Below are 56,961 nucleotides of genomic sequence, written 5' to 3'. Positions count from 1 at the left end.
TTGTCCCTGTGTCCCCATTGTCCCCTGTCCATGTCCCCCTGTCCCCATTGTCCCCATTGTCCCCTGTCCCTGTCCCCATTGTCCCCGTGTCCCTGTGTCCCTGTGTCCCCATTGTCCCCTGTCCCCGTGTCCCTGTGTCCCCATTGTCCCCTGTCCCCGTGTCCCTGTGTCCCCATTGTCCCCTGTCCCCCCTGTCCCCTGTCGGTGTCCCCATTGTCCCCATTGTCCCTGTGTCCCCGTGTCCCCATTGTCCCCGTGTCCCCATTGTCCCCATTGTCCCCGTGTCCCCGTGTCCCCATTGTCCCCTGTCGGTGTCCCCGTGTCCCCATTGTCCCCATTGTCCCCATTGTCCCCCTGTCCCGTGTCGGTGTCCCCGCAGTGACGCCGCCCTGTCCGAGAGCGAGGCGGAGCCGGACGGGCCCCAGAACGTTCTGGAACTGCCCCAGAACTGCGCGGGGAGGGGGAACGCGGTGACACAGCAGAGCGCCATCAGGGTGACAGAGGTGACATCATTGGGGACATCATTGGGGACACTGGGGACATCAATGGGGAACGCGGTGACACAGCAGAGCGCCATCAGGGTGACAGAGGTGACACTGAGGGGACATCACTGGGGACACTGGGGACATTGGGGACATCGTTGGGGAACGCGGTGACACAGCAGAGCGCCATCAGGGTGACAGAGGTGACACTGAGGGGACACTGGGGACATTGGGGACATTGGGGACATCATTGGGGACATTGGGGACATCACTGGGGACATTGGGGACATCACTGGGGACATTGGGGACATTGGGGTGACACAGCAGAGCGCCATCAGGGTGACAGAGGTGACATCATGGGGACATCAATGGGGACATTGGGGACACTGGGGACATCATGGGGACATTGGGGACGCTGGGGTGACACAGAGCGCTGTGACGCTGACCGAGTGTCCCCCTGTCCCCCCCCTCCGTGTCCCTCTGTCTGTCCCTCCGTGTCCGTCTGTCCCCTGTGTGTCCCTCTGTCCCTGTCCCCGTGTCCCCTGTCTGTCCCCGTGTCCGTCCGTCCCTGTCCGTGTGTCCGTCCCTGTCCCAGATCGGGCCCCGTCTGACGCTGCAGCTGCTGAAGGTGGAGGAGGGGCTGGGCCAGGGCAACGTCCTGTACCACGGGCTGGGTGAGTGACAGTGACAGGGACACACCTGGGACACACCTGGGACACACCTGGGACAGTGACACACCTGTACCACGGGCTGGGTGAGTGACAGTGACAGGGACACACCTGGGACACACCTGGGACACACCTGGGACACACCTGTACCACGGGCTGGGTGAGTGACACACCTGGGACAGGTGAGTGACACACCTGTACCACGGGCTGGGTGAGTGACAGTGACACACCTGGGACACACCTGGGGACAGGTGAGTGACACACCTGGGACACACCTGGGACAGTGACACACCTGTACCACGGGCTGGGTGAGTGACAGTGACACACCTGGGGACAGGTGAGTGACACACCTGGGACACACCTGTACCACGGGCTGGGTGAGTGACAGGGACAGGGACAGGTGAGTGACACACCTGGGACACACCTGGGACACACCTGGGACACCTGTGACAATATGAGGAGGATCTCACCTGTACGGAGGTGTATCCCTGGTGTATCCCAGGTGTATCCCAGGTGTATCCCAGGTGTATCCCAGGTGTATCCCAGGTGTATCCCAGGTGTAACCCAGGTGTATCTCATTCACCTGCAGCCCCCAAGGGGGAGCAGGAGCTCCGCGAGCTCCAGGCTGTGCTCAGGTGTATCCAGGTGTATCCCAGGTTCCTGTGGGTATCTCAGGTGTATCCCAGGTGTATCCCAGGTGTAACCCAGGTGTATCTCATTCACCCGCAGCCCCCAAGGGGGAGCAGGAGCTCCGCGAGCTCCAGGCCCGGCGCGAGCGGCGCCTCCAGGTGAGGGCGGAGCGGCGGCGGCTGCAGGAGCAGAACCTGGAGAGGAAACGGAAACAGCGCGAACGGCACAGGTGAGACACGGACAGGTGAGACACGGACAGGGACAGGTGAGATGGGGACAGGTGAGACACACGGACAGGTGAGACACGGACAGGGACAGGTGAGACACGGACAGGTGAGACACGGACAGGTGAGACACAGGGACAGGCACAGGTGAGACATGGACAGGTGAGACAGGGACAGGGACAGGTGAGACACGGACAGGTGAGACACAGGGACAGGCACAGGTGAGACAGAGACAGGTGAGACACAGGGACAGGGACAGGTGAGATGGGGACAGGTGAGACACGGACAGGTGAGACACGGACAGGTGAGGCAGGGACAGGTGAGACACGGACAGGGACAGGTGAGATGGGGACAGGTGAGACACAGACAGGTGAGATGGGGACAGGGACAGGTGAGACACAGACAGGGACAGGTTAGGGACAGGTGAGACACGGAGAGGTGGGTGACAGGGACAGGTGAGACACGGACAGGGACAGGTGAGATCGGGACAGGGACAGGTGAGGGACAGGTATGACAGGGACAGGTGAGAGGTGGGTGACAGGTATAGGTGAGACACGGGGACAGGGACAGGTATGACAGGGACAGGTGACACACGGTGACAGGGACAGGTGAGACAGAGGGGACAGGTAAGGGGACAAGGACAGGTGGGACTGGCACAGGTGAGACAGGGACAGGTGAGGGATGGGGCACAGGTGAGAGGGACAGGGACAGCTGAGGGGACAGGGACAGGTGACACTGAGACACAGGTGAGGGTCAGGTGACAGAGGTGAGGACAGGAGGGTGACACAGGTGAGGCTCCCCCAGGCGTCCCTGTCCCCACCTGTCCCTTGTCCCCTCACCTGTCTCACCTGTCCCTGTCCCCACCTGTCCATTGTCCCCTCACCTGTCTCACCTGTCCCTGTCCCCACCTGTCCCTGTCCCCTCACCTGTCTCACCTGTCCCTGTCCCCACCTGTCCATTGTCCCCTCACCTGTCCCCGTCTCTCGCAGGGAGCGCAGCCTGGCCGGGATGGGCCGGGCCCCAGGTGTCCCCCCAGGTGTCCCCCCAGGTGTCCCCCCAGGTGTCCCCAGCACAGGTGACACCAGAGGTGGCCCTGGGGGTGACAGCGACGTCGAGGACCCCGGCGCACCTGGGCCAGGTGAGGCCGAGGCGTCGGACGAGGACGAGGCCGAATATTACAGAGAGGAGCTGGGGGAGGAGCCGGACGCAGGTGAGAGTGGGGGGATTTGGGGGGTCCAGGTGAGGTTTGGGGTGTTCCAGGTGAGGTTTGGGGGATCCAGGTGAGGTTTGGTGTTTTCAGGTGGATTTTGGGGTGTCTAGGTGAGGTTTGGGGGCTCCAGGTGTGGTTTGGTGGGGAGAAAAGGAAATTTTGGGGTTTTCAGGTGAGGTTTGGGGCTCCAGGTGGATTTTGGGGTGTTCCAGGTGAGGTTTGGGGTGTCCAGGTGAGTTTTAGGGGTGCTCCAGGTGGGATTTGTGGGGTTTTCAGGTGGATTTTGGGGTGTTCCAGGTGAGGTTTGGGGTGTTCCAGGTGAATTTGGGGAGGTTTCAGGTGAATTTAGGGGAGACTCAGGTGGATTTTGGGGTGTTCCAGGTGAGGTTTGGGGTTTTCAGGTGACTTTTGGGGGAAGAAAAGGAAATTTTGGGGTTTTCAGTTGAATCTGGGCTGGGTCAAGGGCAGTTTTGGGGCGTTCCAGGTGAATTTTGGGGTTTCCAGATGAGTTTGGGGGGAAATAAAAAGGAAATTTTGGGGTGTTCCTGGTGAGTCTGGGGGGGGATAAAGAAAATTTTGGGGGCGTTTCAGGTGATTTTGGGATTTTCCCTCCCCGGAAGTGGCTGATGAGGCCAAAATTCCTGAATTTCCGTGATTTGGGATCAAAGTAAACGCTCTGACACTTCCGGGGCCACCCCAAATCCCAACATTTCCCCCCAAATCCCAACATTTAATCCTTAAATTCCTTTGTTTTCCTCCCCAAACCCTTTTTTCCTTCCAAATCCCAATTTTTTTTAAACTCAAATCCCATTTTCGTTCTCCTAAACCCCAATTTTCCGTCCCGAAATTCCATTTTTTCTCCCCAAATCCCAATTCTTTCCCCCCTAAATCCCAATTTTTCCCCCAAAATCCCATTTTTTTCCCCCAAAATCCCATTTTTTCCCCTCTAAATTCCCATTTTTCCCTGTTTTTCCCCCAGATTTGTTCCCTGGCAGCTCCAAGAGGAGGCGAAGCCGCTCGGCCGAGCCCCGAGCCCCGAAACGACGGAAGAGGAGCCCAAAATCCACACCTGGAACCCCAAAATCCACACCTGGAACCCCAAAACCCCACTCAGGAACACCAAAATTCCACTCAGGAACCCCAAAATCCACACCTGGATCCCGAAAATCCACACCAGGAACCCCAAAATCCCATCCTGGAAATCCCAAATTTCGTCGTGGCACCCCAAAATCCCAACCTGGAACCTCCAAATCCCACCCAGGACACCCCAAAAATCCAAATCCCGCCGTGGGAAACTCCTGAGCCCCCAAAAAACCCCAAATTTCCCTCGGCCGGGACGGGCGCGGAAAAGGAAAAATTGAAGGGGGGGAATATTTGGGAATTTTGGGGTCTCCGGGACGGATTTTGGGGCCCGAGGGAATTTTGGGATCTTCCAGGAAAAATTTGGGGCCCTCAAGGGGAATTTTGGGGTCCCCCAGAGTTCCCCCCACCCGTGGTCCCCCCAAATCCAGGGGAAATCACCCCAAAAAATGGGGGGGAAAACAACAAAAGAAGGAAAACCCCAAAAAATGTGGGGGGGAAAAAAAATCCCAGAAAAATGGGAGAAAACCTCAAAAATGGGTGGAAAAATGCAGAAATAAAGTTGGATCCACCCCAAGAACTTGTGTGGCTCTTTTTTTTTTTTTTTCTTTTCCAGGAAAAATTTCACTTTTCTACCCCAAAATCCCATTTTTCTACCCCAAAATTCCCATTTTTGCCCCCCTAAAATTCTGAATTTCCCACCCAAAATTCCAATTTTCCCCCACCTCCAATTCCCATCCTTCCGCCCCAAAATTCCCATTTTTTCCCACCCAAACTCCCATTTTCCCCATCCCAAAATTCCCATTTTCTACCCCAAATTCCCATTTTTCTACCCCAAAATTCTCATTTTTGCCCTCCAAAATTTCAAATTTCCCCCCCCCCCAAAATTCCCATTTTTTTCCAAAATCCCATTTTTTCCCCCCCAAAATCCTGGACAGGGGTGGTGCCAGAACCCAGAGCTTTATTGAACTGGGATGAACTGGGACAAACTGGGATCCACTGGAGCGGCTCAGTTGGTGGAGGGCCTGGAGGGAGGAGAAGGGAGAGGTGAGAGGTGCCCAGGTGTGCCCAGGTGTGCCCCAAGGTGTGCCCAAGTGTGCCCCAAGGTGTGCCCAGGTGTGTCCCAAGGTGTGCCCATATGAGTGCCCAGGTGTGTCTCGTGTACCCAGGTGTAATCCAGGTGTGCCCAGGTGTATCAGGTGAATGCCCACGTGTGTCCCAAGTGCGCCCAGGTGTGCCCAGGTATGTCCCAAGGTGTGCCCAGGTGTGTCTCGTGTACCCAGGTGTGTCCCAGGTATGCCCAGGTGTGTCCTGGTGTTATTTAGGCATGCCCCACATGTGCCAGGTGTACCCAGGTATGTCCCAAGTGTGCCCAGGTGTGTGCCCAGGTGTACCCACTTTGCCCACTCCACGTTGAGGATCAGGTGGGTGTAACCCCCCCACGCGTGTGCCCAGGTGTGCCCAGGTGTGTACCCAGGTGTGTGCCCAGGTGAGTTCCCAGCTGTACCCAGGTGTGTGCCCAGGTGTGCCCAGGTGCCCCAGGTGTGCCCAGGTGTGTACCCACTTTGCCCACTCCACGTTGAGGATCAGGTGAGTGTAACCCCCCCAGGTGTGTGCCCAGGTGTGTGCCCAGGTGTGTACCCACTTTGCCCACTCCACGTTGAGGATCAGGTGAGTGTAACCCCCCCAGGTGTGTGCCCAGGTGTGTGCCAGGTACCCACTTTGCCCACTCCACGTTGAGGATCAGGTGGTCGTAGCCGAAGCCGGACACGCCCGCGATGGCTCTGGCCGCGTCCTCGCGCCGGTGGAAGCTGATGAAGGCGAAGCCCTGCGGGACACGCCCGGCTCAGCGCGCACACCTGGGCACGCCCGGGCACACACCCGGGCACACACCTGGGCACGCCCGGGCGCCCCCCGTGCCCGCGCCCACCTTGGACTGGCCCGTGGTCTTGTCCTTGGCCAGGTAAATGCGCGAGATGGAGCCGAAGGGGCGGAACAGCTCCTGCAGGTCGGTCTCGCGCGTGTCCTCTGACAGGTTGGTGACGCGGATGGTGGCGTTGTCGTCGGCTGGTGACACAGGTGACACAGGGGACACAGGTGAGACCCACGGGGGTGGCGGTTGTACCCTCAGGTGCCCCCAAAAACCACCCAGGTGTGTCCCAGGTGGGACCAAGTTATGCCCAGGTGTGACCAAGTTATGCCCAGGTGTGTCCCAGGTGTCTTCAGGTGTGTCCCAGGTGTCCCCAAAAGCCACCCAGGTATCCCCAGGTGTGTTCCAGGTGTCCCCAGAGCTCCCCAGGTGTGACCAAGTTATCCCCAGGTGTGTCCCGGGTGTCCCCAGAGCCGCCCAGGTGTGTCCCAGGTGTCCCCAGGTGTCCCCAAAAACCCCCCAGGTGTGTGCCCAGGTGTGTTTTTAACCCTCCCCAGGTGTGTTGTTACCCTCCCCAGGTGCCCCCAGGTGTGCCCAGGTGTGCCCAGGTGCCCTCACCTCTGCGGCTGGGCTGCATGGACTCCCCGCGCTGTCCCTCAGGTGTGCCCAGGTGTGCCCAGGTGCGTTTTTAACCCTCCCCAGGTGTACCCAGGTGCCCCGAGGTGCCCCCAGGTGCCCCCAGGTGTGCCCAGGTGTGTGCCCAGGTGTGCCCAGGTGCCCTCACCTCTGCGGTTGGGCTGCATGGACTCCCCGCGCTGTCCCTCAGGTGTGCCCAGGTGTGCCCAGGTGTGTTTTTAACCCTCCCCAGGTGTGTTGTTACCCTCCCCAGGTGCCCCCAGGTGTGCCCAGGTGCCCCCAGGTGCCCTCACCTCTGCGGTTGGGCTGCATGGACTCCCCGCGCCGGCTGGCGCCGTCCCTCAGGCTGGGCGGGACGTACTTGCCCGTCTTGCTCACCTGGGCGGCCACGGGCTCGGGCTCTGCGGGGGGACAGGTGTGACACAGGTGTGACACGGGTGTGACACGGGTGTGACACAGGTGGGGACAGGGGTGTGACACGGGTGTGACACAGGTGGGGACAGGGGTGTGACACGGGGGACAGGTGTGACACGGGTGGGGACAGGTGTGACAGGTGTGACACGGGTGGGGACAGGGGTGTGACACGGGTGGGACACGGGTGGGGACAGGTGTGACACGGGTGTGACACAGGTGGGGACAGGGGTGTGACACGGGGGACAGGTGTGACACAGGTGGGGACAGGTGGGGACAGGTGTGACACGGGTGTGACACAGGTGGGGACAGGGGTGTGACACGGGTGGGACACGGGTGGGGACAGGTGGGGACAGGTGTGACACGGGTGTGACACAGGTGTGGGACAGGGGGGACACGGGTGGGACACGGGTGGGGACAGGGGGGACACGGGTGGGACACGGGTGGGACACAAGGGGACACGGGAGTGACACAGGTGTGACACAGGTGGGGACAGGGGGGACATGAGTGTGACACAGGGGGGACAGGTGGGGACATGAGTGTGACAGGTGTGAGACACGGGTGGGACACAGGTGTGACACAGGTGTGACACAGGTGAGGGACAGGGACAGGTGTGACAGGTGAGGGGACAGGTGTGACACAGGTGGGACGGGTGGGACAGGTGAGGGCCAGGTGAGGGACAGCCCCAGCAGCTCCTTCTGCACGGGGCCACCACAACGGGGCCAGAAGAACAACGGGGCCACCACAACCGCACAAAAACGGGAAAAATGAGGGAAAAATTCCCAAAAAATCCCCGAAATTCCCAAAACACCCAAATTTTGGGGTCCCACCTTCAGGGAGCTTCTCCTTGTCCACCATGGAGAACCCCAGCAGATCCTTCTGCACGGGGCCACCACAACAGGGCCACCACGGTGACCTTGGGGCCACCACAACCCTTCAAAAACGGGAAAATTCCCCAAAATTCCCCAAAAAAACCCAAAAGAACCAAAATTTGGGGTCCCACCTCCGGGCAGCTTCTCCTTTTCCACCATGGAGAGCCCCAGCAGATCCTTCTGCGTGGGGCCACCATCATGGGGCCACCATGGTGACCTTGGGGCCACCACAACCGTACAAAAATGGGAAAAATAGGGGGAAAATCCCCAAAATTCCCCAAAGAACCCAAAAGAACCAAATTTTGGGGTCCCACCTCCAGGGAGCTTCTCCTTCTCGCCCGTGGACAGCCCCAGCAGATCCTACATGGGGCCACCACCATGGGGCCACCATGGTGACCTTGGGGGCTACGCAACCATGAAAAAATGGGGAAAATGGGGGAAAAATCCCCAAAATTCCCCAAAAAAACCCAAAAGAACCAAAATTTGGGGTCCCACCTCCGGGCAGCTTCTCCTTTTCCACCATGGAGAACCCCAGCAGATCCTACATGGGGCCACCACAACAGGGCCACCATGGTGACCTTGGGGGCTACGCAACCACGAAAAAATGGGGAAAACGAGGGAAAAATCTCCAGAATTCCTCAAAAAACCCAAAAGAACCAAATTTTGGGGTCCCACCTCCGGGCAGCTTCTCCTTCTCGCCCGTGGACAGCCCCAGCTGCTCGGCCAGCTCCTTCTGCATGGGCCCCAGCGTGTCCTTGTAGGGGCAGCGCGTGGTCCAGTGGTCGCCCTTGCAGATGCGGCACGAGACGATCTTCTGGCCCTTGAGCTTGTTCATGGGGTCCTCCTCCTCCTGGCAGTTCAGGTCCTGTGGTGGGACAGGTGGGGACACCTATGGACACCTGGGGACAGCTGGGGACAGCTATGGACACCTGGAGAAACCTGGGGACAGTTATGGACACCTATGGACACACGTGGTTATGGGGAACACCTAGAGATGTTCCTGGGGTTCTCCTTCTCCTCCTGGCAGTTCAGGTCCTGTGGTGGGACAGGTGGGGACACACCTGAGCGCACCTGGGGACAGCTGGGGACAGCTATGGACACCTGGAGAAACCTGGAGAAACCTGGGGACAGTTATGGACACCTATGGACACACGTGGTTATGGGGAACACCTAGAGATGTTCCTGGGGTTCTCCTTCTCCTCCTGGCAGTTCAGGTCCTGTGGTGGGACAGGTGAGGACACACCTGAGCGCACCTGGGGACAGCTGGGGACAGCTATGGACACCTATGGACACCTGGAGAAACCTGGGGACACCTGGGGACAGCTGGGGACACCTGGAGAAACCTGGAGACAGTTATGGACACCCAGAGACACACGTGGTTATGGGGAACACCTAGAAATGTTCATGGGGTTCTCCTCCTCCTCCTGGCAGTTCAGGTCCTGTGGTGGGACAGGTGGGGACACACCTGAGCAGATCTGGGGACACCTGGGGACAGCTGGGGACAGCTATGGACACCTGGAGAAACCTGGAGAAACCTGGGGACACCTGGGGACACCTAGGGACACACGTGGTTATGGGGCACACCTAGAGATGTTACTGGGGTTCTCCTCCTCCTCCTGGCAGTTCAGGTCCTGTGGTGGGACAGGTGGGGACACACCTGAGTGCACCTGGGGACAGCTATGGACACCTGGGGACACAGCTGGTGGCACACGTGGTTATGGGGCACACCTAGAGATGTTCCTGGGGTTCTCCTTCTCACAATTTATGTTCTGCATGGGCACCCCTGGGGACGCTTTCTGGGGCACACCTGGGCACATTTTTGGGGCACCCCTGAGGACATTTCTGGAACACACCTGGGCACCCCTGAGGACATTTTTGGGGCACCCCTGGGCACACCTGAGGACACTTCTTGGGGCACACCTGGGCACACCTGGGGACATTCCTGGGGCACACCTGGGGACATTCCTGGGGCACACCCGGGCACACCTGAGGACATTTTTGGGGCACACCTGAGGACATTTTTGGGGCACACCTGGGCACACCTCAGGACACTTTCTGGGGCACACCTGGGCACATTCCTGGGGCACACCTGGGGACATTTCTGGAACACACCTGGGCACACCTGGGGACGCTTTTTGGGGCACACCTGAGGACATTCCTGGGGCACCCCTGGGCACATCTGAGGACACTTCTTGGGGCACACCTGGGGACACCTGAGGACACTTTCTGGGGCACACCCGGGCACACCTGGGGACATTTCTGGGGCACCCCTGCGCACACCTGAGGACACTTTCTGGGGCACACCTGGGCACACCTGGGGACATTTCTGGGGCACCCCTGCGCACATCTGAGGACATTTTCTGGGGCACACCTGGGGACATTCCTGGGGCATCCCTGGGCACATTTTTGGGGCACACCTGAGGACGCTTTCTGGGGCACATCTGGGGACACCTGAGGACATTTTTGGGGCACACCTGGGGACATTTTTGGGGCACACCTGGGCACCCCTGAGGACATTTTTGGGGCACACCTGGGGACATTTTTGGGGCACACCTGGGGACATTTTTGGGGCACACCTGGGCACCCCTGAGGACACTTTTGGGGCACACCTGAGGACATTTTTGGGGCACACCTGGGGACATTTTTGGGGCACCCCTGGGCACATTTTTGGGGCACACCTGGGGACATTTTTGGGGCACACCTGGGGACATTTTTGGGGCACCCCTGGGCACGTTCCCGGTGCCCGCGTGTCCCCGGGCGTGCCCGTACCTCCTTGCTGGTGATGAAGGTCATGAAGACGTCGTCGCTCACGGTCGTGGTGGCCACGTTGGGCCCGGGGGCGTCGAACTCGGAATTCCCAAATTTCTTCCAGTTCTGGGATTGGGGGGAAAATGGGGAATCCTTGAAAATCCCGGGAAATTCGGGATTGGGGGGAAAATGGGGAATTCTTGAAAATCCCAGGAAATTCGGGATTGGGGGGAAAATGGGAAATTCTTGAAAATCCCAGGAAATTCGGGATTGGGGGGAAAATGGGAAATTCTTGAAAATCCCGGGAAATTCGGGATTGGGGGGAAAATGGGAAATCCTTGAAAATCCCAGGAAATTTGAGATCCCGGCCTTGTTCCGGTGGGAACGCCGGAATTCCGTTTCCCACTCCCAGGTAAATCCCATTTATCCCAATCCCATTTTCACAGGTAAATCCCATTTCTCCATCCCCAGGTAAATCCCATTGCCCATTCCCAGGTAAATCCCATTTTCCCCAATCCCATTTTTCCCAGGTAAATCCCATTTTTCCTATTCCCAGCTAAATCCCATTTTTCCCATTCCCAATCCCATTTCCCATCCCCAGGTAAATCCCATTTTCCCCAACCCCATTTTCACAGCTAAATCCCATTTTTTCCCATTCCCAATCCCATTTTTCCCAGGTAAATCCCATTTCTCCATCCCCAGGTAAATCCCATTTTTCCTATTCCAAATCTGGTTTTTCCCAGGTAAATCCCATTTTTCCCATTCCCAATCCCATTTTTCCCAGGTAAATCCCATTTTTCCTTTTCCCAGCTAAATCCCATTTTTCCTATTCCCAGGTAAATCCCACTTTTCCTATTCCCAAGTAAATCCCATTTTTTCCCATTCCAAATCCCATTTTTCCCAGGTAAATCCCATTTTTCCTTTTCCCAGGTAAATCCCATTTTTCCTATTCCCAGGTAAATCCCATTTTTCCTTTTCCCAGGTAAATCCCATTTTTCCCATTCCCAATCCCGTTTTTCCCAGGTAAATCCCATTTTTCCTATTCCCAAGTAAATCCCATTTTTTCCCATTCCAAATCCCATTTTTCCCAGGTAAATCCCATTTTTCCTTTTCCCAGGTAAATCCCATTTTTCCCGATCCCACTCCCAGGTAAATCCCATTTTTCCCATTCCCAATCCCATTTTTCCCAGGTGAATCAAATTTTCCCCAATCCCATTTTCCCAGGTAAATCCCATTTTTTCCCATTCCCAAGCAAATCCCATTTCCCACTCCCATTTTCGCCATTTTTATCCCATTTTCCCATTCCCATTTTCCCCATTTTTATCCCATTTTCCCCATTCCCAACACCATTTTAATCCCACGTTTTCCCATTTTAATCCCATTTTATCCCATTTGAATCCCCTTTTCCCCATTCCCAATCCCATTTTTTTCAGTCCCAATCCCATTTTATCCCATTTTAATCCAACTTTTCCCCACTCCCAATCCCATTCTCCCTATTCTCAATCCCATTTTTATCCCACCTTAATCCCGTTTTTCCCATTTTAACACCACATTAATCCCATTTTTTCCATTCCAAATCCCATTTTCCCCATTTTAATCCCATTTTTTCCCCGTTTTTCCCCAGTTTTCCCATTTTTTCCCCATTTTCCCCCCATTTTCCCCTCACCTTGCGCCGGGCCACGGCCTTGGAGGCTTTGCGGGTCTCGATCCGGAACGTTCGGATGATCTGGGACGGGGAAAATGCGGGAATGAGGCTGGGAAACCCCAAAAAAACCCCAAAAATCCCCCAAATTTGGGAATTCCTGGAGGACCTGATCCCAAAAATCCCAAATTTGGGAATTCCTGGAGGATCTGAGCCCAAAAATCCCAAATTTGGGAGCTCCTGGGGCACCTGATCCCAAAAATCCCAAATTTGGGAATTCCTGGAGGATCTGAGCCCAAAAATCCCAAATTTGGGAGCTCCTGGGGCACCTGATCCCAAAAATCCCAAATTTGGGAATTCCTGGAGCACCTGATCCCAAAAATCCCAAATTTGGGGTCCACAGGTGACAAATTTGGGAATTCCTGGAGCACCTGAATCCTTAAAAAGCCAAATTTTGGGGCTCAGGTGCCAATTTTGGGGCTCAGGTGCCAATTTTGGGGTCCAGAGGTGCCAATTTTGGGGTCCAGAGGTGCCAATTTTGGGGTCCAGAAGTGCCAATTTTGGGGCTCAAGTGCCAATTTTGGGGTCCTGAGGTGCCAAACTTGAGGCTCAGGTGCCAAATTTGGGGTCCAGAAGTCCCAAATTTGGGGTCCTGAGGTGCCAATTTTGGGGTTCAGGTGCCAATTTTGGGGTCCAGAGGTGCCAATTCTGGGGTCCAGAAGTCCCAAATTTGGGGTCCTGAGGTGCCAATTTTGGGGCTCAGGTGCCAATTTTGGGGTCCAGAAGTGCCAATTTTGGGGTCCAGAGGTGCCAATTTTGGGGCTCAGGTGCCAAATTTGGGGCTCAGTTGCCAAATTTGGGGTCCAGAGGTGCCAATTTTGGGGTCCAGAGGTGCCAAATTTGAGTCACCTGGAGCACCTGAGCCCCTTAGGAGCCAAATTTGGGGTCCAGAAGTCCCAAATTTGGGGTCCAGAGGTGCCAATTTTGGGGCTCAGGTGCCAATTTTGGGGCTCAGGTGCCCCCGTGCCCACCTGTGCCCCCCGTGCCCACCTTGACCTTGCGCCCGTCCTCCTCCTCGCGGTACTCGGTGACCGTTTTGATGTTGCCATTGACGACCTCCTTGGGGGGGGGGAGGGGACCTGGGGACAGGTGGGGACAGGTGAGACACGGGTGTGACACGGGTGAGACATGGGTGTCCCCCAAATGCCCCCATGTGTCCCCTCAGGTGTCCCCAGCTGTGTCACTCCCCTCCCCAGGTGTGTCCCCAGGTGTGTCACTGTCCCAGCTGTCCCCAGCTGTCCCCAGGTGTGTCCCAGTTGTCCCCAGGTGTGTCACTGTCCCCAGGTGTGTCCCCAGGTGTGTCACTGTCCCCAGGTGTGTCACTGTCCCCAGCTGTGTCCCAGGTGTGTCCCCAGGTGTGTCCCCCCTCCCCTCCCCCCCTCACCTCCCCTCAGCAGCTCGGCCTCGGCGCTGTTGGGGCCTCCCAGGCCGCCGGGCAGGGGCAGGGGCAGGGGCAGGTCCTTGAGCAGCTCCGAGGTGATCGCCTTGTCTGGGACGGACACACGGACAGACAGACAATCAGACAGACACACCTGGGCTCAGGTACAGCTCACCTGGGCTCAGGGAACCCCCAGGGAACCCCACCTTGTCTGGGACGGACACACGGACACACAGACAGACAGACAGACACACCTGGGCTCAGGTACAGCTCACCTGGGCTCAGGTACAGCTCACCTGGGCTCAGGGAACCCCCAGGGAACCCCACCTTGTCTGGGACAGACAGACAGACAGACAGACGGACACGCCTGGGCTCAGGTACAGCTCACCTGGGCACAGGTGACCCAGTGTGACAGGTGTGGCACCAATGCCAGGTGACACCAATGGCAGGTGTGACAGGAGTGACAGGTGCCACAGGTGTGACAGGTGGCACCAAAGACGGGTACAACAGGTGTGACACCAATGGCAGGTGGCACCAATGGCAGGTGTGACACCAATGCCAGGTGTGACAGGTGTGACAGGTGGCACCAAAGACGGGTACAACAGGTGTGACAGGTGTGACACCAATGGCAGGTGGCACCAATGCCAGGTGTGACATGTACCACAGGTGTGACAGGTGTGACACCAATTTCAGGTGGCACCAATGCCAGGTGTGACACGAGTGACAAGTACCACAGGTGCCACCCCTGACAGGTGCCACAGGTGTGAGAGGTGGCACCAATGACAGCTGTGCCCGGTGTGCCAGGTGCCACCCCCAGGCGTCCTCGGTGTGCCAGGTGTGCCCGGTGCCAGCCCAGGTGTGCCCGCTGTCACTCACCATCCTCTCCTCCCTCCTCCTCCACCTGGTCAGCCCAGCTGGGCTTGGAGCTGTGGGGACACAACGGCCTCGGGTGACACCTGTGCCACCCCGTGCCACCCCCAGGTGTCCCTGTGCCACCCTGTGCCACCCCCAGTGTCCCTGTGCCACCCCGTGCCACCCCCAGGTGTCCCCGTGCCACCCCCAGGTGTCCCTGTGCCACCCTGTGCCTTCCCCCTCCCCTTTCCCCTCACGGCCCCGGCCCCGCCTGAACCCCCCGGGACCCCGAACCGGGACAGACCGGGACAGAGCGGGACCCTGAACCGGGACAGACCGGGACCCCGAACCGGGACAGACCGGGACCCTGAACCGGGACAGACCGGGACCCCGAACCGGGACAGACCGGGCCCCCGAACCGGGCCCCGATCCCGGTTCTTGATCCCAACCCCGGTTCCCAGTCCCGTTTCTGGTTCCCGATCCCGGTTCCCGATCCTGATCCCGCTCCCGGTTCCCGTCCCCGGTTCCCGGTTCCCATCCCCGGTCCCGGTTCCCGATCCTGATTCCGCTCCCGGTTCCCATCCCCGGTCCCGGTTCCCGATCCCGCTCCCGGTTCCCATCCCCGGTCCCGGCTGCCGATCCCAAGCCCGGGCCCGGTTACCGTTCCCCTCACACAGCCACAGGCCCGATGCCGCCGCCGCCGCCGTTCCCGATCCACCTCAAAGCCCAATCCCGGTTCCCGATCCCAACCCCGGTTCCCGGTTCCCGGTCCCCTCACACAGCCACAGGCCCGATGCCGCCGCCGCCGCTCTCGATCCACCTCAAAACCCCTCTGCAGCCTCAATCCCGGTTCCCGGCCCCAATCCCGGTTCCCGCTCCCGGTTTCCATCCCGGTTCCCGCCCCCGCCCTCACTCGTAGTCCCCGGTCGGCATCGCCGCCTCCGCCGCCCTCACGCCGCCACAACGGAAAGGCCGCCCGCCACTTCCGGTCCGCGCGCGTCACTTCCGGCGGGGGGAAGGCGGGAAGCGCCCCCGCGCGGGGCATGGCGGGAAGCGGTTGCTAAGCAACGCCGCCATGGCGATTGCGGCCTACTCGTAGCGCGGCGCGGAGAATTTGGTTTTAATTGTTTATAACTTATAGGCGCGATTTATTTGAAGAAATATTACAACATATAAAAACTACATAAAGTATCGAGTTGCACCTTGTACAAAGCGGCCGCGGGGGGGGTTGGGTACAATGCGATAAAAATGGGGGAGAGGGGCCGGGCCCTGAGGGGAGGTTGGAGCAGCACAGAGAGCGTGGAGGGAGGGGAATTAAAAAAAAAATTATAAAACAAACAAAAGGGGAAGTGGTGAAATCAAAAATTTTTGAAAGTATGGAGAAAAGACAGAAAAATGCAGAGAGAGGAAAAAGAAGAGGGGAAATTGAAAAATGAAAGGAGAAAATAAGGGGTTAAAAGAGGAAAAGGGGGGAAAGGAAGGGATGTAAAGAGGGGAATATATAAAATGAGGGGGAAAAGAGAAAAAAAGAGAAGAAAAAGAGGGAAAAGCATAAAAAAAAGAGGAAAAAAGAAGAAAAAGGGGGAAAGAAAAGAAAAATGGGGGAATAAGAAAAAAGGGGGGAATAGAAGAGGAAAAAGGGGGAGGAGAAAGCAAGGGATATAAAGAAGGGGGAAAAACATAAAAGAAAGAAAAATAAAGAGGGAAAAGCAGAAAAAAGGGGGAAAATATAAAAAAGGAGGAGAAGGGAAATAAAAGAAGGAAAAGGGGAAAAAGGGGGGAAATAAAAAAGAGGAAGAAAAAAAGAAAAAATTGTGAAATAAAAGAAGGAAAAGGAAAAAAAGCTGGAGGGGGAAGGAGAAAGAAAGAAAAAAGGGAAATAAAAGAAGGAAAAGAGGGAAAATAAAAGGAAAAAAAAGGGGGAAAAAAGAAAAAGAGGGGGGGAAAAGGAGAATAAAAAACAAAATAAAATTTTAAAAAGGCAAAAAAGGCAAAAAAGGCAAAAAAGGCAAAAAAGGCGAAGGCGCAGCAGCCCCGGGGCAGCCCCGGCCCCACCCCGGCCCCGCTCCCGCCTCAGGCGGCGCCGGACGGGGACGGGGACGGGACAGCGGCGACAGCGGCGGCGACAGCGGGCACCGGACCTGCGGGGACAGCGGGGACACTGAGGGGACACTGAGGGGACAACGGGGACAGCAAAGGGGACCTGCGGGGACAATGGCTGTGACAGGGAGGGGACACCATGGGGCACTGCGGGGACACCGAGGGGACAGCGAGGGGACAGTGAGGGGACAATGGCTGTGACAGGGAGGGGACACCATGGGGCACTGCGGGGACAGTGGGGACACTGAGGGGACAGTGAGGGGACAATGGCTGTGACAGGGAGGGGACACCATGGGGCACTGCGGGGACACCGAGGGGACAGCGAGGGGACCTGCAGGGACAGTGGCTGTGACAGGGAGGGGACACTGTGAGGATCTACAGGGACAAGGGGATGGGGACAGGGAGGGGACACTGGGGACAGGGAGGGGACCTGTGGGACAATGGGGACAGTGAGGGGACAGCGAGGGGACAATGGCTGTGACAGGGAGGGGACTCTGAGAGGGCCTGCAGGGACCTGTGGGACAGTGGGGGCGGTGACAGTGAGGGGACAGCGAGGGGACAATGGCTGTGATGGGGAGGGGACACTGAGAGGGCCTGCAGGGACCTGTGGGACAGTGGGGGCGGTGACAGTGAGGGGACAGCGAGGGGACAATGGCTGTGACGGGGAGGGGACACTGTGAGGGCACTGCAGGGACCTGTGGGACAATGGGGACAGTGAGGGGACAGCGAGGGGACAATGGCTGTGATGGGGAGGGGACACTGAGAGGGCCTGCAGGGACCTGTGGGACAACGGGGACAGTGAGGGGACAGCGAGGGGACAATGGCTGTGACGGTGAGGGGACACTGAGAGGGCACTGCAGGGACCTGTGGGACAATGGGGACAGTGAGGGGACAGCGAGGGGACAATGGCTGTGACGGTGAGGGGACACTGAGAGGGCCTGCAGGGACCTGTGGGACAACGGGGACAGTGAGGGGACAGCGAGGGGACAGTGACTGTGACGGGGAGGGGACACTGTGAGGGCCTGCAGGGACCTGTGGGACAATGGGGACAGTGAGGGGACAGCGAGGGGACAATGGCTGTGATGGGGAGGGGACACTGAGAGGGCCTGCAGGGACCTGTGGGACAATGGGGACAGTGAGGGGAGAGTGACTGTGACGGGGAGGGGACTCTGAGAGGGCACTGCAGGGACCTGTGGGACAATGGGGACAGCGAGGGGACAGTGACTGTGACGGGGAGGGGACACTGTGAGGGCCTGCAGGGACCTGTGGGACAACGGGGGCGGTGACAGGGAGGGGACAGCGGGGACACCCTGGGGACACCTTGGGGACACCTTGGGGAAACCGTGGTGACACCACCGTGGGGGACACCTCGGGCACACTGTGGGGACACTGCGGGGACAGCACAGGGACACCTTGGGGACACCTTGGGGACACTTGGGGACGCCTTGGGGACACCTTGGGGACACCGTGGGGGTCACTCACCGGCCGCGTCCTGGCGCAGCTTGGCCGCAGCGCAGGCCTTGATCTCCAGCCCGATGGCCTTGGCCAGGGGAGGGGGCACCGCGTTACCCACCTGCGGGGGGACAGACGGACATGGGACGGACGGACGGACATGGGGACAGACAGGGGACAGGGGGACAGGGGGCACCGCGTGACCCACCTGCGGGGGGACAGACGGACATGGGACAGACATGGGGACAGGGGGAAAGACAGGGGACAGGGGGACAGGGGGCACCGCGTTACCGATGCGCGGGGGGACAGATGGACAGACATGGGGACAGGGGGACAGACATGGGGACAGGGGGACAGGGGACAGGGGGACAGACAGACAGGGGAGAGGGCACCGCGTTACCCACCTGCGGGGGGACAGATGGACGGACGTGGGGACAGGGGGACAGACATGGGGACAGGGGGACAGACAGGGGACAGGGGGCACCGCGTTACCGATGCGCGGGGGGACAGATGGACAGACATGGGGACAGGGGGACAGACATGGGGACAGGGGGACAGACAGACATGGGGACAGGGGGCACCGCATTACCCACCTGCGGGGGGACAGACGGACATGGGACAGACATGGGGACAGGGGGACAGACAGGGGGCACCGCGTTACCCACCTGCGGGGGGACAGACGGACATGGGACAGACGGACGGACATGGGGACAGGGGGACAGGGGACAGGGGGACAGACAGGGGAGGGGGCACTGTGTGACCCACCTGCGGGGGGACAGACGGACAGACATGGGGACAGGGGGACAGACAGACAGGGGACAGGGGGACAGACAGACGGGACAGGGGGCACCGCGTTACCCACCTGCGGGGGGACGGACGGATGGACATGGGGACAGGGGGACGGACAGATGCACGGACATGGGGACAGACAGACAGGGGACGGGGGGCACCGCATTACCGACGCACGGGGGGACAGACGGACATGGGACAGACATGGGAGCAGGGGGACAGACAGACAGGGGACAGGGGGCACCGCGTTACCCACCTGCGGGGGGACAGACGGACATGGGACAGACATGGGGACAGACAGACAGGGGACAGGGCGACAGACAGGGGAGGGGGCACTGTGTGACCCACCTGCGGGGGGACAGACGGACATGGGACAGACATGGGGACAGGGGGACAGACAGGGGAGGGGGCACTGCGTTACCCACCTGCGGGGGGACAGACGGACAGACAGGGGGACATGGGGACAGGGGGACAGACAGATGGACGGACATGGGGACAGACAGACAGGGGACAGACGGATGGACATGGGGGACAGACGGACGGACGGACATGGGGACAGACAGACAGACGTGGGACAGACAGACAGAAAGCCTTGGCGCCAGGGGAGGGGGCACGGCGTTGCCGACCTGGGCACAGACGGACAGACGGACATGGGACAGGGGGACACAAGGACAATGGACAAAAGGACACAGGGACAATGGGACAACGGACAAGGGGACAACGGGACAAAGGCACAATGGGGACAAAGGGACAAGAGGACCATGGGAAAAAGGGACAATGGACAACGGGGACAAGAGGATAATGGACAAATGGACAAGAGGACAAGGGGACAAAAGGACAAGAGGACAAAGGGACAAGAGGACAATGGGACAGGGGGACACGGGGACACAGGGACAGGGGGACACAGGGACAGGGGGACAGGGGGACAAGAGGACAATGGGACAGGGGGACACAGGGACAGGAGGACACAGGGACAGGGACAGAGGGACAGGGGGACACAGGGACAGAGGGACAGGGGGACACAGGGACAGGGGGACAGGAGGACACAGGGACAGGGACAGAGGGACAGGGGGACACAGGGACAGGGGGACAGAGGGACAGAGGGACAGAGGGACACAGGGACACAGGGACAGGGGGACAGGAGGACACAGGGACAGGGACAGAGGGACAGGGGGACACAGGGACAGAGGGACAGGGGGACACGGGGACAGGGGGACAGGAGGACACAGGGACAGGGACAGAGGGACAGGGGGACACAGGGACAGAGGGACAGAGGGACAGGAGGACACAGGGACAGAGGGACACAGGGACAGGGGACGCGGGCGCGGCCCCACCTGCCGGTGCTTGTCCAGGATGTTGCCGAAGAGCCGGAAGGTGTCGGGGAAGCCCTGGGAGCGCGCGCACTCCCGCACGCTGACCACGCGGTGCTGCTCGGGGTGCAGCACCCGGCCCTGCGCGGAACCGGGGACACCGGGCAGCGTCAGCGACACCGGGGACAGCGTGGGGACACCAGAGAGTGTCAGGGACATCGGGGACAACGTGGGGACACCGGGGACACCGGGCAGCGTCAGGGACACCGGGGACAACGTGGGGACACCGGGGACACCGGGGAGCGTCAGGGACACCGGGGACAACGTGGGGACACCGGGGACACCGGGCAGCGTCAGGGACACCGGGGACACCGGGGACAACGTGGGGACACCAGAGAGCGTCAGGGACACCGGGGACAACGTGGGGACACCGGGCAGCGTCAGCGACACCGGGGACAGCGTGGGGACACCGGGCAGCGTCAGCGACACCGGGGACAACGTGGGGACACCGGGGACACCGGGCAGCGTCAGCGACACCGGGGACAGCGTGGGGACACCGGGGACACCAGAGAGCGTCAGGGACACCGGGGACAACGTGGGGACACCGGGCAGCGTCAGCGACACCGGGGACAACGTGGGGACACCGGGCAGCGTCAGCGACACCGGGGACAGCGTGGGGACACCGGGGACACCGGGCAGCGTCAGGGACACCCGGGCAGTGTCAGGGACACCGGGGACACCGGGGACAGCGTGGGGACACCGGGCAGCGTCAGCGACACCGGGGACAACGTGGGGACACCAGAGAGTGTCAGGGACATCGGGGACACCGGGCAGCGTCAGGGACACCCGGGGACACCGGGGAGCGTCACATCCACCATGGTGACCACCAGAGAACATCACACCCAACGTGGGGACACCAGAGAGCGTCACACCCACCAACCCCACCCAAGTTCTGGGCAAACGATGACCATGGACACCAGCACCAACCCCACCCATGGACACCAGCACCAACCCCACCCATGGACATGACCACCAACCCCACCCATGGACACCAGCACCAACCCCACCCATGGACACCAGCGCCAACGCCACCCATGGACATGACCACCAACCCCACCCATGGACACCAGCACCAACCCCAGCCATGGACACCAGCACCAACCCCACCCATGGACACCAGCACCAACCCCAGCCATGGACACCAGCACCAACCCCACCCATGGACACCAGCACCAACCCCACCCGAGTTTGGGCCCCGGCGGGCGCGGCGGGCGCGGCGTCCCCACCTGCTTGCCCATGGGCTCGGGGTTGGTGACGGTGGTGCTGAAGAAGCCGTCCCACTCGAGGCGCCCGTAGAGCCCGGCCCAGTGGTTGTGGCGGTTGCCGGTGTGCGGGAGGCACCACGGGATGAGCGTGTTGAACTGCCGGTCGGCCGGGTCGCACGGCTTCCCTGGGGACACCAAACCCAACCGTTGGGACATGGTGGCCACTGGAGACCACCAAACCCAACCATTGGAGACCACCAAACCCAACCGTTGGGACATGGTGGCCACTGGAGACCACCAAACCCAACCATTGGAGACCACCAAACCCAACCATTGGAGACCACCAAACCCAACCGTTGGGACATGGTGGCCACTGGAGACCATCAAACCCAACCATTGGGACATGGTGGCCACTGGAGACCACCAAACCCAACCATTGGGACATGGTGGACATTGGAGACCATCAAACCCAACCATTGGAGACCATCAAACCCAACTGCCGGTCGGCCGGGTCGCACGGCTTCCCTGGGGACACCAAACCCAACCATGGTCAGCCATGGTCAGCCAGCATGGGGAACCACCAAGGGTTGGGGTGTGGTGGCCATTGGAGACCACCAAACCCAATCACTGAGACATGGTGGCCACTGGAGACCATCAAACTCAATCACTGAGACATGGTGGCCATTGGAGACCACCAAACCCAACCATTGAGACACGGTGGCCACTGGAGACCACCAAACTCAACCACTGGGCCAACGGTGACCACTGGACACCACCACCAACCCCACCCAACGGTCGGGCCAACGACCATTGGGAACCTTCAAGAGTTGGACATCGGACACCACCACCAACCAAAAAAACCCAAAATTTGGGGGAGAACACACGTCCAGCCCAGCCCAGCCCAGGTGAGGACGTGCTTACGGAGTCCCACCACGCACCTTCGGCGCATGAGCAGACCTGGTCACCACCACCAAGCCCACCCAAGGGCTGGGACAATGATGGCCATTGGGAACCTTCAAGAGTTGGACATTGGTCACCATGACCAACCCCACCCAACTACTGGGACAACGACCATTGGGAACCTTCAAGGGTTGGACACTGGTCACCACCACCACCAACCCCACCAAACTGTTGGGACAACGATGACCATTGGGAACCTTCAAGAGTTGGACATCGGACACCACCACCAACCAAAAAACCCCAAAATTTGGGGGAGAACACACGTCCAGCCCAGCCCAGCCCAGCCCAGGTGAGGACGTGCTTACGGAGTCCCACCACGCACCTTCGGCGCAGGAGCAGACGCCGCGCAGGGCGCCGGAGCTGCTGCGGCCGTTCTTGCGCTCGTGGTGGGTGTAGCGCAGCTTCCTGGTGCTGGTGCCGTCCGAGAGCCGCACCTCGATGTTGGGCAGGTCCCGCCAGTCGGAGCCGGGCGCCAGCGGGATGTGCCGCATCCGCGCCGCCACCAGCGCGCTCATGTCCTGCCGAGGCCACCGCGGCGGCGGCGTCACCGCGGGCACCGCGGGGGGCACCACGGGGGGGACGTTGGGGGGGGTTGGGCACCATTGGGGGATGTTGGAGATCATGGGAGATGATGGACACCATTGGGGGATGTTGGAGATCATGGGGGATGTTGGGCACCGATGGGGGACGAGGGGCATCGGGGGGATGTTGGGCACCATTGGGGGATGTTGGGCACCAATGAGGGATGTTGGAGATCATGGGAGATGTTGGACACCATTGGGGGATGTTGGGCACCAATGGGGGATGTTGGGCACCATTGGGGGATGTTGGAGACCATGGGAGATGTTGGGCACCAATGGGGGATGAGGGGCATCGGGGGGGATGTTGGGCACCACTGGGGGATGTTGGGCACCACTGGGGGATGTTGGACACCATGGGGGATGTTGGAGATTATGGGGGGATGTTGGGCACCAATGGGAGATGTTGGGCACCATTGGGGGATGTTGGAGACCATGGGGGATGTTGGGCACCATTGGGGATGTTGGGCACCACTGGGGGATGTTGGGCACCAATGGGGGATGTTGGACACCATGGGGGATGTTGGGCACCAATGGGGGATGAGGGGCATCGGGGGGGATGTTGGGCACCACTGGGGGATGTTGGGCACCATTGGGGGATGTTGGGCACCAATGAGGGATGTTGGAGATCATGGGAGATGTTGGACACCATTGGGGGATGTTGGGCACCAATGGGGGATGTTGGGCACCACTGGGGGATGTTGGAGACCAATGGGGGATTTTGGAGATCATGGGGGGATGTTGGGCATCATGGGAGATGTTGGGCACCATTGGGGGATGTTGGGCACCAATGGGGGACGAGGGGCATCAGGGGGATGTTGGAGACCATGGGGGATGTTGGGCACCATTGGGGGATGTTGGGCACCATTGGGGGATGTTGGGCACCAATGGGGGATGTTGGAGATCATGGGGGGATGTTGGTCATCATGGGGGATGTTGGAGATCAGTGGGCACCGTTGGGCACCACTGGGGGATGTTGGGCACCATTAAGAGATGTTGGGCATCATTGGGAGATGTTGGGCACCACCAGGGCACCATCAGGGGACAAAAAGGGACATTGGACACCACCGGGGGACGTTGGGCACCAATGGGGGCCATCTGGGCACCATTGGGGGATGGTGGACACCATCTGCAGACACTGGACACCATCAGGGGACGTTGGACAACACCAGGGCACCATGGGGGACAGTGGACAATCCCAAGGGATGCCAGGGGTCCCATGAGGCTCCCAGTGGCTCCACCATTCCCAACACCTCCACATCTTCCCAAAACCTCCACCATTCCCAGCATCTCCACCATTTCCAACATCTCCACATCTTCCCAAAACCTCCACCATTCCCAAATCCACCATTCCCAAAATCTCCACCATTCCCAACATCTCCACCATTCCCAACATCTCCACATCTTCCCAAAACCTCCACCATTCCCAAATCCACCATTCCCAAAATCTCCACCATTCCCAACATCTCCACCATTCCCAGCACCTCCACCATTCCCAGCACCTCCACCATTCCCATCTCCACCATTCCCAGCATCTCCACCATTCCCAGCATCTCCACCATTTCTACCTCCAGCATTCCCAAAATCTCCACCATTCCCAGCATCTCCACCATTCCCAGCATCTCCACCATTCCCAGCATCTCCACCATTCCCAAAATCGTCACCATTCCCAAATCCACCATTCCCAGCATCTCCACCATTCCCAACACCTCCACATCTTCCCAAAACCTCCACCATTCCCATCTCCACCATTCCCAGCATCTCCACCATTCCCAGCATCTCCACCATTTCTACCTCCACCATTCCCAAAATCTCCACCATTCCCAGCATCTCCACCATTCCCAAATCCACCATTCCCATCTCCACCATTCCCAACATCTCCACCATTCCCAAATCCACCATTTCTACCTCCACCATTCCCAGCACCTCCACCATTCCCAAATCCACCATTCCCACCACCTCCACCATTCCCACCACCTCCACTATTCCCACCATCTCCACCATTCCCACCATCTCCACCACTCCCACGGTTTCCCCCATCCCGATTTCGGGCACGGGACCTGGTGGGACCCGGTGGGACCTGGTGGACCCCGTTCCCACCATTGCCACCACCGCCACCATTGCCAAATCCACCATTCCCAAATCCACCATTCCCAAATCCACAATTCCCAAATCCACCATTTCTACCTCCACCATTCCCAACATCTCCACCATTCCCAAATCCACCACTCCCAACATCTCCACCATTCCCATCTCCACCATTCCCAACACCTCCACCATTCCCACCACCTCCACCATTCCCAACATCTCCACCATTCCCAAATCCACCATTCCCATCAGCTCCACCATTCCCACCTCCACCATTCCCACCACCTCCACCATTCCCAGCACCTCCACCATTCCCACCACCTCCACCATTCCCAAATCCACCATTCCCAAATCCACCATTCCCAAAATCTTCACCATTCCCACACCTCCACCATTCCCACCATCTCCACCATTCCCACCATCTCCACCACTCCCATGGTTTCCCCCATCCCGATTTCGGGCACGGGACCCGGTGGGACCCGGTGGGACCTGGTGGACCCCGTTGGTTGCCACCGTTCCCACCTTGCAGATGTGGTCCCTGAGGATGGGCTGGTACTGGGAGCCGCGGATCTGCCGCTGGAACCACGACTGGGGCTCGCCGTTGTAGGAGATCTCCAGCGCCGAGGCGCCGTTGCGGATCTCGGGCAGGTCGGACATGGTGTCGCGCACCGTGATGGTGCGGAACGGGCCCGAGAACGTCCTGGGGGCGACACGACCCCAACCCCGGCGCTCAAAGAGGGTTCCCGACTCGGAACCCCCGGCACCGAAATTCCCAACTCGGATCTCCCAACTTGGAGCTCACAACTTGGAATTCACAACTTGGATCTCCCAACTTGGAACTCCCAACTTGGAATTCCCAACTTGGAGCTCACAACTTGGAATTCACAACTTGGAGCTCCCAACTTGGAATTCCCAACTTGGAGCTCACAACTTGGAATTCCCAACTTGGATCTCCCAACTTGGAATTCCCAACTTGGAGCTCCCAACTTGGAATTCCCAACTTGGATCTCCCAACTTGGAATTCACAACTTGGAGCTCACAACTTGGAATTCCCAACTCGGATCTCCCAACTTGGAATTCACAACTTGGAGCTCACAACTTGGAATTCCCAACTCGGATCTCCCAACTTGGAATTCCCAACCTGGATCTCCCAACTTGGAGCTCCCAACTTGGAATTCCTAACTTGGAGCTCCCAACTTGGAACTCCCAACTTAAAATTCCCAACTTGGAGCTCCCAACTTGGAACTCCCAACTTGGGATTCCTAACTTGGAATTCCTAACTTGGAATTCCTAACTTGGAGCTCACAACTTGGCATTCCCAACTTAGATTTGGCAGCTCAAAATTCCCAACTTGGAGCTCCCAACTTGGAACCCCCCGCTCAGAATTCCCCACACCGAATTTCCAGCTTGGAATTCCCAACACCAAAATTCCCAACACCGGAATCTCCAAGTACCAAACTCCCAAACCGGCATTCCCATCTGGGTTCCCGGTGTTCTCCGGTGTTTGTTCCCTGCTGTTTCCCGGTGTTTCCCGTGTTCCCTGGTTTTTCCCGGTGTTTGTTCCCTGCTGTTTCCCGGTGTTTCCCGTGTTCCCTGGTTTTTCCCGGTGTTTGTTTCCTGCTGTTTCCCGGTGTTTCCCATGTTCCCTGGTTTTTCCTGGTGTTTGTTCCCCGGTGTTTCCCGGTGTTTGTTCCCCGGTGATTCCCGGTGTTTGTTCCACAATGTTTCCCAGTGTTCCCCGGTGTTTGTTCCCCGCTGTTCCCGGTGTTTGTTCCCCGGTGTTTCCCGGTGTTTGTTCCACAATGTTCCCTGGTGTTCCCCGGTGTTCCCGGTGTTTCCCGGTGTTCCCCGGTGTTTGTTCCACAATGTTCCCTGGTGTTCCCCAGTGTTCCCGGTGTTCCCCGGTGTTCCCCAGTGTTTGTTCCCCAGTGATTCCCAGTGTTTGTTCCACAATGTTTCCCAGTGTTCCCCGCTGTTTCCCGTTGTTCCCGGTGTTTGTTCCCCGGTGTTCCCTGGTGTTCCCCGGTGATTCCTGGTGTTTGTTCCCCGTTGTTCCCCGGTGTTTGTTCCCCGTTGTTCCCGGTGTTTGTTCCCTGTTGTTCCCTGATGTTTGTTCCCCGCTGTTCCCCATTGTTCCCGGTGTTTGTTCCCCGGTGTTGCCTGGTGTTCCCCAGTGATTCCCAGTGTTTGTTCCCCGTTGTTCCCGGTGTTTTTTCCCGGTGTTTGTTCCCAGTGTTTGTTCCCCGCTGCTTCCCGTTGTTCCCCGGTGTTCCCCGTTGTTCCCGGTGTTTGTTCCCTGCTGTTCCCCGCTGTTTCCCGTTGTTCCCCGCTGTTCCCCGGTGTTTGTTCCCCGGTGTTCCCCGGTGATTCCCGGTGTTTGTTCCCGGTGTTCGTTCCCCGCTGTTTCCCGTTGTTCCCGGTGTTTGTTCCCTGTTGTTCCCGGTGTTTGTTCCCTGCTGTTCCCCGCTGTTTCCCGTTGTTCCCCGTTGTTCCCGGTGTTTGTTCCCCGCTGTTTCCCGTTGTTCCCGGTGTTTGTTCCCGGTGTTTGTTGCCTGGTGTTCCCCGGTGTTTCCCGGTGTTTGTTCCCCGCTGTTTCCTGTTGTTCCCAGTGTTTGTTCCCCGGTGTTCCCCAGTGATTCCCGGTGTTTGTTCCCGGTGTTTGTTCCCCGCTCTTTCCCGTTGCTCCCCGGTGTTTGTTCCCCGTTGTTCCCGGTGTTTGTTCCCCGCTGTTCCCCGCTGTTCCCAGTGTTTGTTCCCCGTTGTTCCCGGTGTTTGTTCCCCGCTGTTCCCCGTTGTTCCCGGTGTTTGTTCCCCGTTGTTCCCGGTGTTTGTTCCCCGTTGTTCCCGGTGTTTGTTCCCCGCTGTTTCCTGTTGTTCCCAGTGTTTGTTCCCCGCTGTTCCCCGGTGTCCCCCGCCGTCCCCGGGCCGTCACCCACCGGGTGATGTTGCTGACGAATTTCTTGTCGTCCACCACGACGCTGAGCTGGCAGGCGCGGGGCGCGAACACGTGCAGGGGCTCGGGGAACAGCGGCAGCTTCTCGCCGGGGGCGGCCGCCAGCACGATGGCGCGGCGGCGCGTCTGCGCCACGCCGTACTGCCCGGCCTGAGGGGACAATGGGGACACCAACACTGTCACATTGTCACCATGGGGACACCAACACCGTCACATTGTCACCATGGGCACGATGGCGCGGCGGCGCGTCTGCGCCACGCCGTACTGCCCGGCCTGAGGGGACAATGCCAATGTCACCGTAGGGACACCAACAGTGTCACATTGTCACCCAGAGAGGACACAGCCACCCCAGCACGATGGCGCGGCGGCGCGTCTGCGCCACGCCGTACTGCCCGGCCTGAGGGGACAATGGGGACACCAACACTGTCACACTGTCACCATGGGGACACCAACAGTGTCACATTGTCACCATGGGCACGATGGCGCGGCGGCGCGTCTGCGCCACGCCGTACTGCCCGGCCTGAGGGGACAACACTGTCACCATGGGGACACCAACAGTGTCACATTGTCACCATGGGGACACCAACACTGTCACCATGGGGACACCAACAGTGTCACACTGTCACCATGGGCACGATGGCGCGGCGGCGCGTCTGCGCCACGCCGTACTGCCCGGCCTGAGGGGACAATGGGGACAGCACTGTCACCGTGGGGACACCAACAGTGTCACATTGTCACCATGGGGACACCCACAGTGTCACATTGTCACCAGTGTCACATTGTCACCACGGGGACACCCACAGTGTCACATTGTCACCAGTGTCACATTGTCACCATGGGGACACCAACACTGTCACATTGTCACCACGGGGACACCAACAGTGTCACACTGTCACCGAGAGGGGACACCGACACTGTCACCATGGGGACACCCACAGTGTCACACTGTCACCATGGGGACACCCACAGTGTCACATTGTCACCATGGGGACACCCACAGTGTCACATTGTCACCAGTGTCACATTGTCACCATGGGGACACCCACAGTGTCACATTGTCACCACGGGGACACCAACACTGTCACATTGTCACCACGGGGACACCAACACTGTCACCATGGGGACACCAACAGTGTCACATTGTCACCAGTGTCACATTGTCACCACGGGGACACCCACAGTGTCACACTGTCACCATGGGGACACCAACACTGTCACACTGTCACCACGGGGACACCAACACTGTCACATTGTCACCACGGGGACACCAACAGCGTCACACTGTCACCGGTGTCACACTGTCACCCAGAGGGGACACAGCCACCCCACGGGACGCAGCCGGGGCCACCCCAGGGGACAGGGGACAGCTCCTGTGGTGGCCACAGGGGTGGGAACGTCCCCAGAGCCACCCAAGGAGCCTCGGGAGGGGACAATTCCTGAGGGGCTGCACTGGGAATGTCCCCAGAGCCACCCAAGGAGGATTTTTGTCCCCAAAAAAGGGGCTTCTGTCCCAAAAAAAAGGGTTTTCTCCCAAAAAAAGGGATTTTTTTTTCCCAAAAAAGGGGGGTTTTGTCACAAAAAAGGAGTTTTTGCCCCCAAAAAAGGGTTTTTCTCTCAGAAAAGGGGGGTTTTTCTCCCCAGAAAAGGGGGGTTTTGTCCCAAAAAAGGGGGTTTTGTCCCAAAAAAGGGGTTTTTCTCTCCAAAAAAGGTTTTTTTCTCTCCAAAAAAGTTTTTCTCCCTAAAAAAGGTGGTTTATGTCCCAAAGAAAGGGGTTTTTCTCCCCAAAAAAGGGTTTTTTCTCCCCAAAAAAGGGGGTTTTGTCCCAAAAAAGGGGTTTTTCTCCCCCAAAAAAGGGGGGTTTTGTCCCAAAAAAGGGGTTTATGTCCCAAAAAAAGGGGTTTTTCTCCCCAAAAAAAGGGATTTTTTTCCCCAAATAAGGGGGGTTTTGTCCCAAAAAAAGGGATGTTTTTCCCAAAAAAAGGAGTTTTTCTCCCCAAAACAAGGGGGTTTTGTCCCAAAAAAGGGGTTTTTCTCCCCCAAAAAAGGGGGGTTTTGTCCCAAAAAAGGGGTTTATGTCCCAAAAAAAGGGGTTTTTCTCCCCAAAAAAGGGAGGCTTTGTCCCCAAAAAAGGTCTTTTTCTCTCCAAAAAAGGAGTTTTTCTCCCCAAAAAAGGGGGCTTCTGTCCCAAAAAAAAGGGTTTTCTCCCAAAAAAAGGGATTTTTTTTTTCCCAAAAAAAGGTTTTTGTCCCCAAATAAATGGATTTTTTTCCCAAAAAAGGGGTTCTTGTCCCCAAATAAATGGATTATTTCCCCAAAAAAGGTTTTTTTCCCCCCAAAGTGCTCCGTACCTGCAGCACCCCGAAGGTGCACTGGTAGCCCATGCGCACGAGGCAGCGCAGGGTCAGCTTGAGCACCATGGACCTCTTGAAGGACACGAAGTTCCGGACGTTCTCCAGCAGGAAGAAGCGCGGCCGGTAATAATCGCAGTAACTGCGGGGACACCGGGGGGTGACACCCCAAAAATCCCATCCAGCACCCCAAAAATCCCCTGCATCACCCCAAAAATCCTCCCCAACACTCCAAAAATCCTCTCCATCCATCACCCCAAAAATCCCCTCCAGCACCCCAAAAATCCTCCCCAACACCCCAAAAATCCCATCCATCCATCACCCCAAAAATCCCGTCCATCCATCACCCCAAAAATCCTCCCCAACACCCCAAAAATCCCCTCCATCACCCCAAAAATCCCCTCCATTCACCCCAAAAATCCCATCCATCCATCACCCCAAAAATCCTCCCCAACACCCCAAAAATCCTCCCCAACACCCCAAAAATCCCCTCCATCCATCACCCCAAAAATCCCCTCCATCCATCACCCCAAAAATCCTCTCCATCACCCCAAAAATCCTCCCCAACACCCCAAAAATCCTCCCCAACACCCCAAAAATCCCCTCCATTCACCCCAAAAATCCTCCCCAACACCCCAAAAATCCCCTCCATCCATCACCCCAAAAATCCTCTCCATCACCCCAAAAATCCTCTCCATCCATCACCCCAAAAATCCTCTCCATCCATCACCCCAAAAATCCTCCCCAACACCCCAAAAATCCTCCCCAACACCCCAAAAATCCCCTCCATTCACCCCAAAAATCCTCCCCAACACCCCAAAAATCCCCTCCATCCATCACCCCAAAAATCCTCTCCATCACCCCAAAAATCCCCTCCATCCATCACCCCAAAAATCCCCTCCATCCATCACCCCAAAAATCCCATCCAGCACCCCAAAAATCCCCTCCATCACCCCAAAAATCCCCTCCATCCATCACCCCAAAAATCCTCCCCAACACCCCAAAAATCCTCCCCAACACCCCAAAAATCCCCTCCATCCATCACCCCAAAAATCCCCTGCATCACCCCAAAAATCCCCTCCATCCATCACCCCAAAAATCCTCCCCAACACCCCAAAAATCCTCCCCAACACCCCAAAAATCCCCTCCATCACCCCAAAAATCCCACCCAGACCCATGAGGGGACACCAGATGGGGTCTCACCCCAAAAAGCTCCTCCATTGCCCCGAGAAGTTCTCTCCACAACCACCAGGGGACTTCAGATGGAGTCCCACCTCCAATAAACCCCTCCAACCCCACCAGGAGAACACCAGCTGTGGTCCCACCTGCCCAGAACCCACCAGGAGAACACCAGCTGTGGTCCCACCCGCCCAGAACCCACCAGGAGAACACCAGCTGTGGTCCCACCTGCCCAGAAACCCCCTCCAGACCCACCAGAGGACATCAGATGGAGTCCCACCTCCCCAAATCCCCTCCAACCCCACCAGGAGAACACCAGCTGTGGTCCCACCTGCCCAGACCCACCAGGAGAACACCAGCTGTGGTCCCACCTGCCCAGAACCCACCAGGAGAACACCAGCTGTGGTCCCACCTGCCCAGAACCCACCAGGAGAACACCAGCTGTGGTCCCACCCGCCCAGAACCCACCAGGAGAACACCAGCTGTGGTCCCACCTGCCCAGAACCCACCAGGAGAACACCAGCTGTGGTCCCACCCGCCCAGAACGCCCCTGGAGAACCCACCTGAGGACATCAGATGGAGTCCCACCTCCCCAAATCCCCTCCAACCCCACCAGGAGAACACCAGCTGTGGTCCCACCTGCCCAGAACCCACCAGGAGAACACCAGCTGTGGTCCCACCTGCCCAGACCCACCAGGAGAACACCAGCTGTGGTCCCACCCGCCCAGAACCCCCCTGGAGAACCCACCTGAGGACATCAGATGGAGTCCCACCTCCCCAAATCCCCTCCAACCCCAGCAGGAGAACACCAGCTGTGGTCCCACCTGCCCAGAACCCACCAGGAGAACACCAGCTGTGGTCCCACCCGCCCAGAACCCCCCAGGAGAACACCAGCTGTGGTCCCACCTCCAAAAATCCCCTCCAACCCCAGCAGGAGAACACCAGCTGTGGTCCCACCTGCCCAGACCCACCAGGAGAACACCAGCTGTGGTCCCACCTGCCCAGAACGCCCCTGGAGAACCCACCTGAGGAAGGAGACCACCAGGGAGTTCTTGAACTTGGAGTAGGTGCGCGAGTTGAAGCGGTTCATGCCGCTGAAGCCCTGGCACGGGGGGCCACCACACAGCATCTCCACGTCGCCCTTCTGGGGCAGCTTCTGGCCCAAGGAGTTGGTCTTCTCGCCGGCCATGACCAGCTTGAGGAGCACGTTGCAGTCCTCGGTGAAGACCGTGGTGCCGGGGTTGTTGAGGCGGAACGCCTGCGCCGCCGGCTCCCACATCTCGATGGCCCACAGCGTCTCCGAGACACCTGGGGACACCACGGCCGCGAGCACCAGGGGTGGTGGGGATGGTCAGGGGTGGTCAGGGGTGGTGGGGATGGTCAGGGGTGGTCAGGGGTGGTCAGGGGTGGTGGGGATGGTCAGGGGTGGTCAGGGGTGGTCAGGGGTGGTGGGGATGGTCAGGGGTGGTCAGGGGTGGTCAGGGGTGGTCAGTGATGGTCAGGGGTGGGTGGGAATGGTCAGGGGTGGTGGGGATGGTCAGGGATGGTCAGGGATGGTCAGGGGTGGTCAGGGGTGGTCAGGGGTGGTGGGGATGGGTGGGGATGGTCAGGGGTGGTCAGGGATGGTCAGTGATGGTCAGTGATGGTCAGAGAAGGGTGGGAATGGTCAGAGATGGGTGGGAATGGTCAGGGGTGGTCAGTGATGGACACCGGGAATGGTCAGGGATGGTCAGGGATGGTCAGGGATGGTCAGGGATGGTCAGTGATGGTCAGTGATGGTCAGAGAAGGGTGGGAATGGTCAGAGATGGGTGGGAATGGTCAGGGGTGGTCAGTGATGGACACCGGGAATGGTCAGGGATGGTCAGGGATGGTCAGGGATGGTCAGGGGTGGGTGGGAATGGTCAGGGATGGTCAGTGATGGTCAGAGATGGTCAGGGATGGTCAGTGATGGTCAGTGATGGTCAGAGATGGTCAGTGATGGTCAGTGATGGTCAGTGATGGTCAGGGATGGTCAGTGATGGTCAGGGATGGTCAGTGATGGTCAGCCATGGTCAGCCATGGTCAGTGATGGTCAGAGATGGTCAGGGATGGTCAGTGATGGTCAGTGATGGTCAGCCATGGTCAGCCATGGTCAGTGATGGTCAGTGATGGTCAGAGATGGTCAGTGATGGTCAGTGATGGTCAGTGATGGTCAGAGATGGTCAGAGATGGTCAGTGATGGTCAGAGATGGTCAGAGATGGTCAGGGATGGTCAGCCATGGTCAGCCATGGTCAGCCATGGCCAGAGTTGGGTGGGAATGGTCAGAGATGGTCAGTGATGGTCAGCCATGGTCAGCCATAGCCAGAGTTGGCTGGCAGTGACCGCGGCTGGGTGGGAACGCCCAGGGCCGGGCGCCGTGACCCCCCAGCAGATCCTCCAAGCTCTGTGAGACCTCTCCCAGCCCTGTCCCACCCCAGCTCCAGCAGCCGGACCTCACCTGCCTGGTGGAAGCCCTCGGAGAGGCCTCCACAGCCCGAGAAGACGTCGAGGGTCCTCAGCTTGGGGGGCTCCTGCGGCCGCGGCGGCTCCTGCGGGTTCTGCTCGGCGCCGGCCGCGCGCCCCTTGCCCTTCCCTGCGCAACCGGCCGGCAGCGGCTCAGGGGCCGCTCTTCCTCCTCCTCCTCCTCCTCCTCCTCATCCTCCTCGGGGCTCAGACCCTCCCAGACCCTTGGCTGCCCCTTTGCACCCATTTGCTGCCCTTTTTTACCCATTTGCTGCCCTTTATTTACCCATTTTTCACCCACTTTCTACCCATTTTTACCAATTTTCTGCCCCTTTTTCACCCATTTTCTGCCCTTTTTTACCAAATTTCTGCCCCTCTTAAACCAAATTTCTGCCCCATTTTCACCCATTTTCTGCCCTTTTTTACCAAATTTCTGCCCCAATTTTACCCATTTTCTGCCCTTTTTTCACCCATTTTCTGCCCCAATTTTACCAATTTTCTGCCCCTTTTTTCACCCACTTTCTACCCATTTTTACCCATTTTCTGCCCCTTTTTTCAACCATTTTCTGCCCTTTTTTACCAAATTTCTGCCCTTTTTTCACCCATTTTCTGCCCTTTTTTCCCAAATTTCTGCCCACTTTCACCCATTTGCTGCCCTTTTTTCACCCACTTTCTACCCATTTTCACCCATTTTCTGCCCCTTTTTTCACCCATTTTCTGCCCTTTTTTCCCAATTTTCTGCCCCATTTTCACCCATTTGCTGCCCTTTTTCACCCATTTTCTGCCCCATTTTTACCCATTTTCTGCCCCAATTTTACCCTTTTTCTGCCCTTTTTCACCCATTTTCTGCCCCATTATCACCCATCTTCTACCCATTTTCACCCATTTGCTGCCCATTTTTCACCCATTTTCTGCCCCATTTTCACCCACTTTCTACCCATTTTTACCCATTTTCTGCCCCATTTTCACCCATTTTCTGCCCCTTTTTCACCCATTTGCTGCCCCTTTTTACCCATTTTCTGCCCCAATTTTACCCATTTGCTGCCTCTTTTCACCCATTTTCTGCCCCATTTTCACCCCTCTTCTGCCCTTTTTTACCAAATTTCTGCCCCATTTTTACCCATTTTCTGCCCCTTTTTCACCCATTTTCTGCCCCATTTTTTCCCATTTTCTGCCCCATTTTTTCCCATTTTCTGCCCCTTTCCCACCCGTTTTTCTCCCTTTTTCCCGTTTTTTTTCCCATTTTTTCCATTTTCAGCCTCACCTTTCCCCTTCCCCTTCCCCTTCCCCTTGGTCCCGGAGCTCCGGGCGTGGTTGGGAGGATCCTCAAAGCTCTTGGTCTTGGCGTTGTAGGCCTGGGAAAAAAACCCAAAAATCACCAGAACCCCAAAGTTTGGTCCATCCCTGGTGTCTCCAGACCTCCAGGAACCCATCCAGAACCTCCAGGAACCCATTGAGACCTCCAGGAACTCATCCAGACCTCCAGGAACCCATCCAGACCTTCAGGAACCCATCCAGACCTCCAGGAACCCATCCAGAACCTCCAGGAACCCATTGAGACCTCCAGGAACTCATCCAGACCTCCAGGAACTCATCCAGACCTTCAGGAACCCATCCAGACCTCCAGGAACCCATCCAGACCTTCAGGAACCCATTGAGACCTCCAGGAACTCATCCAGACCTCCAGGAACCCATCCAGACCTCCAGGAACCCATCCACACCTTCAGGAACCCATCCAGACCTCAAAACAAACATCCAGACCTCCAGGCACCCATTGAGACCTCCAGGAACTCATCCAGACCTCCAGGAACCCATCCAGACCTTCAGGAACTCATCCAGACCTCCAGGAACCCATTGAGACCTCCAAGAACTCATCCAGACCTCCAGGAACTCATCCAGACCTCCAAGAACCCATCCAGACCTCCAGGAACCCATCCAGACCTCAAAACAATCATCCAGACCTCCAGGAACCCATCCAGAACCTCCAGGAACCCATTGAGACCTCCAGGAACCCACCCAGACCTCAAAACAATCATCCAGACCTCCAGGAACCCATCCAGAACCTCCAAGAACCCATCCAGACCTCCAGGAACCCATCCAGACCTCCTGGAACCCATTGAGACCTCCAAGAACCCATCCAGACCTCCAGGAACTCATCCAGACCTCCAAGAACCCATTGAGACCTCCAGGAACCCATTGAGACCTCCAAGAACCCATCCAGACCTCCAGGAACCCATCCAGACCTCAAAACAATCATCCAGACCTCCAGGAACCCATCCAGACCTCCATGAAATCCATCCAGACCTTCAGGAACCCATCCAGACCTTCAAGAGCTCATCCAGACCTTCAAGAACCCATCCAGACCTCCAGGAACCCACCCAGAACCTCCAAGAACCCACCCAGAACCTCCAGGACCTCAAATTCTCCTCCAGCCCTGGTATCTCCAACCTTCTCCTCCTGCCCCGGGACCTCTCCTGGCCTCACCTCCAGGAAGTAGAAGCGGTCCAGGCCGCCGGCCGAGTACTCCTGGATGCTCTCGGTGAGGTCTTCTCCATAGACCACGGAGCAGCGGCCTTGGACGGCGCGGAAGTCCACGGTGGCCTCCTCGTCGCTCCAGTAGAGCAGGTTGATGTCGGCGTGGTAGCTCGCCTTGGTGGACTTGTGCGTGTTCTCGGGCCTGGAAGGTTCCAGAAGAACGTCGGGGTCAGGGGGGGACAACCCGAGGTGGGACCTCGTCCTCGTGGTGGGGCTGGAGACGCAAGGATGGAGGTGGGGTGGGGAGTGAAGGAGGTTGAGGTGTCCAGAGAGGTCCAGAAAGGTTCTGAGATGGTCAAAGATCTCCAAAGACATCTCAAGATGTTCCAGGAGACCCAAAAATGTTCTGAGATGGTCAAAGATCTCCAAAGACATCTCAAGATGTTCCAGGAGATCCAAAAATGTTCTGAGATGTTCAAAGATCTCCCACAACATCCAAAGATGTCTTCAAGATGTCTCAAGGTGTTCCAGGAGATCCAAAAATGTTCTGAGATGTTCAAAGACCTCCAAAGATCTCCAAAGACATCTCAAGATGTTCCAGGAGACCCAAAAATGTTCTGAGATGGTCAAAGATCTCCAAAGACATCTCAAGATGTTCCAGGAGATCCAAAAAGGTTCTGAGATGTTCAAAGATCTCCCACAACATCCAAAGACATCCAAAGATGTCCAAAGATGTTCCAGGAGATCCAAAGACATCTCAAGATGTTCCAGGACACCCAAAAATGTTCTGAGATGATCAAAGATCTCCAAAGACATCTCAAGATGTTCCAGGACACCCAAAAATGTTCTGAGATGTTCAAAGATCTCCCACAACATCCAAAGATGTCCAAAGATGTTCCAAAAACATCCAAAGACATCTCAAGATGTTCCAGGAGACCCAAAAATGTTCTGAGATGTTCAAAGATCTCCGAGGACATCCAAAGATGTCTCAAGATGTTCCAGGAGGTCCAAAGATGTCTCAAGATGTTCCAGGACACCCAAAAATGTCCCAAAATATCCAAAAATACCCCAAAAAATCCAAAGACATCCAAAGACATCTCGAGACACCCAAGAAGGTCCAAAGAGGTCCCACCAGGATCATCCAATCCATGGATTCCCACCACAGCTCCAGCACCGCTCGTGCCGCCGACCCCAAATCCTCGTCGATTTTGGGACCTTCTGCCCGATTTGGTGAGGAACCCTCGAGGATTTGGGGACAGAAGTCCCAATTTTGAGGCCTCACCAAGGGTGGGAGAACCCTCCTGGTTCTGGGACAACTCTTCCAGCTGGGAAGGTCCAACCAGGATCATCCAAACCACGAAGTCAAGGGAGAACCTCCAGAACTTGGAGCCACCAAAATCTCCTTCCACCACCAGCTCCAAACCTTCTCAAACCCCCAAAACCGCCCAAATTTGTCACCTGTAGAACTTGGAGATGCAGAGTTTGATGGGACCTCGTTGGGTTTGGTTCCACCACCATCTCCCAACCTTCCCAAACCTTCTCAAACCCCCAAAATGTCCCAAATTTGGCACCTGCAGAACTTGGAGATGCAGAGTTTGATGGGTTTGGTTCCACCACCATCTCCCAACCTTCCCAAACCTTCTCAAACCCCCAAAATGCCCTAAAACGCCCCAAAACGCCCCAAATTTGTCACCTGCAGAACTTGGAGATGCAGAGTTTGATGGGACCTCTTGGGTTTGGTTCCACCACCATCTCCCAACCTTCCCAAACCTTCTCAAACCCCCAAAATGCCCCAAAATGCCCCAAAACCGCCCAAATTTGTCACCTGCAGAACTTGGAGATGCAGAGTTTGATGGGACCTCGTGGGGTTTGGTTCCACCACCATCTCCAAACCTTCTCAAACCTTCTCAAACCTTCCCAAACCCCCCAAAACGCCCCAAAACCGCCCAACTTTGTCACCTGCAGAACTTGGAGATGCAGAGTTTGATGGGTTTGGTTCCACCACCATCTCCCAACCTTCCCAAACCTTCTCAAACCTTCCCAAAACGCCCCAACTTTGTCACCTGTAGAACTTGTAGACGCAGAGTTTGATGTCGGCCTCGTTGGGTTTGCCGTTGCCGCGCAGGCTGCAGAAGATGCTCTTGATGCGGCCCACGCGGAACGGGTCGGGCGCGTCCAGGTTGCTGCCCTTGATGTACTCCGAGTACTTCCGGTAGTGCTCGGGGTGCAGCTCCTCGTCCACCGCCTCCTTCTTGGGCCTCTTGGCCGGGCTGGCCGGCTTGACGCTGCCGAAACGGCGAGAAACGGCCCCAAAACGTCGGCATGGCCGGGTGGGGTGGAGTTGTGGGGGTCTCGGAGGGGTTTGATGGACTTGAGTTGGGTTTGGCCATCAGAAGTTGGAATTTGGGGGTCTCGGAGGGGTTTGAGGGACTTGAGTTGGGTTTGTCCATCAGAAGTTGGAATTTGGGGGTCTCGGAGGGGTTTGAGGGACTTGAGTTGGGTTTGGCCATCCAAAGTTGGGTGGAGAGTTGGAATTTGGGGTTCTTGGAGGGGTTTGATGGACTTGAGTTGGGTTTGTCCATCCAAAGTTGGAATTTGGGGTTCTTGGAGGGGTTTGAGGGACTTGAGTTGGGTTTGGCCATCCAAAGTTGGAATTTGGGGTTCTTGGAAGGGTTTGATGGACTTGAGTCAGATTTGTGCATCAGAAGTTGGAATCTTGGAGGGGTTTCAGAGCCCTGAGTTGGGTTTGTCCATCAAAAGTTGGGTGGACAGCTGGAATTTGGGGTTCTCGGAGGGGTTTGATGGACTTGGGTTTGGCCATCCAAAGTTGGAATTTGGGGATCTTGGAGGGGTTTTAGAGCCCTGAGTTGGGTTTGGCCATCAAAAGTTGGGTTTGTCCATCAAAAGTTGGGTGGACAGCTGGAATTTGGGGGTCTTGGAGGGGTTTGATGGACTTGAGTTGGGTTTGTCCATCAAAAGTTCGGTTTGTCCATCCAAAGTTGGAATTTGGGGGTCTTGGAGGGGTTTTAGAGCCCTGAGTTGGGTTTGTCCATCCAAAGTTGGAATTTGGGGATCTTGGGGGGGTTTGATGGACTTGAGTTGGGTTTGTGCATCAAAAGTTGGGTGGAGAGTTGGAATTTGGGGATCTTGGCGAGGTCTCCTCATCATAATTGGTTCTGTAATTCCATAATTCCAATTTGTCCACCAAAAGTTGGGTGAAGGTTTGGAATTGAGGGATCTTGGAGAGGTTTTAACTCCACAACTCCAATTCATCCCCCAAAACTTTGGGTTCAAATTTGGAACTCAGGATCTTTGAAGGATCTCCCAAACTTGAAATCTCCCATCCTGCAATTCCCAAATTCCAAACTCCAGCACCAGGACCATCCCACCAGGGCCACCAAACAAACCAAAACCAAAACCGGGGAAATTCTGATGCCAAATTGTGGAAATTCAGGACACCAGATCTTCACTGACGGGTGGGAAAAGCCCAAAAATCCCCCCAGAACCTCATCCCGAAGGTGAGGAGATCCTCCAACCCACCTGAAGGAGAAGGCATCTGGCAGCAGGTAGACGCCGTCCCCGACGCGGTACTGGACGCCGTTCTTGGTGGCCGCGGCGTAGAACATCTTCCCGTCGGCCTCCTCCAAGGGCTCGGCCACCTTGGGGATCTCCTTGTGCCTCACCTGGTCCAGGCGCGCGCAGCTCATGCAGAACCTGCCGGGACACCACCAGGTCCTCCAGAAGTCCTTTCTGGAGGTGGGAGGAAGGCAAAGTTTGGTGTTCTCCACCCAAGAACTGACTTGTACTTGTTGTCCTCGGTGGGCCGCGCGCCGGGCGGGCTCTCGAAGCGCGCGTACTCCTGGTCGTACCACATCTGGTAGAAGTAGGTCCTTCCGTCGTCTTCCACCATCTTGATCTCCGTGTCCAGCCCGCCCTGGAGGACAAAGAGCAGCGCGGTGGCCGGGCAGGTCCAGCTGTCCCCACCTCCGTGTCCCCACCTCCTGTCCCCACCGTGTCCCCACCTCCATGTTCTCACCTCCATGTCCCCACCATGTCCCCACCTCCATGTCCCCACCTCCATGTTCTCACCTCCATGTCCCCACCATGTCCCCACCTCCATGTCCTCACCTCCATGTTCTCATCTCCATGTCCCCACCTCCTGTCCCCACCTCCATGTTCTCACCTCCATGTCCCCACCTCCACATCCCCACCATGTCCCACCTCCATGTTCTCATCTCCATGTCCCACCTCCATGTTCTCATCTCCATGTCCTCACCATGTCCCCACCGTGTCCCCACCTCCATGTTCTCATCTCCATGTCCCCACCTCCTGTCCCCACCATGTCCCCACCACCATGTCCCCACCTCCATGTCCTCACCTCCATGTTCTCATCTCCATGTCCCCACCTCCATGTCCCCACCGTGTCCCCACCTCCATGTTCTCACCTCCTGTCCCCACCATGTCCCCACCTCCATGTCCCCACCTCCATGTTCTCATCTCCATGTTCTCATCTCCATGTCCCCACCTCCTGTCTCCACCTCCTGTCCCTACCTCCATGTCCTCACCTCCATGTCCCCACCTCCTGTCCCCACCTCCATGTTCTCACCTCCTGTCCCCACCTCCATGTCCCCACCTCCACATCCCCACCATGTCCCCACCTCCATGTCCTCACCATGTCCCCACCTCCTGTCCCCACCATGTCCCCACCTCCTCCTGTCCCCACCATGTCCCCACCATGTCCCCACCTCCTCCTGTCCCCACCATGTCCCCACCATGTCCCCACCTCCTGTCCCCACCTCCATGGCCCAGTTGTCCGAGGGCGCCTTGTAGATGACGTTGACCTTGCCGTGGATGTAGGAGAGCTGCATGTCCTCGCACTCGTCCACCAGGAACAGCTCCAGAGGGTCCGAGGTGGCCCCCAGGACCGTGTCCGAGCCCGGGCAGAACCAGTGGGCGTGGAACATCTGGCCACCGCTGTCCTCCCACATGGCCGTCACCCTGAGGGGTGGCACGGGCTCAGAGGGGACATCCCACTGTCCCCAACCCCGTGGGAGCATGGAGAACCCACCTGGCCTGGTGGGATCATCAGGGACATCCCCAACCCCGTGGGAGCATGGAGAACCCACCTGGCCTGGTGGGATCATCAGGGATGTCCCCATGGGAGCATGGAGAACCCACCTGGCCTGGTGGGATCATCAGGGACATCCCCATGGGAGCATGGAGAACCCACCTGGCCTGGTGGGATCATCAGGGATGTCCCATGGGAGAATGGAGAACCCACCTGGCCTGGTGTGGTCATCGGGGATGTCCCCATGGGAGAATGGAGAACCCACCTGGCCTGGTGGGATCATCAGGGACATCCCCATGGGAGCATGGAGAACCCACCTGGCCTGGTGGGATCATCAGGGATGTCCCATGGGAGAATGGAGAACCCACCTGGCCTGGTGTGGTCATCGGGGATGTCCCCATGGGAGAATGGAGAACCCACCTGGCCTGGTGGGGTCATTGGGGATGTCCCCATGGAAGAAAGGAGAACCCACCTGGCCTGGTGGGATCATCAGGGACGTCCCCATGGGAGAATGGAGAACCCACCTGGCCTGGTGGGATCACCAGGGACATCCCCAACCCCGTGGGAGCATGGAGAACACACCTGGCCTGGTGGGATCATCAGGGATGTCCCCAAGACCATGGGACTGAGGAGAACCCACCTGGCTTGGTGGGATCATCAGGGACATCTCCATGTCCCCACCCCTGTGTGAGGATGGAGAACCCTCCTGGCCAGGTGGGATCATTGGGGATGTCCCCATGTCCCCAGCCCCGTGAGAAGATGGAGAACCCACCTGGCCAGGTAGAGGGGCTTGGTGGGGATGTCCCCGTGAGAAGATGGAGAACCCACCTGGCCAGGTAGAGGGGCTTGGTGGGGTCGTCGGGGCTCACGGAGACGCACTCTCCGACCTCCAGCGTCTCGGAGTCGATGCAGACGCGTTGGTAGAAATCCTTCTTGCCGTCGCTCTGGGGGACACGGGGACGTCACCGGTACGGCCTCACCTGGGTGGGACCTCACCTGGAGGGGGCCATCACCTGGAGGGGACCTCACCTGGAGGGGGCCATCACCTGGATGGGTTCTCCTAATCTGGATGGGTTTCCCCACCTGGATGGGGCCCTCATGTGGATGGGACCTTCACCTGGATGGGACCTTCACCTGGATGGGACCCTCACCTGGATGGGACGCTCACCTGGATAGGACCTTCACCTGGATAGGACCTTCACCTGGATGGGACCCTCACCTGGATGGGAACCTCACCTGGATGGGACCTCACCTGGGTGGGACCTCACCTGGAGGGGACCTTCACCTGGATGGGTTCTCCATCCATGAGATCCAACTCTAACCTCACCTGGATGGGTTCTCCTAATCTGGATGGGTTCCCCCACCTGGATGGGGCCCTCATGTGGATGGGACCTTCACCTGGATGGGACCCTCACCTGGATGGGACCTTCACCTGGATGGGGCCCTCACCTGGATGGGACCATCACCCACAAAATCCAACTCTAACCTCACCTGGATGGGTTCCCTTCACCTGGATGGGTTCTCCATCCACGAGATCCAACTCTAACCTCACCTGGATGGGTTCTCCTCACCTGGATGAGTTCCCTCATCCACGAGATCCACCTCTAACCTCACCTGGATGGGTTCCTCTCATCTGGATGAGTTCCCCTCACCTGGATGGGTTCTCCATCCACGAGATCCAACTCTAACCTCACCTGGATGGGTTCTCCTCACCTGGATGAGTTCCCTCATCCACGAGATCCACCTCTAACCTCACCTGGACGTGTCCCCTCCCCTTGCCAGGTGCCTCACCTTGATGGGCTCCCCCACCCAGCAGATCCTGCTCTTGTTCTGCTTCTTCTTGCGGCCCTGGAGCATCTTCTTGGGCGAGGGCATCTCGGGGATGTTGTCATCGACCTCCTCATCCTCGTCCGCCTCCCGCACCGCCAGGTTGGGACACCTGGGATGTCACCGGGGGTGTCACCGGGGGTGGGACATTGGGGACATCATCGGGGACATCATCGGGGACATCGGGGACAGGGCCACCCACCTCCTCTGCAGACACGCCTGCTTGCTGCGGCCGCTGCCGCCGAACTTGACCATGTTCTGGCACGCCTTGCACTTGCCACACTCGGGCTGCTGGCACACCTGGCACGGCACGGGGACACCGGTGACACCGGGAAGGTCCGTCCGTGATCAACTCAACCAGCTCGTGGTGCTGGTGTTGGTCAAGGTTGGAAGATCTTCCAAAAGCAACCAACCCAAGCCATGACATTGACGTTGACCAAGGCTGGAAAAGCCCTCCGAGACCAACCCAACCCATGATAATGACATTGACCAAGACTGGAAGACTCTCCAAGAACAGCCAACCCAACCAAGGGAGATGATGTAGACCAAGATTGGAAGAGACCTTCAAGACCAACCAACCCAACCCACGATGCCGACGTTGGCCAACACTGGGAGTCCTTCAAGACCAACCAACCCAACCCAGGAAGGTGATGTTGACTGGAAAGAGACCTTCAAGACCAGCCAACCCAACCCACGATGCCGACGTTGGCCAACACTGGGAGTCCTTCAAGACCAACCAACCCAACCCAACCCATGACACTGACCAAGGCTGGAAGACCCCCCCCCAACACCACCCACCCAAACCCATCCCCGCCGCCGAGCCGCCGTCACCTCGCAGACGCCGCAGCGCCGGCGCTTGGCGGCGTTCTCCTTGTCCTCCTCGCGCTCGTCCTTCTCGATCTGCTCCGAGAAGAAGGTGTCGAAGATGAGGTACACCAGCTTGGTGGTGGTGGCCTTGGTGGGACCCTTGTCCTTGTCGATGCGCGTGGGGTGCCGGATGGCCTGGCGCCGCACGGCTCGCCTGCGGCACGGGGACAGCGCTCAGGCCACGCCCGGGGGCGGGGACACCGCCCCGGGGACCTCCACGCGTGGCCAAGGTGGGGCCTCCAAAAGGTCCGGATGGACCTTGGGTGGGCACCCAACGCCGGAGCAGCGCCGCGTTTGGGTTTGCCCGATTTCGGGAGGATCCTCCCCAGTTTCAGGAGGGGTTTTGTGATCTTGGGAGGATCTTCTCAATTTTGGGAGGATCTTCTCAATTTTGGGAGAATTCTCCCGGTTTTGGGAGGGTTTTTGTGATCTTGGGAGGATCTTCCCAATTTCAGGAGGATCTTCCCAGTTTGGAGAGGGTTTTCGTGATCTTGGGAGGATCTTCTCAATTTTGGAAGAATTCTCCTATTTTTAAGAAGGTCAACCCCATTTTGGGAGGATCTTCCCCAGTTTCAGGAGGGGTTTCGTGATCTTGGGAGGATCTTCTCAATTTTGGGAGGATCTTCCCAATTTCAGGAGGATCTTCCCAGTTTTGGGAGGGTTTTCGTGATCTTGGGAGGATCTTCCCAGTTTTGGGAGATTTCTCCCAGTTTTGGGAGGATCTTCTCAATTTTGGGAGAATTCTCCCGGTTTTGGGAGGGTTTTTGTGATCTTGGGAGGATCTTCCCAATTTCAGGAGGATCTTCCCAGTTTGGGGAGGGTTTTCGTGATCTTGGGAGGATCTTCCCAATTTTGGGAGAATTCTCCTATTTTCAAGAAGGTCATCCCAATTTTGGGAGGATCTTCCCCAGTTTCAGGAGGGGTTTTGTGATCTTGGGAGGATCTTCTCAATTTTGAGAGAAGTGTCCCAGTTTTGGGAGGATCTTCTCAATTTTGGGAGGATCTTCCCAGTTTGGGGAGGGTTTTCGTGATCTTGGGAGGATCGTCCCAATTTTGGGAGATTTCTCCCAGTTTTGGGAGGATCTTCTCAATTTTGGGAGAATTCTCCTATTTTCAAGAAGGTCACCCCAATTTTGGGAGAACTCTCCCAGTTTTAAGGAGCTCACCCCAATTTTGGGAGAATTCTCCCAGTTTTTAAGGAGCTCACCCCAATTTTGGGAGAATTCTCCCAGTTTTAAGGAGCTCATCCCAATTTTGGGAGAACTCTCCCAGTTTTAAGGAGCTCACCCCAATTTTGGGAGAATTCTCCCAGTTTTAAGGAGCTCACCCCAATTTTGGGAGAATTCTCCCAGTTTTAAGGAGCTCACCCCAATTTTGGGAGAATTCTCCCAGTTTTAAGGAGCTCACCCCAATTTTGGGAGAACTCTCCCAGTTTTTAAGGAGCTCACCCCAATTTTGGGAGAACTCTCCCAGTTTTAAGGAGCTCACCCCAATTTTGGGAGAACTCTCCCAGTTTTAAGGAGCTCACCCCAATTTTGGGAGCGTTTCTGCTCTGACTCCCAGCCCTTCTCACGCCACTGAACCCAAATCCTCCCCAGTTTTGGGAAGATTTTCCCAACTTTGGTTGGACTCCCCCAAATTTTGCGCTCACAGAACCCAAACCCTTCCCAACCTTGGGCAAATTCTCTTTTTGAGGTCCCAAATTTTGGTTGCGTTTTCCCAAATTTTGGCTTTTTTTGCCCTCAAATCACCTCCTGCCCAGGGTGACCTCAGCCACCTCGCCGAGATCCCTCACGAGAATCCCCAAATTTTGGGCCGATTCCCCCAACGCTGAGACCCCAGAGAGCCCGAACCCTCGCGGATTTTGGTGGGATTTTCCCGATTTTGGGGGTTCTGCCCCCAAACCTCACCTCTTGCCCAGGGTGACCCCGGCCAGCTTGATGAGGTCCCTCATGCAGGGCGTGATGAGCACCGGGGGCTCGTCGCTGTCGCCGGCCTCGTCGTAGCTCTCCACCTGCTCCACCACGAACTGCGCGTGCCGCAGCAGCGAGTCCTCCGTGAAACGGTTGAAGTTGAGCCCCGCCGGCGGCACCGTGGTCTGGGGGAACCGGTGGGAAGGGTTGGAGATGGTTTGGGAAGGGTTTGGAGATGGTTGGAGATGGTTTGGGAAGGGTTGGAGATGGTTGGGGATGGTTTGGGAAGGGTTTGGAGATGGTTGGAGATGGTGACACCATGGACAGGTGACACCATGGACAGGTGACAACACGAGGAGGTGACACCACGGGGAGGTGACACCGCGGGGAGGTGACACCATGGACAGGTGACACCATGGACAGGTGACACCACGGGGAGGTGACACCATGGACAGGTGACAGCATGGACAGGTGACACCATGGGGAGGTGACACCATGGGGAGGTGACACCATGGACAGGTGACAACATGGGGAGATGACACCATGGGGAGGTGACACCATGGGGAGGTGACACCACAGGGAGGTGACACCACAGGGAGGTGACACCACAGAGATGTGACACCACAGAGATGTGACACCACGGGGATGTGACACCACGGAGAGGTGACATTAAAGGGAGGTGACACCTCGGGGAGGTGACACCATGGACAGGTGACACCGCGGGGAGGTGACACCACGGGGAGGTGACACCATGGACAGGTGACACCATGGACAGGTGACACCACGGGGATGTGACACCACGGGGAGGTGACACCATGGACAGGTGACACCATGGACAGGTGACACCACAGGGATGTGACACCATGGACAGGTGACACCATGGACAGGTGACACCATGGACAGGTGACACCACGGGGATGTGACACCATGGACAGGTGACACCATGGACAGGTGACACCACAGGGATGTGACACCATGGACAGGTGACACCATGGACAGGTGACACCATGGGGAGGTGACAGCATGGACAGGTGACACCACGGGGAGGTGACGCCTCGGCGGCGCTGTCACCTCGATCTTGTTGAGCAGGTCCTCGTAGCTGACGTCGCGGTTGTTCTGCAGGAACTCCACCACGATCTTGCTCATGTAGATCTTCTCCTGCATCAGCGCGAACGTCGGCGCGTACTCCTCGCTCGGCTCCATCAGGATGTAGTCGGCAAAGGCTGGGGGAGAAAACCAAAATTGGGGGAATTTGGGGAAAAAAAACAAAATTGGGGGAATTTGGGGAAAAAAACCCAAAATTGGGGAAATTTGGGGAAAAAAACCCCAAAATTGGGGGAATTTGGGGAAAAAACCAAAATTGAGGGAATTTGGGGAAAAAAAAACAAAATTGGGGGAATTTGGGGAAAAAAACCCAAAATTGTGGGAATTTGGGGAAAAAACCCCAAAATTTGGGGAATTTGGGGAAAAAGGGGGGGTTTTGGGAAAAAAAAACAACAAAATTTTGGGAATTTGGGGAAAAAACCCCAAAATTGTGGGAATTTGGGGAAAAAAAAGCAACAAAATTGGGGGAATTTGGGGAAAAATGGGGGGTTTTGGGGGGGTTTTGGGTGGGTGGGAAGAAAAGGAATGGGGGAAAAAAGGGAAGAGGAGGGAAAAGGAGAAGGGGAAAGAAAAGAGAGGGAAAATAAAGGGGAAAAGAGGAAAAGGGGAGGAAAGAAAAGAAGGGGGAAAAGCAGGAGAAAGGAGGAAAAATGAGGAAAGAAAGGAAGGAAAAGAGAAAAAAGAAAATAAAGGGGAAAAAAGCAGGAAAAAGGAGGAAAAAAGAGGAAGAAGGGAAGAAAAGAGAAAAAAGGCAGAAAAAAGAGAGGGAAAAAAAGAGAAAAATGAAGAAAACAAAAGAAAACAAGAAAAAACAGGAACAAAAGGAGAAGGGAGAAGTAAAGGGAGAAGAAGAAAAAGAATGGAAAAAAGGGAGAAAAAGGGAGAAAATGGATCAAAAAGGGAGAAAAAGGGAGAAAAGAAAATGGATAGAAAAGGGAGAAAAGAAAATGGATAAAAAAGGGAGAAAAGGGGAGAAAAGAAAATGGATAAAAAGAGAGAAAAAGGGAGAAAAGAAAATGGATAAAAAAAGGGAGAAAAGAAAATGGATAAAAAAGAGAAAAAAGGGAGAAAAGAAAATGGATAAAAAAGAGAAAAAGGGAGAAAAGAAAATGGATAAAAAAGAGAAAAAAGGGAGAAAAGAAAATGGATAAAAAAGAGAAAAAGGGAGAAAAGAAAATGGATAAAAAAGAGAAAAAGGGAGAAAAGAAAATGGATAAAAAAGGGAGAAAAGGAGGAGAAAGGGAGAAGAAAGAAGACACAAAAAGAAGAGGAAAGAGAAAACCTCTGCAACCCTGCCCTCAAAAAAAGCCCCAAATTCCCCAAAAAAGCCCCAAATTCTCCCCAAGTCCCTCCAAGTTCCTCCTCCCCTCAAGAAAAGCCCCAAAAAACCCAAATCCACCCCAAAATTCTCTCCTGACCTGTGCTGAAGCCGATCAGAGCCTTCTCGCCGCCGTCGAAGCCGGTGATCCACCAGGCGTTGATGGGCCCCAACTTCTTGGCTCTCACCCCACCTGCAAAAAAAGGCAAAAAAACCCCAAAAATCAGGAAAATTCTGGGAAATGTGAAAAAGCCCCAAATGGGAAAGAGCCCAAAATGTGAAGAAGTCCGAAAATGTGAAAAAGCCCAAAATGGGAAAAAGCCCAAAATGTGAAAAAGCCCAAAATGGGAAAAAACTTCAAAATGTGAAAAAGCCCAAAATCTGAAAGAGCCCAAAAATTTGAAAAACCCCAAAACCTGACCAACCCCAAAATGTGAAAAACCCCAAACTGTGAAAAACTTCAAAATGTGAAAAAGCCCAAAATCTCAAAAAGCCCAAAATCTGAAAAACCCCAAAATGTGAAAAAGCCCAAATGTGAAAAACCCCGAACTGTGAAAAACCCCAAAATCCCCAAAATGAGAAAAACCCCAAAATGTGAAAAACCCCAAAATCTGAAAGAGCCCAAAAATTTGAAAAAGCCCAAAACCTGAACAACCCCAAAATGTGAAAAACCCCAAACTGTGAAAAACTTCAAAATGTGAAAAAGCCCAAAATCTCAAAAAGCCCAAAATCTGAAAAACCTTGAACTGTGAAAAACCCCAAAATGAGAAAAACCCCAAAATGTGAAAAAGCCCAAAATGTGAAAAACCCCAAAAAGCCCAAAATCTGAAAAACCCCAAAAACCCCAAAATGTGAAAAAGCCCAAATGTGAAAAACCCCGAACTGTGAAAAACCCCAAAATCCCCAAAATGAGAAAAACCCCAAAATGAGAAAAACCCCAAAATGTGAAAAAGCCCAAAAACCCCAAAATGAGAAAAACCCCAAAATGTGAAAAAGCCCAAAAACCCCAAAATGTGAAAAAGCCCAAAATGTGAAAGAGCCCAAAATGTGAAGAAGTCCAAAATCTGAAAGAGCCCAAAATGTGAAAAACCTCAAAATCTGAAAAAGCCCAAAATGTGAAAAAGCCCAAAATCTGAAAAAGCCCAAAACCTGAACAACCCCAAAATCTGAAAAACCCCAAAATGTGAAAAAGCCCAAAAAGCCCAAAAACCCCAAAATGTGAGAAAGCCCAAAATGTGAAAAACCCCAAAAGCCCCAAAATGTGAAAAAGCCCAAAAAGCCCAAAATGTGAGAAAGCCCAAAATGTGAAAAAGCCCAAAAACCCCAAAAGCCCAAAAACCCCAAAGCCCAAAGGCCACATCTGGTCCCTCACCGTCCAGGCTGGGGTTGTCGTCGTAGATGGGTTTGACGACGCCGCTGAAGTAAAGCTCGATGTTCCGCTCGATGAGGCCGGAGTCGAACGGACACAAATGTCCCCTCTTGTCATACACACTGCGGGAGGGGACACGGAGGGGACAACTGTGACACCATGGAGGTGACACCATGGAGGTGACACCATGGAGAGGTGACACCATGGAGAGGTGACAACTGTGACACCATGGAGGTGACACCATGGAGAGTCGAACGGACACAAGTGTCCCCTCTTGTCATACACACTGCGGGACACGGAGGGGACAACTGTGACACCATGGAGGTGACACCATGGACAGGTGGCACCATGGAGAGGTGACACCATGGAGAGGTGACAACTGTGACACCATGGAGGTGACACCATGGAGGTGACACCATGGAGAGGTGACAACTGTGACACCATGGAGGTGACACCATGGAGGTGACACCATGGAGAGTCGAACGGACACAAGTGTCCCCTCTTGTCATACACACTGCGGGACACGGAGGGGACATCGTGAGGTGACACCATGGGCAGGTGACACCACAGGGAGGTGACACCATGGAGAGGTGACAACTGGGACACCATGGACAGGTGACACCACAAGGAGGTGACACCATGGAGAGGTGACACCATGGTGGCACGGCCTCACCTGAAGGAGGTGACACCACAAGGAGGTGACACCACAAGGAGGTGACACCATGGACAGGTGACACCACAAGGAGGTGACACCATGGACAGGTGACACCATGGACAGGTGACACCATGGACAGGTGACACCACGGAGAGGTGGCACCATGGCTGCGATGGCCTCACCTGAAGGCGGTGACACCATGGACAGGTGACACCACAAGGAGGTGACACCACAAGGAGGTGACACCATGGACAGGTGACACCACGGAGAGGTGGCACCATGGATAGGTGACACCACGGACAGGGGACACCATGGCTGCGATGGCCTCACCTGAAGGCGGTGACACCATGGACAGGTGACACCACGGAGAGGTGGCACCATGGCTGCGATGGCCTCACCTGAAGGCGGTGACACCATGGACAGGTGACACCATGGACAGGTGACACCATGGACAGGTGACACCACGGAGAGGTGGCACCATGGCTGCGATGGCCTCACCTGAAGGCGGTGACACCATGGACAGGTGACACCATGGACAGGTGACACCATGGACAGGTGACACCATGGACAGGTGGCACCATGGCTGCGATGGCCTCACCTGAAGGCGGTGACCTTGTGCTGGGGCAGCTCCTCGTAGCTCTCGAACCCGTCCTCGTTGGCGTCGAAGATGGACAGGCGCTCGTCCGTCAGCATCTCCGGCTCCTCCAGCTGCGTTTGGGTGGAGAAACCCCAAAAAAAACCCCCAAAAAAAACCCCCAAAAAATGAAAGAATTGGGATTTAGGGACATCCCTGATTTCCCTGGGCTCAGGGAGAGGATTTTGGTTCCTTACGGCGTCGTCGGGGTCCCCCTGGAAGAATTTGAGGTCGGGGTCGTCCAGGTACTGCCGGCAGTCGAGGCACTTGGGGGGCGTGCTCTGGGGACAGGGGAGGGAGAGGCAGATTTACCCAGAGTTATTCCCTAAATTATCCAGGAATTCAAAAATTAAAAATTAAAAATTAAAAAATCCCCAAGCTTTCCCCAAAGTTATTCCCTAAATTATCCAGGAATTCAAAAAATTGAAAATTAAAAATTAAAAAATCCCCAAGCTTTCCCCAAAGTTATTCCCTAAATTATCCAGGAATTCAAAAAATTGAAAATCAAAAAAACCCCAAGCTTTTACCAAAGTTATTCCCTAAATTATCCAGGAATTCAAAAAATTGAAAGTTAAAAATTAAAAAATCCCCAAGCTTTTACCAAAATTATTCCCTAAATTATCCAGGAATTCAAAAAATTGAAAATTAAAAATTAAAAAATCCCCAAGCTTTTCCCAAAGTTATTCCTGGAATTATCATGGAATTAATTAAAAATTAAAAATTAAAAAATCCCCAAGCTTTCCCCAAAGTTATTCCCTAAATTATCCAGGAATTCAAAAAATTGAAAATCAAAAAAACCCCAAGCTTTTACCAAAGTTATTCCCTAAATTATCCAGGAATTCAAAAAATTGAAAATTGAAAATTAAAAAATCCCCAAGCTTTCCCCAAAGTTATTCCCTAAATTATCCAGGAATTCAAAAAATTGAAAATTAAAAATTAAAAAATCCCCAAGCTTTTCCCAAAGTTATTCCTGGAATTATCATGGAATTAATTAAAAATTAAAAATTAAAAAATCCCCAAGCTTTCCCCAAAGTTATTCCCTAAATTATCCAGGAATTCAAAAAATTGAAAATCAAAAAACCCCAAGCTTTTACCAAAGTTATTCCCCAAATTATCCAGGAATTCAAAAAATTGAAAATTAAAAATTAAAAAATCACCAAGCTTTTACCAAAGTTATTCACTAAATTATCCAGGAATTCAAAAAATTGAAAATTGAAAATTAAAAAATCCCCAAGCTTTCCCCAAAGTTATTCCCTAAATTATCCAGGAATTCAAAAATTAAAAATTAAAAATTAAAAAATCCCCAAGCTTTCCCCAAAGTTATTCCCTAAATTATCCAGGAATTCAAAAATTAAAAATTAAAAATTAAAAAATCCCCAAGCTTTCCCCAAAGTTATTCCCTAAATTATCCAGGAATTCAAAAATTGAAAATTAAAAATTAAAAAATCCCCAAGCTTTTACCAAAGTTTATTCCCTAAATTATCCAGGAATTCAAAAAATTGAAAATTAAAAATTAAAAAATCCCCAAGCTTTTCCCAAAGTTATTCCTGGAATTATCATGGAATTAATTAAAAATTAAAAATTAAAAAAATCCCCAAGCTTTCCCCAAAGTTATTCCCTAAATTATCCAGGAATTCAAAAAATTGAAAATCAAAAAAACCCCAAGCTTTCCCCAAAGTTATTCCCTAAATTATCCAGGAATTCAAAAAATTGAAAATTAAAAATTAAAAAATCCCCAAGCTTTTACCAAAGTTATTCCCTAAATTATCCAGGAATTCAAAAAATTGAAAATTAAAAATTAAAAATTAAAAAATCCCCAAGCTTTCCCCAAAGTTATTCCCTAAATTATCCAGGAATTCAAAAAATTGAAAATTAAAAATTAAAAAATCCCCAAGCTTTTCCCAAAGTTATTCCTGGAATTATCATGGAATTAATTAAAAATTAAAAATTAAAAAATCCCCAAGCTTTCCCCAAAGTTATTCCCTAAATTATCCAGGAATTCAAAAAATTGAAAATCAAAAAATCCCCAAGCTTTTACCAAAGTTATTCCCTAAATTATCCAGGAATTCAAAAAATTGAAAATTAAAAATTAAAAATTAAAAAATCCCCAAGCTTTTACCAAAGTTATTCCCCAAATTATCCAGGAATTCAAAAAATTGAAAATTAAAAATTAAAAAATCCCCAAGCTTTTCCCAAAGTTATTCCTGGAATTATCATGGAATTAATTAAAAATTAAAAATTAAAAAATCCCCAAGCTTTCCCCAAAGTTATTCCCTAAATTATCCAGGAATTCAAAAAATTGAAAATCAAAAAAACCCCAAGCTTTTACCAAAGTTATTCCCCAAATTATCCAGGAATTCAAAAAATTGAAAATTAAAAATTAAAAAATCCCCAAGCTTTTACCAAAGTTATTCCCTAAATTATCCAGGAATTCAAAAAATTGAAAATTAAAAATTAAAAAATCCCCAAGCTTTTACCAAAGTTATTCCCTAAATTATCCAGGAATTCAAAAAATTGAAAATTAAAAATTAAAAATTAAAAAATCCCCAAGCTTTCCCCAAAATTATTCCCTAAATTATCCAGGAATTCAAAAAATTGAAAATTAAAAATTAAAAAATCCCCAAGCTTTTCCCAAAGTTATTCCTGGAATTATCATGGAATTAATTAAAAATTAAAAATTAAAAAATCCCCAAGCTTTCCCCAAAGTTATTCCCTAAATTATCCAGGAATTCAAAAAATTGAAAATCAAAAAAACCCCAAGCTTTTACCAAAGTTATTCCCTAAATTATCCAGGAATTCAAAAAATTGAAAATTGAAAATTAAAAAATCCCCAAGCTTTCCCCAAAGTTATTCCCTAAATTATCCAGGAATTCAAAAAATTGAAAATTAAAAATTAAAAAATCCCCAAGCTTTTCCCAAAGTTATTCCTGGAATTATCATGGAATTAATTAAAAATTAAAAATTAAAAAATCCCCAAGCTTTCCCCAAAGTTATTCCCTAAATTATCCAGGAATTCAAAAAATTGAAAATCAAAAAAACCCCAAGCTTTTACCAAAGTTATTCCCCAAATTATCCAGGAATTCAAAAAATTGAAAATTAAAAATTAAAAAATCACCAAGCTTTTACCAAAGTTATTCACTAAATTATCCAGGAATTCAAAAAATTGAAAATTGAAAATTAAAAAATCCCCAAGCTTTCCCCAAAGTTATTCCCTAAATTATCCAGGAATTCAAAAATTAAAAATTAAAAATTAAAAAATCCCCAAGCTTTCCCCAAAGTTATTCCCTAAATTATCCAGGAATTCAAAAATTAAAAATTAAAAATTAAAAAATCCCCAAGCTTTCCCCAAAGTTATTCCCTAAATTATCCAGGAATTCAAAAATTGAAAATTAAAAATTAAAAAATCCCCAAGCTTTTACCAAAGTTTATTCCCTAAATTATCCAGGAATTCAAAAAATTGAAAATTAAAAATTAAAAAATCCCCAAGCTTTTCCCAAAGTTATTCCTGGAATTATCATGGAATTAATTAAAAATTAAAAATTAAAAAAATCCCCAAGCTTTCCCCAAAGTTATTCCCTAAATTATCCAGGAATTCAAAAAATTGAAAATCAAAAAAACCCCAAGCTTTCCCCAAAGTTATTCCCTAAATTATCCAGGAATTCAAAAAATTGAAAATTAAAAATTAAAAAATCCCCAAGCTTTTACCAAAGTTATTCCCTAAATTATCCAGGAATTCAAAAAATTGAAAATTAAAAATTAAAAATTAAAAAATCCCCAAGCTTTCCCCAAAGTTATTCCCTAAATTATCCAGGAATTCAAAAAATTGAAAATTAAAAATTAAAAAATCCCCAAGCTTTTCCCAAAGTTATTCCTGGAATTATCATGGAATTAATTAAAAATTAAAAATTAAAAAATCCCCAAGCTTTCCCCAAAGTTATTCCCTAAATTATCCAGGAATTCAAAAAATTGAAAATCAAAAAATCCCCAAGCTTTTACCAAAGTTATTCCCTAAATTATCCAGGAATTCAAAAAATTGAAAATTAAAAATTAAAAATTAAAAAATCCCCAAGCTTTTACCAAAGTTATTCCCCAAATTATCCAGGAATTCAAAAAATTGAAAATTAAAAATTAAAAAATCCCCAAGCTTTTCCCAAAGTTATTCCTGGAATTATCATGGAATTAATTAAAAATTAAAAATTAAAAAATCCCCAAGCTTTCCCCAAAGTTATTCCCTAAATTATCCAGGAATTCAAAAAATTGAAAATCAAAAAAACCCCAAGCTTTTACCAAAGTTATTCCCCAAATTATCCAGGAATTCAAAAAATTGAAAATTAAAAATTAAAAAATCCCCAAGCTTTTACCAAAGTTATTCCCTAAATTATCCAGGAATTCAAAAAATTGAAAATTAAAAATTAAAAAATCCCCAAGCTTTTACCAAAGTTATTCCCTAAATTATCCAGGAATTCAAAAAATTGAAAATTAAAAATTAAAAATTAAAAAATCCCCAAGCTTTCCCCAAAATTATTCCCTAAATTATCCAGGAATTCAAAAAATTGAAAATTAAAAATTAAAAAATCCCCAAGCTTTTCCCAAAGTTATTCCTGGAATTATCATGGAATTAATTAAAAATTAAAAATTAAAAAATCCCCAAGCTTTCCCCAAAGTTATTCCCTAAATTATCCAGGAATTCAAAAAATTGAAAATCAAAAAAACCCCAAGCTTTTACCAAAGTTATTCCCTAAATTATCCAGGAATTCAAAAAATTGAAAATTAAAAATTAAAAATTAAAAAATCCCCAAGCTTTTCCCAAAGTTATTCCCAGAATTTTCCAGGATTTGGGGACAATTTGGGGTTTTGCTTTTGGGAACTTTAACGGGTTTATATTCCCATTGCATCATCCACCCTTTGGAATAACCCCCAAAAAAATTCAAATTTAAGAGTTTTGAAATGATTCAAAAATCCCCAAAAAACAGCTGGGATGGGGAGGGACTCACTTTAACAGGAGCAGAGATTTTAACCTGAGGGATTTCGTCTCTGATTTCCAACCTGGGAGAGGAAAATTGAAAATTTTGGGGTGAGATTGGAGCAGGGATGGCATCGATGTCGTTGTCATTGTCACCAGGGAATGTCCCCAATTTCCCTCACCCGTCTTTGGTTTCCATCTTCATCCTCTTCTCATCTTGATCCTGGGGAAAAAAGGGGAAAAATGGCAAAAGGAGCAGGAAAACGTGGCCAAAAATGCTGGGAAATCACCCCAAAAATGGTCTGGGATGTCAGCACTGACCAAATCCTGGGAAATCACCCCAAAAATGGTCTGGGATGCCACCACTGACCAAAATCCTGGGAAATCACCCCAAAAAAGGGAAATCACCCCAAAAATGAGATGGAACAGGTCTGGGATGTCAGCACTGACCAAAATGCTGGGAAATCACCCCAAAAAAGGGAAATCACCCCAAAATTGAA

The 56,961-nt window shown here is 54.2% G+C and overlaps 3 protein-coding genes across 3 annotated transcripts; 1 reads left to right on the top strand and 2 right to left on the bottom strand.

Annotated features, from left to right (window-relative positions):
• Positions 1-368: 368 nt before the first annotated feature.
• LOC134434438 (merozoite surface protein CMZ-8-like) lies at positions 369-4,874 on the top strand. The gene is made up of 5 exons (XM_063183095.1): positions 369-503; positions 1,078-1,156; positions 1,880-2,009; positions 2,994-3,214; positions 4,194-4,874. Exons 4-5 carry the CDS (start codon positions 3,013-3,015, stop codon positions 4,514-4,516), a joined length of 525 nt encoding a protein of 174 aa, XP_063039165.1. The 5' UTR covers positions 369-503; positions 1,078-1,156; positions 1,880-2,009; positions 2,994-3,012; the 3' UTR covers positions 4,517-4,874.
• Positions 4,875-5,235: 361 nt separating this feature from the next.
• Positions 5,236-15,760, bottom strand: LOC134434436 (eukaryotic translation initiation factor 3 subunit G-like). The gene is made up of 11 exons (XM_063183093.1): positions 15,677-15,760; positions 14,788-14,837; positions 13,918-14,022; positions 13,524-13,612; positions 12,498-12,557; positions 10,853-10,957; positions 8,759-8,948; positions 7,094-7,201; positions 6,225-6,361; positions 6,016-6,122; positions 5,236-5,319 (listed from the first exon to the last, which is right to left on the bottom strand). Exons 1-11 carry the CDS (start codon positions 15,694-15,696, stop codon positions 5,304-5,306), a joined length of 987 nt encoding a protein of 328 aa, XP_063039163.1. The 5' UTR covers positions 15,697-15,760; the 3' UTR covers positions 5,236-5,303.
• A 1,076-nt stretch (positions 15,761-16,836) lies between these two features.
• Positions 16,837-56,684, bottom strand: LOC134434437 (DNA (cytosine-5)-methyltransferase 1; the record flags this gene model as incomplete). The annotated part of the gene is made up of 28 exons (XM_063183094.1): positions 16,837-16,904; positions 18,346-18,436; positions 20,439-20,555; positions 21,701-21,864; positions 22,962-23,157; positions 25,828-26,005; positions 28,242-28,408; positions 30,607-30,748; positions 32,811-33,093; positions 34,264-34,398; positions 35,533-35,623; positions 36,753-36,945; positions 38,807-39,028; positions 40,284-40,457; positions 40,544-40,677; positions 41,540-41,741; positions 42,640-42,755; positions 43,603-43,750; positions 43,841-43,938; positions 44,470-44,659; positions 46,416-46,603; positions 47,490-47,641; positions 48,941-49,033; positions 50,213-50,331; positions 51,463-51,572; positions 51,696-51,779; positions 56,493-56,544; positions 56,644-56,684. Coding segments are annotated over 28 exons (3,948 nt in total), but the record flags the coding sequence as incomplete, so codon positions are not given.
• Between the last annotated feature and the right edge of the window lie 277 nt (positions 56,685-56,961).

Source organism: Melospiza melodia, unplaced genomic scaffold (genome assembly GCF_035770615.1).
Source record: "Melospiza melodia melodia isolate bMelMel2 unplaced genomic scaffold, bMelMel2.pri scaffold_369, whole genome shotgun sequence".
In the NCBI taxonomy this organism is placed as follows: Eukaryota; Metazoa; Chordata; class Aves; order Passeriformes; family Passerellidae; genus Melospiza; species Melospiza melodia.
The sequence above is the reverse complement of the archived record's forward strand: the minus strand, read 5'-3'. Positions and strand labels throughout refer to the sequence as shown.

Excerpts from the sequence above, each read along its gene's own strand:
- LOC134434438 (XM_063183095.1), top strand. The coding sequence starts at position 3,013 with ATGGGCCGGGCCCCAGGTGTCCCCCCAGGTGTCCCCCCAGGTGTCCCC. Across the intron at positions 3,215-4,193 it reads GGGGGAGGAGCCGGACGCAG|ATTTGTTCCCTGGCAGCTCC; the intron begins GTGAGAGTGGGG and ends TTTTTCCCCCAG.
- LOC134434436 (XM_063183093.1), bottom strand. The coding sequence starts at position 15,696 with ATGCCGACCGGGGACTACGA. Across the intron at positions 14,023-14,787 it reads GGAGGAGGGAGGAGAGGATG|ACAAGGCGATCACCTCGGAG; the intron begins GTGAGTGACAGC and ends TGTCCGTCCCAG. Across the intron at positions 6,362-7,093 it reads CATGCAGCCCAACCGCAGAG|CCGACGACAACGCCACCATC; the intron begins GTGAGGGCACCT and ends CTGTGTCACCAG.